Source organism: Peromyscus maniculatus, chromosome 2 (genome assembly GCF_049852395.1).
Source record: "Peromyscus maniculatus bairdii isolate BWxNUB_F1_BW_parent chromosome 2, HU_Pman_BW_mat_3.1, whole genome shotgun sequence".
In the NCBI taxonomy this organism is placed as follows: domain Eukaryota; kingdom Metazoa; phylum Chordata; class Mammalia; order Rodentia; family Cricetidae; genus Peromyscus; species Peromyscus maniculatus.
In genome coordinates this window covers 41,479,615-41,551,703 of record NC_134853.1, presented here as the reverse complement: position 1 = coordinate 41,551,703, position 72,089 = coordinate 41,479,615, and the positions used below count along the sequence as shown (strand labels likewise).

Here is a 72,089-nt window from a genome sequence, read left to right as displayed (position 1 = left end):
GGAGGATCTGGAGAGGTAGGAAGTGACTGTGGCTGCTCCCTTGTTTCTCTTATCTTTCAGGCTTTACCCTGATATCTGACTCCTGGTTTTTACTGGTAAGATTAATTGTATTTATACTTCATTTTCCTTTATAAGAGTGGCTGTGGTCATGATGTCTCTCCACAGCAATAGAAACCTTGAATAAAATACTGCTCTATGACCTGGCCAGTGCCCTCTTCAACTGTCTGCGGCTGTGACTATCTGCAGGACCTGCACAGGATCCTGCCCTCAACCTTCTGTCCAGGAGGGGAATGGGGCTTACAAGGCTCCACCTTCACAAAAGATTTATAGACGGGTAATGATTACTGATAGGAATTATTTTTTTTCCTGTGCTGTCTATGCCCATGTTCCTGTAAGTGACCCCATTTAAATTTGTTGGTTCACTGAGCTACACTTGAGTTGAATCTTTATTTCTGTTTATGCCTTATATAGGGTGAGTATCCATTTGTTCACCTTTACCCAGAAAAGGTTCATGCAACAAATGCTTTCAGCTTTCTGTGCTACGTGAGCCTGACTCAGTGGGGAGGACAGTACTGAGCTTGACAGGAACTCAGTCTTTAGCTAATCTGTGGAGTCCTTTTGGGTTTTCCAACTGATATTTTCTTTCCTAAACAGACATTTGGAAGAAGTCAGATTATCCTGTTCCAAAGTGCTTTGGAGCAGAAGAGGCTTGTTGTTCAGATCTTTTCTAATTTGGAAGTACTTGCATACACAAAATGCAAAACCTTGCAAATGAGATGATTTGTATACTTGATGTCAATAGTCTGAAAGCAATTTCATATGATAGTTTAGTCTGACTACATTTTGACTGTGACCCACAGGCTAGGTATGGAATTACTTGTGATCATGTCCATGTTGGAAAAGTATTAGCTTTGGGGAGTGTTTAAAGTTTCCAGTTTTCAGATCAGATTGAGCAAGCCTGAGTGACTCACTTCCAGCATTGCTAGTTATTGTTTGAATCTTAAATGGTATTTTAATTAAAAAAAAAAAACCAAGAGCCAGATATCAGGGTGAGTGCTGAAAGATCAGAGAAGCAGAACAGCCAGTCACTAGTTCTTACCTCTATAAAACCATCAGCCTAAAGAGAGTGAGTTCCTGTTTACTCACACTTTATATAGCTTTCTCTGCCCTGCCATATTACTTTCTGGGATTAAAGGCATATGTACTTTCCAAGCAAAGGCATGACATCTCAAATGCTGAGATTAAAGGTGTGTGCCACCACTACCTGGCTCTGTTTTTCTCCTATACTGGATCAATCTCATGTAGTCCATTGTGGCCTTAAATGCACAGAGATCCAGACAAATATCTGTTTCCTGAGTGATAGGATTAAAGGTGTGTGCCACCACTGCCTGTCCAATCCAGGGCTGTCTCTGTCCTCTGATCCTCAGGCAAGCTTATTAGGGTATACAATAATCACCACATTTCCTCTTTTTTGTCTAAAATAATAAAAGGTTATAATTAATATAAGAAAAACTATATACAATAAGTATATACAATATATACAGTCAAGAATTATATTAACAATGTCCAGTCCATTAACATTTGACAGATTCAGAGAAAATACTCCATTATTTATCCTATTTTGGTGAGTCAAAAATGTTGTACATAATTCACTTTCTATCCTAACTTGAATTACCAACAGGAAACTATCTTTTGATGTCTTCCAAACTTATACACTTTCTACATCTTTAGTGAATTTCTTTTCTGAATTTGTTAACAAGAAAAATTATAACTATCTAATCTTCAACTCCCTCAGAGACCTGAGAAGGAAATAATATTACCCAAGTACGCAGTAAGTGCAAACAAGCAACTTCCAAAAAATGTGAGAAATGACAGAAACACCTGGCTGCCTGGTCAGTCACTCAAGATTTCTCTGTAACATTGGGGCCAGGACATTTTCTTGCCCAGTGCCTAACTTGCCACAAAGAAAGTAAACACCATATGGAGTTTCTTTGATGCCCATAATATTCTCTGAAGTATATTGGTGCTGCCAAGAGTAGACATGTCTCATTGTCATTAAAAAAAGAATCTGTGTTATTAAAACATCTTAAATACTATAATCTGCAGATCTCTGAAGTGTTTGGAGATGACCTGTTTATCTAAAAATATTTCTGTTTGACCTTGAAAACATAACTAATATGACTAAAAGTTAGATTGTAATAACTAACTACTAACTTTCATTTCTTTATATCCTTATTAGTTAGTAATAATAACTTTTAAGAATGAGCAATTTTCATTATATTGTTAAATGAGCTGTATAGGTACAATAACTTGAACAAGATTTAAAAAGTATGTACAGTATGATCTACAAAAATAATCTCAAATTTGTATGAATATACAAAATTTGAATACAATATATAAAAATCCAATCCAACACAAAATATTTAAAACTAGTAGTTGCATTTTAAAAGTAGATTCATTGATCTGCCTTTTTATCTTATCATATTCATACTCTCCCATTTTTATTTTCAGAGTAGATTCAGTAATCTACCCATTTATCCTATCATTTCTATTTTTTTCAGAGTAGATTCAAAAATCTACTTTTTAATCTTATCACATCTATATCCTCTTTTTTCTTTTTCTCTTTTTTCAATAAAGAGCCATGAATCTAATCTCCTTTGTTTGGCTTTTTCCCTGACCACTATCAATTAACAACTTGTAAACAACCATCCTAAACAATGACAATTGTCCATAACCTTTTGAAAGGCCCAAAACCACTCACCACATTTTTGGGTATGTGGGCATCTTGCTCTTAAAATTATTTCCTTCTGTCTACAGGTGAAGTCATTTTTAGAGGATCCTGAAAAAAATTGGGGGATAATTGTCAAGTCCTGGGAGAGGTAGTTGTATCATTTGCTGTCCAGTCTCTGCATAATGGGAAAGTGAAAGGCTTGTTTCAAGTCCTTGCTTAAGTAGTCTATTAGGCTGGATCATCTCAGCTAGCCACCTCAAAATTGTCCTGAACAGTTTGTATTCCAAAGCCAATCTTTGGGTGGTTTTTGTCATCTTTGTGGTATTATCATCATCCTGATGGAATTGTTGTTGTGGGGCCCCACCATCTTTTGTGAGAACTCAAAGTTGCTTTTAGGCATGGTTCATTGCAGAAAACTGATAGAGACTCAAACTTAATAAAGTCTTTTTCTTCTGGAATTAGTTATTACTCTACATGACCATTAATAGCATGACAAATATTTAAAATGTATGTATAAATCTTATAAATTTTTATATAAATTCATACCTTAAGAAAAGTTTTAAAGAATCAAAATAAAACCAAAGAATTATGAGATTAGTGGCAATAGAACAGTCCCTTAATTTTGGTTTTTATTCTGTCCCATATCAGATGGCTTTTTTGACATGACACAGAGATTTTTCATTTTCTTTTAACAACCATGCTTGGGTTTAGAGAAAGAGGGAAGCATGCTCCAACTCCAAAGCCAGCTTTAATTTTTAATTGAGCTGGGACTACATAAAGACCACTTGCATTATGTATCTGTATAAAACAAAAGAAACAAACATTTAAGAAGATTTATTGCCATGGACTGGCCCACCGGGGGTACCATGACTGTAGGGGAACCAGGGCTTGGGTAGTCAGGAAGGCAAGGATTTGGCAAATGACAGATAGACAACACACTCAAAAGTGGTTTGAATCTATTGTAATTTTACTTTTGTAAATCAGTAGTTTATATACAGAAAAGAAAACGATCAAGTCATACAAGGAACAACAAGAGTTTGGCAATAATTTAATTACATCATCTTTAAAAAAACAGCAAGCATACAATTATTAATCGGTGCTAGACATATCCCTTCACCCACAAGAACTTTATGACCCAAAGAGCAGTTTGTGTTTTTTAAACTTAGTACAGTCCCTAGACTTGTATAGACTTTTTTTGTGGTTGTAGTTGTGTCCTTTATCTTATTTAGTTTATTATGTACTTTTACATTTTTTGGTTTTCATGACCCACTTAACCAATTTGGATGTTGTAGACCCTCTCTAAGGTTTTTTTTTTTTAGTTTTTTTTTTATCACATCTCTCTTTTAATAGAAAACCTTTTTTACCTCTTAAAATATGGACTCTTGCACTTTTACGCCTATAAGGGAAAGGGATTCTGTTGTAGTCCTTAAGTTTTTTATGCTGAACTGTCTCAATGGAGAGGCCCACCATCTGCCTCCTATGAGATAATGTCTTTTGTCATAAATCACTTTAGTTGGGATTCCTAAAGGATTCATAGTGGGTGAGTGTTCATTCCCTAAAAGTGTCTAGACCTTTATACTTTTTTTATCCAACAACTTGGGGTCTTAAAAAATAGCTCATTCTGTTATATCTGATTAAGATCCAAGTCTCTCTTCCATAGTTTACAACCCAAACTTCTATTAATTTTGACTGTGTTTCATAGATTAATTAAAATATTATCAAAAAAAAACAGTTATACAAAACCTATAGCCCAGGGAGCTCATGATCTGTAAAGTACATCTTAAAAAACAACAACAACAACAAAAAAAACATAACACAGACACTCTGCCAGGGACCTCCAGGGAGCTTAGTCCCATGGAACACGTATTTCCAGTCTGCTATTATAGATATAATTGTTCATGTCACACGGATGACACTAAAGTTGGTGTGACAACTTATGAAATTTCATCCTGTTGAAAATGTGATAGACCAATAAGCCAATTTACTCTTGTTCCTGGGACAATTTCTGTTGATGTTTTGTCTTTTTTCTTCAGATGTCTCATTTCTCCAGTGTTCTTCAGATTCCTTAGCCTCCATTCTCCTAAAATACAAAAATAAAAACCCTTCCCCAACCATAACATTAGGGAGGTTACCTTTTGGCAAATTATATCTGATTAAATGAGAAGCATTTGCTAGTTGCACAAGTTAATTTAAACAGAATGGTCATGCTGGTTGATGAACTATCACCTCTTCTAATTAAGAGGTCTCTCTTGTTTAAATCAAACCTTTATCAATTTTGATGGTATCCTTAGCTTTTCTTCTCCTGTGGAAACAAAAGCAAAACCTCGTCCCAAATGTAACACATATCCCGGTTTCCATTCTGAGGTCAGCACATCTTTAAAGTATATAGGCTGATTTAATTCTGTAGTTTTTTCTATTATCTGATGTCTCTCTGCAGCTGTTGTTCCTTTCTCATTAGCGCTGAGAAAATTCAAAGATAATAAAGCATTATGTAATCTATTTCTTGGGGGTTTGTTACCCCTTTCTGTTTATTTAGCATATCCTTTAGAGTTTGATTTGATCTTTCTATGACTGCTTGGCCTGTAGGATTGTGTGATATACCTGTAATATGCTTTATATTGTAATAAGTAAAAAAAACTTTTTATTTTACCAGAGATATACACTGGAATATTGTCAGTTTTAATTTGTACAGGTATACCTATGATGATCATAACTTCTAGCAAATGCATGATTACTGAATCAGCCTTTTCAGAACTCAGAGTAGTTGCCCATTGAAATGCTGAATAGGTATCAATGGTGTGGTGTACATATTTCAATTTTCCAAATTCTTCAAAATGAAACACATCCATCTGCCACATTTTATTCCTCTGAGTACCCTTTAGGACACATCCTGCTAATAGTGGGGTTTGATTGTAAAAAGAACAAGTAGGAAATATTCTTATAATTTCCTTGGCTTTTTGCCAGGTAATGGAGCAATCCTTTTTTAAACACTTACTATTAACATGATTTTTTTTTTTATGAAACTCCGAGGTCTCTAGTGCATTTCCTATCAAGAGTTGATTGATCTCATCATTTCTTTGTGCTAGAGGACCTGTCAGACCTGTATAAGATCAGATGTGAGTTGTATGTAAGGGGTGGTTAATATTCCTAATTATTTCTTGTAACTGAATAAATAACAAAGTTAGTTCTGATTCATCAAGGATAAATTCAGCAGTTTCAACATGTAAGATCACTCTTTCAGCACACAGAGTCAGTAACTATGTTAAGAGGTTCTGGAAAATTCAGTACCATCAGAATAACATTTAGTTCTGATTTTTGGACTGAATTATAAGGCCTTTTATAGGCAGGAATAACAGAGAGGAGAAATAAAAGAACAGGAAGGCAGAAGGGGTTACTGCCAGCCTCCCGCCAGGAAAAGCAGCATGAAAAAATACTGGTAAACTGCGTGGCAACGTATAGATTTATGGGAATGGATTAATTTAAGCTATAAGAACAGTTAGCAAGAAGCCTGCCATGGCCATACAGTTTGTAAGCAATATAAGTCTCTGTGTTTACTTGGTTGGGTCTGAGTGGCTGTGGGACTGGCGGGAGACAAAGATTTGTCCTGACTGTGGGCAAGGCAGGAAAACTTTACTTAAATTTTCTGATTTGTAACCTGCCTTTCCTTAAATTTTATACAGTTTGCATCTGTATAAAATGTAGGGGCTCCAGATATTGGTCTTTCCCATAAAATGTGAGGCAGGATGCAGTTAGCTCTCTTTGTGGCTTGAATTCTATCACTTTTGGGATATTTATTGTTAATCTCTCCCAAAAAATTACTGCAAGCTCTTTGCCCAAGTTCACATTCTGCTTATAATTTGTCAAATTTCATCATTAGTTAAAGGTACGACAATTTCTGCTGGGTCTATGCCTGCAAATTGATGAAGTCTCAATTTTCCTTTTAAAATCAACTCAGAGATGTTTTTCTACATAAGTTTTTAATTTTTTACTCTGTTTATTTGGTATAAATATCCATTCCAACATCATATCTTCCCTTTGCATTAAAATTCCTGTAGAAGAATGCTGAGAGGATAAAATAACCAAAATTCAATCAAGCTTTGGATCCAAATGAGCCACATGTTCATCCTGTATTTTCTTTCTTTCTTCCTTCCTTCCTTCCTTCCTTCCTTTCTTTCTTTCTTTCTTTCTTTCTTTCTTTCTTTCTTTCTTTCTTTCTTTCTTTCTTTTTTAAATTACACTCATAATATTAATCACATTTGTGGTATTCATAGATTACATTTGCAGTATTCATTCAAATATATATATATATATATATATATATAATTTTAAATGTTGAATGTCATTTCTTGAAGAGGGTAGGAGGTCTTAAATACAGGCTTACAGCACAATGGGAGGACCCTGGAGGGCAGAAGTTTGCTACTGATGTTTCACAATCTTGCATCTAAGCTGTTAATGCCCATTATTCAGTATACACAGACAAGGAACTTCCCTTAAGCATTCAGGAGGGTGGAACCTGGCAGGGAATTAGCATTGGGAGGATATCAAGGTCAAGGTCTGCAAGCAAGGCAACAGTTACCCAAAATGGGGGCCAGGGCCCTGCAGGTCCCTTTTTTATTAAAAAATGAGCTTCTGACTTGTGTTGCATGGGACATCAGCAGATCACCTTACCTGTCATGGAGACACCTGCCCAGGCCACACAGCATCCTGCATTTTCTTTTCAACCAAAGCAAATTCTCTCTCAGCTTCAGCTGATAATTCTCTTGGACTATTTAAGTCCTTGTCACCCTCTATAGTTTTGAACAAATTACTCAGTTCATCATTTTTTACCCCAATAGTGGTCCATAGACTGGAAATGTCTCCTAATACTCCTTGAAAGTCATTAAGAGTCCATAATCAGTCTCTATTAGTTTGAACCTTTTAGGGTTGAATTTTTTGTAGACCCACATTATATTCTAAATAACTAATAGAATCTCCTCTTTTTATCTTTTCAGGAGCAATTTGTAACCTCCAAGAAGGCAATTTTTTTTTTTACTTCTTCAAACATTCTTTCTCAAGTATCTACAGTTGAATCAGCTAGTAAAATGTCATCCATGTAATGATAAATTATAGATTTAGGGAATTGTTTATATATTACTTCCAATGGCTATAGTACAAAAAATCAACATTGACACAGGGTTGGACTATTTAACATTCCCTGTGAGAAAACCATTCATTGATATCTCTTGACTGGCTGGGAATTTTATAAGTAGATACTGAGAAGGCAAAATTTCTGTCTCTTTCTTGCAAGGGTATTGAGCAGAAACAATCTTTGAAATTGATAACTATAAGAGGCTGTCCTTTAAGTAACAGAGTAGGCAAAGAAATTCCAGATTGTAAAGAGCCCATTGGCTGAATTACCTTGTTAATTGCTATTAGTTCTGTTACCATTCTCCACTTACCAGATTTCTTTTTAATAACAAATATAGGAGAATCCCAAGGGCTGGTTGATTCTTCAATATGCTGAGCATTTAACTGCTCTTGTACCAGCTGTTCTAAGGCCTGTAGTTTCTCTGTTGTTAAAGGCCATTGCTGAACCCATACAGGCTTGTCTGTTAACCATTTTAAAGGTAGAGCTGTTGGTATTTTTGAAAGATCAGTAGCTGTTGTGCCCTGTTCCTGTGCAATTTGGGTGGTTGGTAATTGTTCTTTATAATACATTCTATTATTTTTCTCAGAAACATATGTTAGTTTATGGTTTGTTTCTGAGATTGGAGGAATGTTAATCTGGGTATTCCATTGTTTTAATAAATCATGTCCCCATAGATTCATAGTTATGTTAGTCACATATGGCTTTACTTTTCCTCTCTCTCCTTCTGGCCCTATACAATTGACCCATTTTGTTTCACTTGAGATAATGTTCCAATCCCTAAAAGCTGAACATTTACCTCCTGAAGAGGACAATTTGGATGCCAAGATTCTGGTGCAATTATTGTTATGTCTTCACCTGTGTCTACAAGACCTTCAATGAGAATGCCATTTGTTCATATTTTTTTAAGTTTGGTCTTTGTTCATTTATAGAAGTTTGCTCAAAAAATTTGCTTTATGGTTTCTCCCAATTTTTTTGTTCTGACTTCTATATCTATTCTATCACCTGGAGCAGTTTGGTTTTTTACAATAGGCATAAGGTTCTCTAATTGCTCTGAAAAGGGGTTCTTTTATGCTTGCAGGAAAGGATTGAACCAAATTTTTCATGGGGGCCTGCAAGAGGCCCCTCAAAGAGTTTCCAATGGCAAAGGCAAAGGATTACCTTGTCTGTCCCTTGCTGATCCACATTCATTAGACCAATGTTTGCCTTTACCACACCTTCTGCATATTCCAGAAGGGAGGAGTGTTCTGTTGGGATTATTCCTTGAAAATACATTGTTTCTAGGAATGCCATGTTTACAGTCCCTTTAGGTGATCTTGTTTACCACAAGTGAAACACCTGACATTTCTTTTTTTTTTTTTCAAACCTCTGGAAATCACCTCTCCTCTCCAAGTATCATCATGGTCATGAGATTCAATATTAAATATATCTGGGATCCATTCCTCCAAGGGTGCTGATCTTGCCTTTAACAGCCTAATTATCCTTTTGCATTGTGCATTAGTATTTTCAAAAGACAGAGATTCAATTACTATTATATTCAATTAGGTTGTGAATTTGCTATCATTCTATTAACTGCTGAAGTCAGCCTCTGTAAGAAATCTGTGAAGGTTTCTTTTGGGCCCTGTATAACTTTTTTAAATCACTCAATTTCTTTTCCTACTTCTTCAATTCTGTCCCAAGCCTTCAAGGCTGGCATTCAGCATAAAATTAAGGTGTGGCCATCATATAAAGATTGCCTTCGTATATCAGCATAATTACCTTCTCTAAGAAGTTGATCTTGGGAAATGTCCATAATTTAGTCCTACATCATTGTTCAATTGTGTTAGCCTCATCTTTCTACCAGGTTCTCCATTGTGTCTGAGGAACAGCTTCTAGGACAGCTGTAACCAAATTTTACCAGTCTTGAGGGATAATACAAGTTGACCATGAGTTTAACATCTGCTTTACAAATAGAGAATGCATACTTTATGAGACTATAGCTTCCTTGATCTCCTCAAATCTAACATATGCACAGGAGTCCATTCAGCTCATACACAGCCTTGAGCATTTGGCAGTTCCTGTGCTGGATAGATTAAGGTTGGCTGTTAGACAGACTTAGGCTGTTTCTCTATAACTGTAAAATGCAATGCTGAGATAAGTTCATCTTTAATTTCCTCTGTCTGGATCTGAATCTCTCTATGATCTGTTTTAACACATTTTTTCTAAAACTTTTATCTTGGCACTCATATTAACCAACGTTTTAGTGATAAAACAAAAATTATCAGACAAATAATATTTATATTTAGCATTATGTAAATCCCATCAACATTAATTATCCTTTCATTTAATTGTCCCTTTTCAGACTGCCTAATGTTTTATCAAACAGACACCAAATTCCCTCCATTGTAAAAATGTTTCCTGTTTTTTAATGTGCAAAAATAATCTCTTTTAACTAATTCCTCCCTTTAAGAAATCTTTATTGACTCACCAAATTTGCTGATAATGTCGATTCAGATTATGGTGTGGCAGCAGCCTGAAGAGGGTGCCCAAGGAAAGCTAGAACCCACCAGGAGAGGAAAGAACCAAATAAAGCCAGCTAATGTGTGAAAGCAGCTAATTCTGGGGTGTTTGGGGCTTAAGCCTGGGGAGTTTGTTGCAGAGAGGCTGCAACAGAAACTTAGCTGGGTTTAGGTACTCCCAGCCCAGGTGGAGTGGAGATTCCAGCAAGCAGCTTTTTCCCAAATTTGTGCCACAAACTTTAGGGTGCCAAGTGTAACATGAATCTTAAAAGGTCTTATTAATAAAATAAAAACCTGGAGCCAGATATTTGGGTGAAAGCTGAAAGAGCAGAGAAACAGAACAAGCCAGCCATGTTCTTACCTCTATAAAATCCTCAGCCTCAAGAGAGAGACTTCCTGTTTACTCATACCTTATATACCTTTCTGTGCCCTGCCATCTCACTTCCTTTCTAGTGCTGGGACTAAAGACATGTGCCACCATGCCTGGCTCTGTTCCCAGTGTGGCCTTAAACTCGTAGATCTGGATGGATCTCTGCCTCCATAATACTGGGATTAAAGGCATGTGCTACCACTGCCTGATCTCTATGTTTAACATAGTGGCTCTCTTTGTCCTTTGATCCCAAGGCATGCTTTATTGGGGTACACAATATATCACCACAGTAATTTGTCTATGAAATCAAGTCTTTTAAAAAAATTGCTCCCAAATTTAATATTGTTGACATGCAAATTTGTTTTAACTAATTCAGATACCTAAGATGAATCTGAGTTTTTTCATCCTTGTTCTAGAATCCATCCCTCTCCACTCCTCAGAAAAAAATGCCTCAACTGCTTTGTATTTCTCTCATTAGTACCAACAAATCTACCAAGATGTCCCTGAGCTGTGCCTTTAGCTCAGCCCCACAGCCTCCTCTCTATCTTATTTACTTAGTTCCTACTTCCTAACCAACAACCTGTGCCCACAACCCCCTTCTTATCCCTACTCATTCCTCAGCTCCACTACCCTGGAACCCTTGCTAAACTCACTGTAATTGCTTGCTCCCAATCTGTCTATGTTGAAGTCCATACAACCAGAAACTGTGTATTATGAAGTAAAATAAACAGCATCTTAACAGGTATTTTTAATTACCTGAGTAGATTTTTTTAATTATATAGCTTAGAATAAATTTTTGAAGTAAACTAGTCATCTATGAGAATGTTCAAAATCTAATCTCATAGACTAACATCTCAAGTAACTTACCACTTGAAAGTATACTAATCACAAAGCCCTTTAGACTGCTTTCTGTCTCTGTCAGCTACATCCCACCAATGAACTCCTATTTTTCATTATTGAATAGCCTCTTCATTTCTCTAGATAGTAATATGCTGCGGGCCGCAGGATTATATCATAAAGACTCAGCTGGTTATGGTAAAGTCACAACCTGGAGGGATCAAGGATTTCCTCCAGAGGAAGCCAAATTCCAAGGAGTTTTTGGTGTTATTTGGCTTGTTATATATTAGCTGTCTTCTGTTATGAAAATCATGTGTGCCTTCATAGTCTTCCCAATTGACTTTTCCCTAAGAAGGGCTAACAGTGTGGACTGATCATTCTCTGTACATAGACATTTCAGGTATTTGGAGAACAGCCTCAGGAAAGGCTTTCTCTGGAATCAGGTATCTCCCTTAGCCACTTTCAAGGACTAGCAGTAACAACAGTCTACATGAAAGTCTCCTGACTTAAGGTAAATTCCACAAGGAGACACCACCTAGGTCAGGTGGATGTTAAGTAATAGCTTTACACAATTTAGCTCAGATCCTCCTTTCTTACAGCCTTACCAACTTTATAGACCTTTAACTCCTTACCATTAACCACTTCTAGGAATATTTAGATAACTTTCTGTGCTCAGCCAGAACCCCAGTTCATCATTGGCAGCATCCAGCCAGGTCTATCCCCATATGGAGGAAAGTACCTTATCAGAGATAACTCTACTCTCTAAGAACAGACTTAAGCATCCAGGTTACCTGTTTGAGAAGGCCTGGCAGATGTGCCAATTAAGCTTTACTTCCTCCTTTTCCAAACCTTACTTCTAGTTCCAGATCTCCCTTTAACTATCACCAGAGGCATCTAGCTGTACACAAGTTGCCAAGCAACAAAGCACACTTTCCCCCACCCTGCAGAAAAAACAGCAGATAGATTAGACAGATAGGAGCCACAGGAAAAAAGAAGGAAGTTTTATTTTCTCCCATTGACCTAGCAACTTATAGATTCTTAACATTTTTTACCAATTACGTTTAAGACTATAGTTGAGTACATAAGATCCCTCTTCTTAGATATTACCCAAATTTAGTTTTTATTTAATTCATTTCCCCATTGGTCATGGGGTTGCAAATGATAATTAATGGTTACTGCCCCTCTATGTAATTCTTATCACCCCTCCACTTGACCCGGGAAGCCTAGCTTTGCACTGTCAAAGAATTTACTGTTTGTAAGTGTATATATACCAGGACTTCCAGGACACAAGGGACAGAGAAGAGAAAAGAGAATGGAAGAACTAGATGGGTAAGAACTTGAGAGGAACAAACTGAGATGGGGAAGAACTAGACTGAAGGGCTAGAACAGAGTACTAGAGGAATGAGATGGAAGATGAGGAAGAAGAGCCAGTTGGGAATGAACAATATGAGGAAGAACAAGATGAGAGAGAAGGAGATGAGAGAGGAGCTAATATGGGAAAGAACTAGATGGATGAGAACCTAGAAGGGGCAGAACTAGTTGAAAGAATTAAGATAGAACCTGGAGGGGACAACAGATAAATGTAAAGAGAAATTGGGCAAGAAAGGAGCTAAAACTGAGAGCAGAGTATAAGCTTGTAGAGGGAAAACTGACAGAATAATAAAGTGTATGGACTAAGGAATTTCATGTACAGAGATTCATTTCTTTTCTTCAAAGATTAATTATCAGCTGGCTGTAGATTCTTCTTGGACCCTGGGAGGGGTCTATCCAGGAGCTGGACCCCCATAATCCTTGATAGTTATATGCAAACATACTTCATTTTCGAAAAGTAGTACATATAATTACTGTGATAAATATAGTTAAATTGAAAGCATAATATTCTTTCCCATCTATGTTATATAGCATTAGTGCAGATATAATGTCCACTCACATCTTTCACTTTTAAGACTGTGTGTGATAGCTATGCTTGGTTTTCAACCTGAGACACCTAAGAGGGATCCCCAGTTGGGTAATTGCCTCCATCAGATTGGCGTGTGGGCATTTTCTTGATTGCTAAGGAAGACCCAGGCCATTGTACACTGTACCATCCTTAGACAGGTGGGCCTGTGCTATATAAGAAAAGTAGAAAGGGGTCTGCAGAGATGGCACAGCATCAAGAACAGCACTTGTTACTCTTGCAGAGGACCAGGATTGGTTCCCAGCATATACATGGCAGTTCACAATCATCCATAACTCCAGTTACAGGGAATCCTTCACATTCTTCTAGTATTTGCAGGAACCAGCCATGCATGCAGTGCACTTACATACATGCAGGCAAAATATTCATGCTGTCTTAGTTAGGGTTTCTATTGCTGTGAAGAGACACCATAACTATGGCAACTCTTATAAAGGAAGACATTTAACTGTGGCTTGCTTACAGTTCAGAGGTTCAGCCCACTATCATCATGGTGGAACATAGAAGCATCCAGGCAGACATGGTGCGGAAGAAGTAGCTATGAGTCCTACATCTTAAAGGCAACAGGAGGTGGTTTGAGACACTGGGTGGTATCTTGAGCATATGTGAGACCTCAAAGCCCACCTCCACAGTGACACACTTCCTCCAATGAGACCACACCAACTCCATCAAGGCCACAACTCTGAATAGTGCCACTCCCTTTGGGGGACATTTCCATTCAAACCACCACATATGCATAAAATAAAAACAAAAATCTTTCAGAAAGAAAGAGGTGGGGGGCGGGGAGAAAATCAGTTGGCTGAATGTGAGCCTAGGAGCAAGACATGCAGTGTTCCTCCATGGTCCCTCTTTCAGTTTCTGCTTCAAGTTCCTGCCTTGGCTTCCCTCAGTGATCACAAGTAAGAAGAAATAATCTCTTTCTTCCCCCAGTTGTTTTAGGTGAGTGTTTTATTACATCAAAAGGGAAATAAACTAGGACAATGGGTCTTGCTATATAGTCTACTTTGGTCTTGGACTTATGACACTCTTTCCTCAGCTTCCAAGGGATGGTACTTCACATATGACTGCCATTCCTGGCTTCTCTGGGGTTTCTTGAATATGATTATTTGTAAATATTTGCCTATAGGTCAAAGAAAATAAAGGTTAAAATTTATAATGTACTTCCATAATATTTTTGAAGCCAAAGGCACTTGTGATTGTGCCTTTCTCTGATGGACAAAGGAGTGTGCACATAAACACACAAATACATACCAAATATTCAGTGATAGACAAAGCCAAAGGTGCTAGAAAGTGGGAGTGGGACCTCTCATGTGACATAGACCGACAGATTTTTGTGACACAATATAAACTATTGAAAGGTGATTAAAACAACTTCCAATATTTGTGCTGAGTGTGGCATGGTGGTTCACACTTATAATATCAGCACTCAGGAAGAAGAGGTAGGAGAATGTGGGTTAGAGGTCATCTCTGGCTACAAAGTAAGTTCAAGGCTGTCTTGGGCTACCTGAGATGCTTTCTCAAAACAAAAATACTCAGCATTTGTACTGTTGGTGCATCACTAAGAAACTCAGGTTTTGTCTGTTCTCTGAAAAGATAGAGCTTTTGAAGTGTTTTGTTGTGGATTTTTCTTGTTGTAATTAAGTGAAGGTAACTGAACTCATTCAAGTATGTTTTTTTCTCCTGTTCAAAGAGTGAATCCAGAAAGCACATAATCATCTCCCTCCTTGACATACATATCCACTGTCCAAGAACACCTGGATTTTATTCTAAGTTAAGATGTCAAAACCATGAGATTTATCTCTCAAAACAAAAACTATCTCAGTATACTTGTTACTGATAAATGTGTGTGTGTGTGTGTGTGTGTGTGTGTGTGTGTGGTTGCAATAGTACTGCTTTACAAATACCTTTTATTAAAAGAAATGACATTTTTTCATATACCTGTTTTAATAAAGTTCACAGTTCAAATTAATGCAATAAAGACAACAAATTATCAATAAAGGCTTTTAAATATTAAATAAGAATTACAAAACTGAACACAATATACAAATATCTGTTAAACATATCACTAAAATCATATACAATAAAGTTATTATTTTTCATCAGTACTGAGATATAATTTTCACAATTAAATGTTTCCTATACAATGTTAACCATATAAAAATAATATTTCTAGCAAAAATATGACACAGTTTTAAATATTCTATTTAAAAATATATGATTTAAAGTCTCTTTTAAAAAAATACTATGAATTTTTGTTTACATAAAGGTAAGCGAAGAAAGCCTCCATTCTCCACAGAATACCACTCATCAGTTAAATCAAGAAAGCCTCCATCCTGCTGCAGGACGCCACTCATCATTTACTCCTGGGAAGTTATTATATGTAGATTCATATGAAACTAAACATTAAATATGATTCCAGATACTTTTTCTTCAAATTAGATTTGCATCTTATAAAATGTCTGAAGTAAAAAAAAAAGAGAGAGAATAAAAATAGTAAGAACATGGTTTTCAACACACATAAAATATTTTGACATTTTTAATAGTTACATTTTATGATATCTTTTTTGAAATATAACCCTGAGAAAGCAGGTTCATGTGCCGACAGAAAGGAGAGAATTTTGTGCACAAGAAAAATGATGCTCTTCCTATTGACAGCAAACAAATAACTCACAAAATATTCCTAAAACATATTTAACTGGAATATTGTGATGATAATCTCTTGATAAATAATCTGAAACAGGGCTGGAGAGATGGCTCATCAGCTAAAAGTACTGGCTGCTCTTCCAGGGAGTCTGGCTCTATTTCCAGCCCCCACATGGCTGCTCATAGCTCCAGTGCTAGGCATACACAAGGGTAAAAAACCCATACACGTAAAAGTAAATATAATCTCAAATATATAATAATCTGAAACAGATATTTACACAGAATATTATCTTACTTGATGTAACTGCTTAGAGGACATTTTAAATTAACTGAGCAGAATAGCACATTTAGAATCAAGTTTGAAGCAGAGTAAAAAAGCCCATTAGGAAGTGCCACAGATATTGTGTTATGCTAAGGTTAGCTCCTGAGCTTTTGGACTCTTCAAAATTTTTCTCTTAATTTTTTTTTTGTTTGTTTAAGTTCTTAGTTTTTGAGACAGGGTCTCACTAATAATGTAATGAGGTCACTCTCAGACTCCCCTGACTTAGTCTCTTGAGTGCCAGAATTTGGAATTTGGGATTGCAGGAAAAATTTTCTTAAGACAGAGTATTAGGGCTGGTGGTACAACTTAGCGTTTGTCTCCTGTGTGCACATCCTGAATTTGATCCCCAACACCATGGGGGTGGGTGAAAGGACAGGAAATAGGAAACAAAACACCCTAAGGATAAGAAAAATAAGTAAATAGATACTCACAGGGTAAGTTTCCTAGGTCTGGGAGCACAGTGGACTCACAGCTAATCTCATCAGCAATCTAGCACATCTTTTATAATCTAGAAAAGCCATTTAAAGGTAGTAAAACATTAGTTAATCATTTCAAATGAGAAAGAAATAATGTTATTGTCATTGATTAATGTCACCACCATAGCTTTAAAAGCACCTAACATTTTAAGTGCTTAACGTGGGTTTTGTTCTTTTATTCCTCTGAAAAGATATGGAAATTTGATGCCTTCACTTTATAGATGAGAAACCACCTTCAAATGTGACTTATTTCATAATAGCTAAGTGGTTTACTTCTCAAAACTGACTTTTCTCCACCAAACTATGCTGTCATCCAGTGTCATGGCCTTGAATCTCTTGCTGGCAAGTTGAGTTGGTTTTTTTGTTTGTTTGTTTCTGGTTTTGTCAATGTGATACACACTAGAGTCAACTGGGAAGAGGAAACCTTAGCTGAGAGATCACCTCCATTAGGTTGTCCTGTAGGTAAATCTGTGGCACATTTTCTTGATTAATGATTGACAAGGGAGGGCCTAGACCACTGGGGTAGGTGTCAACCCTGGAAAGGTGTTTCTGGGATGTATAAGAAAGCAGCAAGCCAACGCATCAAACCAGGAATCAGCATTCCTCCATTGCCTTTGCTTCAATTTTGGCCTTGAGTTCCTGTTGGCTTCCATCAGTGATAGAGTGTGAAGTGTAAGCTGAAATAAATCCATCCCCACATCACTCTTTGTCAGTGTTCTATCACAGCAACAGAGAAGCAAACTAGAATATATCTAGTGTGCTTAATTTTCCCTAGTCACTAAATGTAAGAGTTTTTTTGTTTTGTTTTGTTTTGGGTTTGTTTTTTTTTTTTTTTTTGTGGAAAAAAAATAAAAATCTGACTCAACATTCTAAGTAAAGTTAAATACTCCTCAAGGTCATCTAGATGACTAGAAACAAAATGCTCAGAAGTCACTCACTTTAAAAGGAAATTTTAGATTTAGAAAGGAATTGGAAACAGGCGACTCAACTACCATACATTATCATAACTGGGCATTTTGAATAATAGCCCTTTCATGCTATGTTTGGAATTATTATTAACTCTATTAACTTAAGTATTCAAAAGAACTCATTGCCCAACAGGCTATCATCATTCAGGGAAACCCAGCACACACTGTACAAATGACATTATATAAAAACATTTACTTCAAAATAACTTCAGAAGAGATGTTGACTTGCACTTTATAGTCAGCTCCCTTTTTATTTTTTTTCATTTATATGAGAAGTCACTTTATTTATACCAAGGAATTTGAATAATGATAAAAGGTTTCTGTCCTGACAAACATTCTAGTCTTTAAGAAAACTTTGCTATTTTCAGATTTGGAAATGCTCCCAACCAGAATCTGATCTCTCCTTATAGTTTCAACAGTACATACAACCTTGAGTGCTGAAAAGTTATAAATAGCATCCAATGCAATGTTTAGTCTATTGTGTCCCACCCAAAGACAGTTGAAGCTTGAAATTATAAGCATTCATTGTTGGATCAGTTTTTTTTTTTTTTTTTTTTTGTTGTTTTTCTAAAATCTGCCCAGGTAACTTACAAGTTGGCATTGAGCAATCCCTGGTATTGTGATAAAGTCGATGGAAGTGTTTGCTACATTCAGCTGAAAATGTAACAGGCCCTAGAGAAAGGGAAAGAATGCTTATTATAAACACAGGCGTGTTTCCCAAACAAGTTTCTAGCACTCTATGAACGGAGATGGTGTAACTGTAGATTCCATCCTTCCTGCCCTTTAAAGAACTGGCCTGAGAATTCCTTCCTTTACCCAGACTCTATGGGAGGCACTGAACTTTGATCTAAGTTCACTCCACATTCTCAGTATCTCACATCATGGAACCTTCTGGACTAGTAGAGCTCTGGAGGAACTGAAAGGGGGCACTCCAGACAGAAGGGGAATGCAGAGAGCAAACCAAGAGGAATGGCTTTCTGGTCCCTTGATTTTTTTTTCTACTTAATGGGAAGTAATGTTTCTAGTGATGACATTTGTTTTTAATTGAAGAAATGTGTGTTCTTTAGTGGAAGGAATTACTGTGAAGGGGGTAGGGCCTTGAAACTGCAGCAAAACTTTTCTCCTTCTACCTGGTCCGCAGGCAGCTCCCTAAAACTCAGTGCTGCCTTTCTCATCAGCAGGTGTCTCTGTGTGATACTCAGAAACACCATTTGAAAGTTACCATGAAGGTAACTAAGGGAAGGTAGGCCATGAGGTTTCAACAAAGAAATACAGGCAACTGAGGAAAGCTGTGAATAGGAAATGTGACCCTCCCCAGGGAAGAACATACCAATTGGTTGTTCAATGCCAAACGATTAGCCCCAAAAACATGCACACAGATAATTATATGGACTCAATAGGTTATATTTAAGAATGTATATATACATACATATATGCATGCAATAGCAATTGATGAAAAAGGGGGTGATTGATTTAAAGAAGAGTGGGTAGAGGTATATGAGAGGGTTTGAAGGGAGGATAGGAAAGGGAGAAATGTTATAATTAAACTGCAATTTAAAATGTAAACAAACAAACAAACAAAAAAGCATCCAAGATGGGTGTGTGTGTAACATAAGCTCATCTGTCTCCTGTTTATAAAGCCTCAATCACTGGCTGAAGCACCGTCTAAATTCTTCAGCATGCTCCAGGTTATTTGCCATCTGGTTTGTTCACACACCTTCCTAGCACACTAGCCAAATGCATCTCCTTTTTAAGTTTACCCTTCATACCCAGTCCATCCACACCATCTGCCTGTCCTCTCCCACTATAGCCTTTAAGTCTTGCTCAGTAGATTCCTCATGACCAGACTCTCCTACTTTAAAGTCAAACTTAGAAAGCATGTCCCACTGCAAGCCCTCATAGTCAAAACTCAGTAAATTATCCTTTATACTTTTCTTTAAAATATCCTTTATGTTCTATTGCTTATCACATTCTAGTGCATATTACAGATCATACAAATTAATAGTTGACTGAAAACCCAGCTGAACTCAAGCCTCTTCTAGACGTTAATCTCCATAGTTTCATTGTCTTATGGATTCATTCTATATAAAACCTTTCATTTGTAACCGAGTCACTGAAATAGTATATGCTTACCTGTGAAATGCTTTATGAATTTGTCTTTCAAGGTCAAGTCTCTTGGGAATATTTCTGAAAAGAAAAAAAACTTCGTAATTTCCAGGGTAGATTTCCACTATTAAAACATAATTATAGCACTAAATACATAGATCCATGCAGTATGCACAGCAGATCTCAAATCCCTGGGATCTGGCCCTAACCATTCTCCAGGGCTCTAGAGCTATAGCAGAACTTATTGCTTCTCTACACCTCTCCCATAGAACCCTATAGACCTCTCACCAATGTAGAGATACTTCTGAATATCTGATTTTCGGGCTTCCCAGAGCTTCCCCAACCTGTGTTCTCCGGCCTCAGTGAATGGTATCGTTCTTTAACCCTTGCTTAGCTGTGATGATTTGAATGATAATGGCCCCCATAGGCCCCCATAGCATGAAATAATGCTCATTGGAAGTGGCATTATTTCAATGTGTGACCTTATTGGAGCAGGTGTGGTGTTGTTGGAAAAACTGCATCGCTAGAGGGTGGGCTTTGAGGTCTCAGACGCTCAAGCTGGGCCCAGTGGCTCACTTGCTCTTCCTGCTGCCTGCCACTCCAAGTGTAGACTCCCAGCTAACCTCTCCAGCACCATGTCTGCCCACATGCCACCATGCTTCCTGCCATGACAATAATGGACTAAACCTCTGAACTATAAGCCAGTCCCAATGAAATATTTTCCTTTATAAGGGTTATAATGGTCATAGTGTATCATCACAGCAATAAAACCCAAACTAAAACAATAGCCCACTTCACCGAGTTATGCTTGACTGCCCCTTTTCTTCTCCACTTCATCTAATCGAGTTAGTTTATGTACTCCATCTCCAAACATTCATCTGGGGTCTTGCATTTCTATCATCTACTAACTGTGGCTGGCCCAGCTATCATACTTCTGTGAGTATGATTGGAAAACAGCCTCCTAACCTGTCTTGTCCTCTCTATAATTCTTTCTCCAGAACAGCAGGTAGAGCAAGTGAGCTGAGATACTCTTTAGGTCATTTATGAGATGGACCCATTTACAAGCTTTAGCTTGGAGTGAAACACAACTCAAAGGTCAGGCTTCACTTCAGACTTCACTGGTACTTGCTAAAACATGCCATCCAGAAAATGCAGTTTATAATGCATTAGGAGCACACACAATGAATGTAGTAAAGGAGAAAATAAACTTAATAAATACTTGAACCTCAGGGTTTGTTGCCAGTTGTCTATTTACTTTTTCTTAAGGATATGATTTGCACTTACTGTCTTAGTTAGGGTTTCTATTACTGTGAAGAGATACCATGACCACAGCAACTCTTATGAAGGAAAACATTTAATTGAGGTGGCTTAGAGTTCAGAGGTTTAGTCCATTATCATCGTGGTGGCATGCAGGTGGACATGGTGCTGGAGAAGTTGAGAATTCTACATCTTTGATCCACAGGCAACGGGAAGTGAACTGAGACACTGAATATGGCTTGATTATATATGAGACTTCAAAACGTGCCTCCATGGTGACACAGTGCCTCCAACAAGGCCACACTACTCCAACAAAGCCACAGTTCCTAATAGTGCCACTTCCTTTGAGCTTGTGGGGGCCAATTACATTCAAACTATCATATTCAACTCCTTGGCCCTCATTAGCTTATAAAAATATCATAATGCAAAATTCATTTAGTCCAACTTCAAATGTCCCCATAGTCTATCACATTCTCAACAATGTTTTAAGGTCCAAAGTTCAAAGTTTCTTCTGAGATTCATTCAGTCTCCTAAATGTAATACCATAAAAAATAAAAATAAAAAATAGATCACATTCTTCTAACATATAATAGCACAGGATATACATTACAGTTCTAAAATGTAGAGAAGGGAGCATAGTGAGGAAAGACTGGACCAAAGCAAGACTAAAAACCAGCTGGGCAAACTCTAAACTCTGCATGTCCATGTCTGATGTGAAAATACTCTTCAGATGTCCAATTCCTTTCAGCTTTGTTGACTGCAGCATACTTATTTCTCTTGGGCTTGTTCCACTCCTTGTTAGCAGTTTTCTTCAGCAGATACCCCTCGACTCTGGCATCTCTAACATCTTGAGGTCTCCAAGGCAATCCAGGCTTCAACTTCACAGTTTCATACAATGGTCTCTCTGGCCTCCATTCAGGGACACCCCTGACACATACCTGACCTCAATGGCTTTCCTTAGTTGAGGAAGTAAATTCCATAGTCCCTTTTTTCTATCCTTAACACCAGAACTATGTGGCCAAAGCTACCAAGTTCTACTGCTTACTGGAGCTGGAACATAGCCCTCTTGTTCACTTATATCCTCACCAACTTTCTTTGCTGCCTAAGCTTGGCTGTCCTTGAACTTGCTCTGTAGACCAGACTGGCCTCAAACTCAGAGATCCACCAGCCTCCACCTTCTGAGTGCTAGGATTAAAGGCATGCACCACCACACCCTATTTTAAGCTTTTCTTTAATTCCCTTTCGCAAGTTGGAAAGTTAGTTGGGTGGGATCTTACTCTGAGGTCACCATTCCCTTTATTTCATTTCTTAATCTGTTTACCTCCTTGAACACTTAGCTCCATTCCACTTCCTGGTGCTCATTTTCTACTCAAATTGTACATTTTGTGTTTTTCCTTGCTGAACTTGCTCCTTTTCATTATAAATCTGTATAAGAGTGACCAATAATATCAACACAACAGAGTCAATACTAGGCTGTTTTGAGATTTCCTCTGCCAACAGAATTAATTCAAAATTCTTCACTTTAGCTGGGTGGTGGTGGCACACGCCTTTAATCTCAGTATTTAGGAGGCAGAGCCAGGCAGATCTCTGGGACTTTGAGGCTAGCCTGGTTTACAGAGCAAGATCCAGGACAGGCACTAAAACTACACAGAGTAACCCTGTCTCAAAAAAAACAACTCTTCACTTTAGCCTCAAGAAGACTCTTCTGAAAAGGACAAAGGGTAGCCACTTTCTTTACCAAATATTACAAGAATGATCTCTAGGCCACTTATTTATATCCCTTTTTTTCTGAAACCTCTTGAATCAGGCCCCCATAGTTCATCAAATCACACTCAGCACCACTGTCTTTCATGTTGTTACTAGGATGGCCCATTAAGCAGCATTTGAAGTATTCACAACTGTTTTTCTAATCCATAGACCCATGGTTCATATTCCTTAAAACAAAAGCATGGTCAGGCATATCACAGCAATGCCCCAAGCCCTGGTTCCAACTTCTGTCTCAGTTAGGATTTCTATTGCCTCAAAGTGAAGATACCATGACCATGGCACCTCTTATAAAAGGAAAAAAAAATAATTGAGGTGACTTACAGTTCAAAGGTTCATTTCATTATTATCATGGTAGATCATGGTGGCATGCAGGCAGACATGGTGCTGGAAAAGGAGCTGAGAATTCTACATCTTTGATCCATATGCAATAGGAAGTGAACTGAGACACTGGGTGTGGCTTGGGCATATATGAGACCACAAAGCCCACCCCGACAGTGACACACATCCTCCAACAAGGCCATACCTACTCTAACAAAGTCACAGCTCCTAATAGTGCCACTCCTTATCAGCTAATGGGGGTAGCAATTACATTCAAACTACTACACTGTGTATGCTTGATATAGCATGCATATGGAGGTCAGAGAACAACTTTCAGGTGTTTGGTTCTCTCCTTCCAGCATCTGGGTCCCAGACATTAATCTCAAGTCATCAGGCTTGACAGCAAGCACCCTTACTCACTGAACCATCTCACTGGCCCCACCAATTGTACATTTAGACTTATGACTTCTTTATAAACCACACATAACATGAATGCAGCATGGAAGACACTTTTGTCACCTGTAGATGACAGAGTTCATGGAGATGGAGCAATGTTGATGGAGTCTCAGGGGGACTATGACAGCCCTTTATATCCCAGGAGGGGTGAGGGGTGGACGAGACCCTTTCTGATAGAATAGCTACTATTGCCAGAAGTGTATAAGTTCAGAGCATGAGTGAGTGAAGCGAGAGGAGGCAAGAGTTCAGGGATCCAAGCTTTGCTTCTATGTGACAACAAAAACCTACATTTTAGAAATAATCAAAAACTAGTTGTTTGGAGCTGGAGACATGGATGAATGGGTAAGAGCACTTGCTGTGCAAGCATTAAGATGGAGTTCAAATCTCCAGTTCCCATGGAAAAAAACTAAGCACTGGTGTTTAAACCTATAATCCCATTACTGGGGCAAGAGATGGGCAAATCATTGGTACTCACTAGCTGACAGGCCATCCTAACCAAAAAACCATGCTTCTGATTGAGACCCTATGTCAAGGAAATGAGGCAGAGAATGATAGAGGAAGATACTCAATATCCTCCTCTGGCTTATACATGTATACACATGGATACACACACCTGCACAACCACATGCATACACAAGACACACTGATATAACAGTGCTATCTACATAGTCTGCAAATTACATATATGATAGCAAATGGATTACTTCTTATCACACAAAGTTTTGCTTATTTCTACATGTCCCATTGACCAATCAGAGCATTTAGGAGTTTCTTATAAGTACATCAGACTTTGTTTTCCAATGGAACATGGTATGCTTGAAGCAGTTCCTATGTTGTATACAATGACAATGTCTGCTTGGGAGCTACAGAGGAAGAGTAGAATAGTTGTAGCCACTTTCTCAGATTCTACATATAGATAAAAATAGATGCATTTCCCCTCAAAAATGACACAATCCAGTTAAACATACACATCTGTGATTCTTGCATCTTGAGACTCAACCACTGTATACTGAATATTTGGGAGAAAGTGTGTCTGTACCAAGTGTGTGCAGACCTTCCCCTTGTCATTATTCCATAGACAATATATAATAATACCTATTTATGTAGTATTTAAATGGTTTTCAATGTTATAAGTAATCTAGAGATGATTCAAATAGTCAGGGAGCACACATATGTAATATGTAAACACTTATACAACAGACTTGACCATCTGTGGCTTGTGGTATCCACAGAGGATTTTTGAACCAGTACCCCATAGATACCTAGGAGAAACTGTGCTGTTTTAATTTCCCAGAGCTACCATAACAAAATTCCACAAATTGGATGTGACACATTTCCAGGAACTTATTGTCTCATAATTCTGGAGTCTAAATGTCTGAGGTCAGGGTATGGCCTAGGCAAGTCTCAGTGAAGGCTCAAGATAAAGCTCTCTCCAGTCTGTTTTCAGTTTCTGTTGTTGTTAGAGCTCCTCGCATTCTGTGGTGTCACTCTAGTCTTGTTATTGTCTCCATGAGGTGACCTCCTATGGCTTCATATGGCCATCATCTTAAAAGGATTCCTGTGAAGTTGAACTAACAGTCCTCTCTACCACACTCTGACCTCATTTTAACTAATTGCTTATACAGTTACCCTACTTCCCAATAAAGTCATTTTCCAAAGCAATGGGGCTCAGGATTAGAACATATTTTGGGAGGACATACAATTCAATTCATATGGAAATCTGAGCCCACTAAACAAACTGAAGTTTTATGATGTGAAGTTCTATTACCATTCTTTGTAAAAAGAAACTATCATTGGTCAAGTTGGCTACTGTGTGCTGTACAGAATCACCCACCTGCAAATATTTACCCAATGAAAGACTCCTTTTAATAGAACATGGTCTATGATCATCATTATTGTTTTACCATTTGACAGTTCTGTACATTTACATAATGTAGAACATATTCCAGGTCACTTAGAGTACTTTAGAGTGTTTCAGTCACAATGTTTAGGTTTGTACTAGGTTTCTAAAAGCCTTCACAACTACCTTTAAAGAGACAGAATTATTAATACTATGAAAAACAAAATGTTGAAGATCTCAATCAATTTTAAAAGTTTTTTTTCATTTCTGATACTCCTTGACAAAGTCACATACAAATACAATGTATTTAGATTAAATCCACTTCATTTCCTCTCTCCAACTGATAATCTCCCCCATCCTCCCAACATCAAGTGCTATATTTTTATTTTTAAATTTTATTTGTTCATTTTTATGTGTATAGGTATTTTGCCTACATGTATGTCTACATACTGCATCATTCCTTATGCCCAAGGAGGCCAGAAGAGAAAGTCAGATGCCCTGTAACTGTAATTATAGAGAGTTGTGAGTTTTCATCCTAGTGCTTGGAATCCAACCCAGGTTGTGTGCAAAAGCAGCCAGTTTTATTTATCACTGAGCCATTTCTCCAGCTCGAAACTGCTATATTTTTAAATAAACTTTTGTAGAGATCCATGGCTAGGCCCCAGGTGGAGCTCCGGGCAATAAAGAGAAGGGTTTATATGAGCGAGAATTGTTGAGACCAAGGTTGAATAAAGCATAGGGACAAATAGCCAAACGAATGGAAACACATGAACTATGAACCAATGGCTGAGGGGCCCCCAACTGGATCAGGCCCTCTGAATAGGTGAGAGAGTTGATTGGCTTGATCTGTTTGGGAGGCATCCAAGGCAGTGGGACCGGGTCCTGTGCTCATTGCATGAGTTGGCTGTTTGAAACCTGGGTCTTATGCAGGGACGCTTGGCTCGGCCTGGGAGGAGGGGACTGGACCTGCCTGGACTGAGTCTACCAGGTTGATCTCAGTCCTCGGGGGGGAGGCTTTGCCCTGGAGGAGATGGGAATGGGTGGTGGGCTGGGGGGGATTTGAGGGGAGCAGGAGGGGGGGAGAACAAGGAAATCCGTGGCTGATATGAAGAATTAAATTATATTGTAAAATAAAATTAAATTAAATTTAAAAACTTTTTATTATTGAGCAGTTTTAGAGGTACATAAAATTTTACACTGTTTGGTATTCCTAAGCACTCTACACCAAGTGTGGATACAGTACATTCTTGTAGTTAGTGAACGCATATAGATAAGATACTGGATCACTCATTAAGGTCCTTATTCTCTGAGTATGCTTACTTTTCACTCAGGGTCTTATTTCCATCCTAGAGTCTCATGTTACAATCATCATGTCTTCTTGGATTCTTCTAGCTCTGATTTTTCAGTTTTTCCTTTTGCTGTTGTTACTGTTTGAACAGAATGATCAGCTGATCTAGAAGTTGTTATGCAGGCTAGGTTACCCTTCTACTTGTGATCTTTGTACTTCAGGCCCTGAGATATCAGGTTGTTGATATCACAATCTGATATTTCCAGAATCTGGATGACTTCAACAATTTCATGTAGTCCTGGTAAAGAATGTAGCAGAATGCCCATTTTTATTTGTGTTTTTCTAATGATTAGACTGGAGCTATGAGTTTAAGGAATATCTCACAGGTAAGATATAATTTTAATCTGATCAAGGGAACAGATAGCATAACTATGGTTGTTCATGTTAGCCTTGTTTATCTAGTATATGTATCATCGGTCAGGTGTGTTTCCATGGTAAAGTTTCTGCTTGCCCTTCTCTAAAAGGATATTACTATATTATGTATACTTGTTGGGGATATAGGTTCTTTTTTCCCTTGAGTATGCTTTATATGAACAATTTAGAATCCTGTGTGGAACATTTCTCCCTCAGTCAGTCATTTATTTATACCAATGTTGACCAGTAGATGTATTTTTTACATTGGGTTACAATCTAACATTATTTTCTTTATTCTGTTGCTGAAATGAAATAGATGCAGTTTGGGCCATTCTGGTTTTTGACGTGTTTGACATTGTAGGAGTTATTGTTATTGTTTTGTATATACTACTTTCTATTTTATCACTGTCTTGGAGGCTCTAGGCTCATCCAGCACAACTAACTACCTGCCCTGTGGTTTCCCTATTCCTGGAATCAGGTTTGTTGACAGGGAAACCTGGTTCCTCTAATTGTAAATGGTTCTAAAACTCAAGAGCTGGGCGCTTAGGTGCTCCTCACTGCTGAAATATGTTATTCTGTGCCCTCTCAGCTGATACAAGGGAGCATGTAGTGTGAAGGAGTGATCTGATTTTACGGTACTCAGTGTTTAAATAACTTCTACAGTTCCATTAGGGTTGTAGATAGGATATACTTTTAAGATGTATAGAATTTGCAACATTTCACTGGTAATATTACAAAAACCATATAAAATAATTTAAAATGGTCTAACCCCAAGTACACAGTCATATTTGTGCAATGTTGAGCCAGCACTCTGTACCCAGCAGTGTCCTCCCTAAGACCCACAGGCAAATTTTCTTCTTCAGTCAAACTAAAATTCTCATCAAAGTTTTCTTCTATGCATTGAGATTGATAAACTTGATCATCTTAAAGTCCTTCCAAGTTTTATGTTACAACATATGAGGACAAAATGCTAAATCATAGTGCACATAGACCAGACTACTTAAAAAATGCACAATGAAGTTTCAATGTAAATTTTCTTGTTTACAAATTACAGGAAAATTCATATGTAATTTAAACTTTAGCTGTTTAATTAGAAGACTGATTTCATGAAAACAACTTTTTAGTAACTAATTTAACATAGTTAGACCCCTCTTGATTAAAAATTATTATCTCCATAGACTCATAAAAATAATATTTTTATAAAAATGTTAAACACTTCAGACCAAAAAGAATTACAAATAAGTGACAATAGAAAGCTGTGCGTTAGAAACCACAGAACCAGGCTAGATGTGGTGGCACATACCTTTAATGTCAGCACTTTCGAGGCAGAGGCAAGTGAACCTCTGTGAGTTCAAGGTTACCCTAGCCTACATAGTGAGTTTCAGGACAAACAGAACTACATATTGAGATCCTGTCTCAAAAAAGAGGAGGAGGAGGGAAGAAAGGGAGGGAGGGAGGGAGGGAGGGAGGGAGAGAGGGAGAGAGGGAAAGGGAAGGGAAGGGAAGGGAAGGGAAGGGAAGGGAAGGGAAGGGAAGGGAAGGGAAAGGAAACCACATAACCCACTGACTGCTGAGGATGCCTTAGCAATAGACTTAGCCACTGGAAACCAGAAGAGGTTACTGATCCAGCAGGAAATAGATGTGCAGTCTAGGACCACTGTGTGGATTAATGAAAATGGCCCCCATGGGCTTATATATATGAATGTGTGGTCCCCAGTTGGTGGAACTGTTTGGGAAGGGTTAGAAGATGTGGCTTTGTTGGGGAAGGTGCATCACCAGGGATCTACTTTGAGGACTCAAAAGACCACACACGCAGCTCCCACCTCTCAGTCTTGTGCTTGTAGATCAGATTGTAAGCTCTCAAGTCCGGCACCATGCCTACCAGCCTGCTGCCATGCTCCCCACCATGATGGTCATGGACTCACCCTCTGAAACTACAAACCCCAAAACTACAAAAGAAATGCTTTCTTTTACAAGTTGCCTTGGTTGTGGTGATTTTTTTTTTGTTACAGCAATTGAAAAGGAACTAAGACAACCACAGTGTCTAAGAAGCAAAATTTTGGGTTTACTGGGGTCAGAAACAAAGAATAGAGAATGAAGGTTACTGTGAGAAAAGGTCAGGTATAAGGTTCCTGTGTTGAAGACACAAACATGTAGTTATGCAAATGTAGAGAAAGGGAGGAAAGAGGAAAGGAAGTATCCCTTAGAGGCAACAGGTAAAACTAGAGAGGTGTACCTGGTTATACAGAGGAATGCTCTGAGAAGCCTGGATGACTGAAAGCTTGTCAGAAAGGCAAGTAGGAATAGGCACTGAAATTAGGGGTTCACTTAATGAAAGCAAGGAGGGGTCAAAAGTACCAAAGCTTTCTGGAGGCCAAATGAAATAGAGATCAACTGCTCACTGCCCACCAGGAGTGCTGCCATGCCCACTCTGTGAAGAATATTTCTACTTAACAGGCAGGCACAGGTTGGGAAAGATAAATTGTGGGATAATCTCTTTGTACACTCTGAAGATGTGTCTCTGCCAACGTACCTTCTTATTGGTTTAATAAGGAGCTGAATGGCCAATAGCTAGGCAGAAGAGGATAGGTGGGACTTCCCAGGAGAGAGAGGAACTTGGGAGAAGAATCTAAGAGGTAGAATTTTACCAGTGAGATGCAAAGCAAGTTGGATGTACAGTTTGGAGGAGGAAGGAGAGGTAAGGAGCAACATGACAGAACATAGATTAATATCAACAGGTTAAGTTACAAGAACTAATTGGGAACAAGCCTAAGCTAAGGCTGAGCTTTCATAATTAATAAGAAGTCTCCATGTCATTGTTTGGGAGCTGGTGGTTTAAAGAAAGTCTGGCTACATAGACTCACAAGTGAAAATAGCAAAGAATATCAGATTTTTGTCCTGTGAAAGGTTTAATCATGTTTTTTTCTTTTCTAGATTTGCTTTTTTAATTTTTTTTTAATTTAGATGAAAGTAGAGTTAGTTCACATTTGTCTGTAATATACTAAGTACATTTTGTGGCATGAAGATACGTCTTTTGGGAGTTTAAACACACACACACACACACACACACACACACACATCTCTATTTTTTAAGTAAGTGGCCTAGACAATCAAACATAATGGTTGTGCCATCTAGAATAAAATAAACTACTTATGAGTTTCATGTTTAATCATCTTTATTTATAAATCACCATCCTAGTAATTGCAATTGCATTAGGTTGGCCACGACCAAGAATATAACCACCTATGACTGCAATTACTCACTGAAAATGGGAGAGGAGTCAAAATTACTTCTGAAGAGAGTCAAATGCTGTCAGATTTCTAGCTGTCATTCTGAAGCTTTTTCAATTCCAATTCCGTTGGAGATGGAATCCACCCTGAATGGAATACAGATCAGGAGGGAAAGGCCCCCCCAGCAAGGGCAGGAGGAAAACTCATAGTGAGCAGATTTCACTGCACACTTGAGGTGGTCCACAGAAATTTCTTGGTGAGAAGCCATCTCTAGAAGCTTCGTACATGTTTCCTATGGGAAGGGGAGGGAAAAGAGGATCCCAGTTTATCAAAAGGGTCCTTGGATCTACTGCAAACCATGGACCAGAGATGGGATGAAGAGCTGAGTTGGCAGAACAAGACCAGGACTAGATACTTTGATTCAGCACGGAGAGGGCCATAAGGACATGCGACTACCTAGGTCACTCTTGTTATCAGTGCTGCTGGATTCCTCCTCTGAAGACACTGGCCCATGACTTATCCAAAGGAGGGCTAGGAAAGCTTCTGCCAAAATTAGAATAAAATGTGCTGTGTTTTTATAGGGTAGAGATGGAATGGGATGTGATTGGTCTGGTGGAGGGGTCATTGTCTGGCTTTGTTCCCACAGAGGTAATGGAGGTGCAATGTCAGCAGGTGCTGTCCAAGGATGAGCCAGCCCATCACAGGTGGGATCTCCTTGGTTGCTAATCAGGTGGTGCAGAGCATCTGCTGTTCCTCCACCTCTTCCTCCTTCCTGGAGCCAAGCTAGAGAGAAAAGTTCTTGTTGCTGAAAGTCTGCTCCACAAGGCAGGACTGCATGCAGGGTGAGCAGCCAAGTGCAAAAATCACTTTGACATATGCCATATTTAGAGCATCAAGGGTGTAAAGATCTTTGCCTAAACATTCAAATCTAAAGACCATTTCAGTCAATTTTTGTCTGGTGTGAGAATTTTCTCTTCTTAGAACAATGAAGTTTTTAGCACCCAAGCTGCTAATGGTGATGTATCTTTTCCCCTCTTTGATGTCACCTGGCCTTGAAAAGAAGAAATGGTTCTCTCCAATTCCTTAAGATCGTGACTTTCACTTTCTGTGGCTCTCCAGCTCTTCAGCTGCTTGGTGCTCTGTTCTACATTGTAAATTTTCTCTTCTAATCTGGTACTTTCCTCTCTTAATTTGCTGTGGGATTTTGTTTTGTGTCCGGAAAGACTTCAGCTTTACTTTATTTCTGGCTAAGCCTCTGACCCTCACTGTCTGTGCATTTCTGCTGCGAAGATGCCTCTTCAGTCTGAAAGGTTTTACTGTTCTCCATAAGGTAACACTTCATTCTAGCTCCTTCAGAAACCTGCATGAAACTTGCCTTCTTCCTCCTTCTGGGGATTTTAAAGAAGCATCTAACTCTGTTGCATGACTCTGTTCCTTCTGAGTTCCTTTTGGCATTGAACTGAGCACAATTTTGTGATTCACTCTACATTCGATTCCAGTTTGCCGTCAGAAGCCACACCTTCTTCAAATGTGGCAGCCCAATCCTTATCATTGGCCAGCTAACACAGAATGACTGGAGGTTGCTTTCTTTATTGTGACAGCTTTTCTGCACATTATTTGGACTCTTAGTGTGCTTTCTATCTATTCAGATCACCTGTTCTTCCCATATTTCAGCTTTTTGTAGAAGCCTTTTCTGGCTTTCTTGAAGTTGGTAACTCTCATTCATGGTCACATTCACCGATTCTTTAGGTCATTCTTCATTTATTTAAACTACCCTGAGCATCATTTTGGATCCAGCTATTTATGATCTGGGAGCTTCAGCCTATCTACTTGTGACAGCATCCTTTTTAAAGTACCAGCCATCAATCCATCCTGTGCAGAATGTTCAGACATCTTTTCTCTAGAAACTGAATTTCATCATATTTCAGTGTGGGCTTCTCTCTCCAGCTTCTCTCCATTTACCTCCAACTTCCTACTTCTGTTGACTCCTTCCTGGGTGCCTCTCAGCCTTCTTGTTCTTTTCAAGCAATCCTACCTTTCTCAAGCAGTTCATATTTTTCTTCACATTTTCTTCAATGAGTCCTAAAAGCTCTAGAACAAGTGTTCTCCTTCCACATGAAGCAGCCTATTATGGAAAGCCTCTCCATACAACCAAGGGAGCAGTAAACAATAGTGACATACAGCATCAATTGCTGTGAGAAATGTTAGGGACTGTAGTCTTGTCTTCACACAGTAGTGCCACACCCTGCACAGTTCTCCTAGGACCATCACCAGTAGGGTTCTGGGGGAGCCCTGGGATCCTGTGTGGGGCCAAGCAGCTGCATAGGTTGCCTGGGCTGCCAGTGCCCACCAGGACACAATAGAGAGCACAGAACATATAACACTACCATCAGAACTCTGGGTGATGCTGGGGTAGGGGCTCTCTGTCTGTGAAAACTAAGATTAGGGATATGTATTACTGTGCCTGTCTGTAAGTGGGTTCTGAGTATTTAAAGGAGTAACTTCTAATGCTTGCACCCACTGAACAATGTCTCCAGTGACTACTGCTGTAATTTTCCATCTAATACTTTCTTTTTTTAAATTTTCATTTATTTATTTTGGGTGTTATCCCTGCATATATATCTGTATACCATGTGCACACAGTGCCATCAGATACCAGAAGAGGGCACTGCATCACCTGCAACTAAAATTTCAGACAGCGTGAATCACCATGTGGGTGCTGAGAATCAATCCTGTGTCCTAAGATCAGCCTGTACTTTTAACCCTTGAGCTACCTCTCCAGTCCCCTGTAATACTTTTAAATCTTGATTGGCCATAGGTATCTGAACACTTTAAAAGTGACACTAAGCGTAAGGCCAGGTCTACTGTACTTCACATCCACAGTGGTTCATGCTGCTACAGAGACAGGAGGGAAACATCATTTGCCTATCTGTCTTCTAACAGCAACCTTAGAAATCTGCACCAAACATTTGAGAGTATACTTACAACCATAAAAATGAAAAACAAAGAGGAAAAAGTATAATTAAAATGGGATTTTAGGGCTAGCAAGATGGCTCAGTAGGTAAAGGTACTTGCTGTCAAGCATGATGACCAAGTTCAATCCCTAGGACCTACATGGTAGAACTGACACATACAAGTTGTTCTTTGACCTCCACGTGTATACACCAGCAAATGCATATGCATACACATATGAGCACACATAAATAAAAATAAATAAATAAATAATGAATGAATGAATGAATGAAAGAAAGAAAGAAAAATTTTTAAAGGAATTTGAAATTTTGTAGCTTCCTTAGGTGATCTCTGATAAAAAAAAAAAAAAAAAGTAATGTTCTAGGAGAAGGAAGCAATACTGGGTGATTCTATTAACTCCCTGCATGGACTTTCTCTACTTTCCATTGAGATAAATAGATCCTTCAAGCAGATAACTGTTACTGCCAGAAGTACTGTGAATGGGGAGAAATCCATTCATGTAAGTGAGCTCTGGCCACTCATAATGAGTGTTTATGAGTGGAGTACCTGGCTACTGAGCCCAACAGACAGCAGACATCTGGTTAAAGCACCTGCCAAATACAAAAGTAGAACAAAGTCATATGTGTCCTTTCCACCTTGACTGCTTCCCACACTCACAGTTTTCAGTCAAACAAATAACTCTAAGCAATTCTACAAACATTAACATGTGTTAAAACCAAAGGGGATGGACATGCTTGTTTGACTACAATAATCATTTCCCTCTGTAGATGTATAATAAGTATCAGGCTATGAACCTTAATTATGTTTAATAAAAATGTTTTAGGAAAGAACCCACAAAACTAGGCATGATGGCATGTGTCAATAATCCTGGCACCCAGGAGGCTGAGGCAGGAGGATTGGAGTTTAAGGTTTGCCTGGACTATAACAAGACTCTGTCTGAAAAAACAAAGCAACAACAACAACAAAAAAAAACCCGACAAATTATACATTCTATCTTGGTAATATGCAAAGCAGCAAAAAAAAAAATGTTTTCATTATTTCCCATTTGGAAGAAATTGTTAGGCACCAGGTATTAAAGTAAGACTGCCTAATTGGGCAGAGGGAATCCTCACAGATTTACAACAAAGGTAATTTGAATTGTACAAATAAAATTCCATTATTATGCAAGTGCCAGCAGTATCCAAATACATCTAGGTTTTTTGAGATTTTTTTTATGAATATAACTATGGTACATGTTTAGCTATTTTTGAAGACAGAGATATCATAAAGGAAGAGAGATGTGATACTAGGAAATACATACTGTCTCTTCAGACCTGCTTCCTGATATACAATCCTAGGAATCTCTAAGATGACCCTGTCTTTTACATGCTAATGATTTGATCGAGGACTAGTAGCCTTTAGAGTACTCCAGGATGGGAAGTGGTCACCAGAAACAAGAAGGCAACATAGAGGACTGGTCCCAGGGAAGTGGGGAGAGGTGAAAGTTTAGTTGAACACCAACATTCAGTAATTCAATCATTCCTACCTATGTAATGAAACTGTCACTAAATTCATGAGATGGTGGGATTTTAGAGTTTCCAGGGAGCTGGGAATATGGAGACCAGGGAAGGGTCACTTCCACTCAGAGGGCATGGAGGTCAGTGGCTTCCCCAGCCTTCATGTCTTCAACCCTTTTCATGACAAAGGAAGGTGAGTAGAGTGTTTCCCTGAACTCTGTTAATTGCTCTAGCAAATTAAACCATTTAGAGCCCAGTTTGTAGCTGATTGTCAGGAAAGTCAGACTGGAGTTAGCAGTTGTGCAGAGCACTTGAAGTGGAGCTGGGAGGTCATGGTTAATCACATCTCAGATAGGTGCATGCCTGAACCTTAGAATTGAATTAGGCTGCAGACATTGTGCTATCCTGTCTTCTACCCCACTCCCCCACAGAATGTCACATCTCTCTCCCCCCCCCTCTCTCTCTCTCTCTCTCTCTCACACACACACACACACACACACACACACACACACACACACACACTGGCCAAACCCCAAACCAGTTTCCTGAAATAGTTAATTCCTGACTTTGTACTATGGCTTCTTTCTCTTAGACCAGTTGCTTTCTTGTATGGCAACTTCTGCCAGCTCAGGCCATAAACGCCAAACAAGTGACCCATTTGGAGTTAAATAAATAAACTATTTTGTAAAACTTTGGGGCACATTTTCAAGATGTCTTGATTTTGTATTTTCCCATATTACAATCCTAATTAGCCCCAAATTAATTTAATTTTCTGTTTGTGAGTAGGTTGACTTCACTCATATTCAATAGTCAGAATGTCAGATTCTGAGAGTTGAGACTGGGTGTGAAAAGGAATCACTCTTGAAGTTGGATCCTCCACATAGAGAGCATCAGGATTGAGTTGGATTCGAAGACACCAGCTGGTGTCGACTGCAGAGTAGACTGCTTGTGGGGAGAAAACCCTATGCCTTTTAATGTCACAGAAGTCTTCCATTTTGGTTGCTTGGGCAGAAGAGAGTGAAAAGGTAGTTGTTTTTACCTCAGAATCCAAAATGTGCAAACAGAATTCCATCAGGCAAAGGTAAGAGAAGCACATTTGGGGACACTGAACAGCTGAGGTGGAATAGGGACAGCATCTGTACGGAGTCAGCACTGAGCCTGAGACTGCCACAACCATGGAAAGAGAAAGAAAATCAGTCAGAAAGGATAGGAATGTCCTGGAGAGACAGCAGAATCCATCTTCACTCTTCTTAAATGTTTAAATGAAATGTACATCAATCTTCCTAGAGCCTCCTTTCCCTTTCTGTTGCCTGAAGGAGATCTGTCTGATTCCCAGTCTCTCATTGCCTTTGAGAGGACTTAAGACTTCTTGGAAAAGTCAAGAGAAGTCAGTGCAGATTTATGACTGGAGAGGGACCACATCCTACACTACTTAATACAGACTGTCATTTGTAATTGTTTAGAATAACTTTCCCAATGGGATCTTCAGTTTCTCTGGAGGCTCCACCATCAGCCTGGTCTTACATTTAAACAACCCCTGTGAGACTCCAGCCTTAGAAATTCTATAGAAATAATGGAAGTGTGTATAAGTCACAAAGCGGGGAGGGGGGCATAATAAAGTCAAAACTTCCCTTTTTTACTTCTTTTCCCCATATTTCATGTCAATTTCCTTCTGATCTCAAAATCTTCCAAATCCATTGCCTATTTTCAGCTTTCTGATCTTGTCTACATGTCCGTAGAACCCCCTTTTCCTGGCAAAGTTTGGGGTAGGGTTCCATTATGTTCCTTTCTACTACTGTGATGATGGACAAAAGAGCTGGTTTCGGAGGGCAGGAAGAGAGGCTATGAAAATGGGACACTGAAAGGGCTGGGAGACAATCTGGAAAGTCACTGCAATATAATGGCTTGGACACAAGTGGTGGGAAAGACACTAAAATGAAGCAGCAGGGTCTAGGCATTTGAGGCACCAGTTATTAGCTGAACTGAGCTGAAGAATGACAACCAAAAGAACTCACAATCAAAAGTCTATCAAATTGATCTCAAACATTGTTAAATGGCTAATTCAATTGACAAGTACATTCACATTGGCAGACATACTATAAGGATGAAGATAATACCACAGGTGGTTAATCACCAGTGTTCCCAGGAGCCTATACCCCTCCCCCTTACTCAAACAACAATTCTAGGGAGGGAATCCTGGTTGGCAACTCTTGTCCCAGGCTTTGGATTTACTGTCCCTTCTGCCTAGGAATGGCCCTCCCACCTCCAGCCTTGCTTCTGACTTGGGGAAGCTGGCCAACTTACTGAAAAGGAATGATATATAACTCAATGTCATGATACTGTGTAATGCAAGAGTTGACCTTCCTGGCATAAACCATAAACCCCTTGGAATCTCAGAAATGATAGTATGTTAAGAAGTTGACTGAGGGTTGGCAGTTTCTAAATAGCTTCAGAATGGGTCTAGATCACCCCTGCCAGTGATTCAGTCTTATCTATGTAATGAATCTTCCACAAAAACTCAAAAGCACTGAGTTCAGAGTTCCTGGATAATTGAACACACAGATTCAAGGAGTTGGGGCTGGAGTGGGGTAGGGTGTTTGCTCACACATGCCCCTTTCCCTATACCTCATCTTATGCATCTCTTCCTCAGTATCTTTTATAATACCATTTATGAGCTACTCCAGCAAATTAGTTCAAATCTGAGGAGAGAGTATGGGAAACATGATTCTTAGCTAGAGACTCAGAACCACAGGCATGAACACCTGGGATCTGCATTTGGCACTGGAGGAGTTCTCAACTTGTGGGTTCTGAGGCTCATCTTCAGGAGATAGTAAGTGCCAGAACTCCAGAACTAAGGTAAATTAGAACCCCAGCTGGTATTTACTGCAGAACTGCTACTGCAGTGTCAAGGCACAGGTCAAGGCACAGGAGGAGAAACTGGGTCTGAGATAGTTTTTTCTACTTTCATGGACAGCAAGGATTCCTAGACTTAGGCCTGAGAACACAGGGGTGGGGTGTGGGGGAAGAGGAGGAAAAGTGAAATGTGGAGCACAAATGTGGAGACTTCTGCTACCCTCACATGCTACCCTCCAGTCGGATTTCCAAGGTATTCTCAAACAACCCCTGGGCTTCTTCCTCTCTCTTCAGAATCACAGTGGGAAATTCCAGGCTCATCCACAGGGATGACAGTCCATGGCCTCTAGGACCTAGGAGATGTTTCCTTCTGCATGAATTATGATCCCTGCTGCTCCTCTGAGAATATCCACATGGGAACTTGTCTTCTCTGTATTTATGTCCTTGTTTTTCCCTGATCCATGTCAAGAGTTCCATTCACAGCTCAGATGTAACCAGCCACCCTCTCTCCCCATGTAAACAAAATACAATAATCAAAGTATTAGGTCACATCAAACAGCTGTAGAAAGCAATAGATTTTGAAGATGAGCCATAGCTCTTCTTTTTTCCACCAACTACATTGTTTTAAGTCTTCTCTGTCATTTGGGAGAGTGAGTACTTCGGGTTAAACATAGGGTCTCACATCTGCTAAGAAAATGTTCTACCACTGAGCTACATCTCCCAATTCCCTTCACTGTCTTTAACTAGAGAAAACATGTTAAACTAAATAAAATAATAAAATAAAACAGGTAAAGTTCATGTGTTAACCATAAATGATTTTGCAATTTGAGATTTCCTCACATTTTTTTTCATATTCCAAAGTGACACTGGATCCTGACATAAATATTTTTGTTAGCAACAATTTTTAAGTCAAAGTGTATAACCAATGCCATCGTATCATGGTACACTCCCTCCTGTGGTGACCACCCCTACATCCTCTTCTGGAAGGCTCTCAGATGAGTGGGTTTGGGCTAGAGCCACACATTCACCTCCCATGCCTTCCCATCACTTCTGTCTGCTGCTCTCCTCACCTGGCTTCCTCAGTTTGTTCGTGTCCACTGCTCTCCCTGAAATGTGCGTGAATGGCAGATGCGCACCCAGCTTCCTGCCAGTCTGCATAGACTCAGCTCTCTACATGATGGGTAGTTCTTAGTAGAAGCTGTAGAGTGAGTAAGTATCCCCTTATGCCAAAACTGTTAAGAGACATATGATTCATCTGTTACCTTAGCACTTGGAAGACCGAGGCAGGAAGATTTCTGCAAACTCTAGGCCAGAGTAAGTTCCAAGCAGCCTGCACTGCACAGTGAAACTATTGAGAGAGAGAGAGAGAGAGAGAGAGAGAGAGAGAGAGAGAGAGAGAGAGAGAGAGAGAGAGAGAGAACCAGAAAAGAAACTAAGAATCTCCCCAACCCCCGTGTTTTCTTAAAATGAAGCCTACCTAAGTGGTATGTGCCTGTGATGCTAAAGCTGAGCAAGGAGGGTGAGGAGTTCAAGGCTACAAAGTGAGACCCTGCTTCAGACAAAAGGGGAAAAAATGAAATGGAGGGAAGGGAGACACGAGGAAGGAAGGAAAGAAGGTGGGCAGGAGGGAGGGAGTCAAGGAAGGAAGGAAAGTAGGGAGGCAGGGAGGGAAGGAAGGAGAGAAGGTGGGAGGCAGGGAGGGAAGTATGGAGAAGAGGCCTTGGCTGTAGGAAGAACTCCAGGGCATTCCTATGCTTTGTCCTCTCAGCAAGCTCAGTGCAGGCCAGGGAGACAGGTCTCTGCCTTGCTCTGTGTCTACAGACTTAAGCAGAGACACCCCAGTGGCTCCTCTCTTCCTCACCACCTTGTTTCTTTCCAGCACCTTGCACTCTCTCCCCATTAGTCCCCTGCGCTTCCTGTTCCAGGCTTTCTCCCTTTCCTTCTCATCACACATCTCTGTGTGTAGGTGTCCCATGGTCCTCTGTCCTGACTTTTCCTACCTTCTTCCTAGGCATCTTAGCAGCAGGAATGTCCAGAGCTGACAATGGACGCTTCTTACTGACCCAGGAAGAATGTAAGCTAGCATCAGCCATGATAGCTTACAGAATTCGCATGCCAGTCACCCATTCCCCGGGGCTAGCTTGAAAAGGGGAAAAGGGGGACATTCTAGAATGTTCAAGTGACTAAGGACGGCCATGTTAGTTAGACTCCAAAAGACTCAGAGCTGGGGTGTTGACAAATGCGTAGGTTGTCCGTCATCCTGGCAGGTGAGGCTGCAGCCCAGGTCTAGCAAGGAGCATATAAAGCTGACTTCTTTGCCAGCCAGGTTTTGTTATTGACATCTCAACCAAGGCAAATCTAGTAAGCTGGTTACTTCATTCCCAGGGAAGATTCCCGAGAATCTACAGGTGTCCGCCCTCTGCTGTGCTGAATTCCGCCTTACCATCACCAGCTTGGCCAGCTGTAAGAGTGATGAGGTTCAGCAAGGGGCAAGTCAAGAGGGTGGGCTGGGCTTACCTGCGCTCCGGGAGGCTCTGGGAGCCTGGTGAGTCCCAGTCACCGGGAGGAAAAGCTGTGGCTTAAGCTCGGCTAGACGTATGGCTCTGCGTCCCCGGGGCCGTCCCTGGGTCCCGGGTGGGGACAAAGCCAGCGCCAACAGCAGCAGTGCGGGCAGCCGGGCACTGGGCTTAGCGAGCCGCATTATCTTTGACATCCAGAGCGGGGAGCGGCAGGCTGGCGCGGCACTGGGACTTAGAGGAGCTCAAAGCAAGATCTATATGCTCTGGGGCGCGGGGCGGGGACCGGAGGCGGGGCGGTGCTGGGGACCCGGCGGGCGAGGGCGGGTCAAGGCACAGGACCCTCAGAAGCACAGGCCGCTTCTCTTGGGACCCTTTCCTTGTCTCCAGGGTTTGGGGCAGGGACGGCGCCAAAGTCTCACAGCGAGTCCCAGGGTTTCCCCCGGGTCCTAGACCTAGATTGTGGGTCTCTGACGGCCTCCGCTGACCCTCCGGATTGAAAGAACCCACAACTTCTAGTTCTAGACAGGAGAAAAGGGGATGGGGTATCTCCTGGCGGAGGCAAGATGAAGAGGTCTTTGGCCAGGAGCCCTGCTCTGCCCCAGAGCTGGCCAGGTGGGCACACCTGCTGTCCCTGCTCAGGTACCAGAGTCCCCATCTCTACATGGGCCCAGAGGAGCCAGAACCGGAGTACCCCCAGAAGATCTAAGGAATAGCACTCAGGACAACAAAAGCCAAGAGATGCCAAACCAGGGTACACCAGGGTCCCTCTGGACAGGTGACCAGAGACCCACATGACTGGCATTTTCAGGTTATGGAACTCGTACCACAAAGTTCTGGTGCTTAACATCGATAACGGGAGGCAGGGCCCATTCCTTTAAAATGAGAGCATTTCTGTTGAAGCAGTTGCGATTTGAGCCATTTCGTCTGCCTGTCTTACTGCGTTGTATTAAGTATATATGCCGACATGCCCATGGCTTGATTGCTAATTATCTTCTCATAACTAAAGGCAATAGAAGGCTCTGTGGTTCCTTAGTCATTGACTGACTCAAAATTTCTCTTCAAAGGTACCTTGTTTGTCTCAAACTGAAAAAAATAATCTCAGTTTATTCATTCAGTTGGCCTAAGCATTGTTTTCAAACATGCGCAGGAAATCGGGGTGGGAAGCACAAAGAGCACTTTTCTAAGAGCTTTATAGAGTCATACCTTTGACTGGAACTCTTTCAAGAAAATTGTTGCACAAAGACTCAGGATGCTTGAGGAAGCACAAACCCCCATGTTTCCTAAGCAGGCACCATGGAGTATAAAAATGGCTTCCAATTCCCAGGCAGCCTTAGAGAGTCCTTAAGAGACCTTAGTAGAAGACATAAACTTTCTCACGTCTCATCACAAGTGAAATGATGAAACATTACAAGTTCACAGGCATGAAAAAAATTCACACTTAAATTTAATTAGAAGTATCGGAAGTTGGGTATTACTCTGGAAAAAAGTCACGGAAAGCAGGGACTGGGGTGCCAGAGTGTGAAATAATGCTGGAGAAAATACAGAAGTGACAGACATGCACCTCAAGTCACTACACGTGAAGAAGGCTGATGACTTTTTTTTTTCTTCTCCATGCCAAACGCAAAGGAAGGCAGCAAACCAAGGAACTTCACAGAACTTAACAGTTGGTGAGGCTTGTTGCTCAGTTTGGGCAGTGTGAGGCAGAGCAAGCCCCATGTTTTCTCTCAGGCTGAACTTTAGTGGCCTTCTATACCACATGTGAAAGAGGGCAGATTCCAGAGCTCCATGTGGTGGCACAGGGCGGTGGTATCATGTTGGAGTCTGAGAAGGCAGGATTCCTTGATCTTGGGAGTTTGGAACCATAATGGGCAACATAGTCAAAACTCCTCAGAAAATTTAAAGATATTTTAAAAAGCAGACTTCCACTCTTCTTGGCATTCAGTTCTGCTGGAGGGACTGGTAGGCAGGGTAGGTTTAAAGCAAACAGGCTTTCAGTTTGGCAGAAATTACTTGACTACAAGCCATTGGCCAGGCAGGGTCCGAGCCACTGCAGTAAATTAGACAAAAAATCCTTGTCCCTGTGAAGCGTCAGTTTCACAGATTTAGCTGCCCAGCATTAATGGTTTTGATATGAATAAGCAGAATGCCCACAGTGAAGTAACTCTGTTTTGAGACTTGACTTGGTGACTTACAGCCATCTATTTAGAACAGGACACATAGTAACTGTGATGTTTGAACCAGAATGGTCCCAATATGCTCATATATTTGAATGTTTGTTCCTGTTAGTGGACTGTTTAGTGATGATTAGGAGGTGTGGCCTTGCTAGAGGAAGTGTGACACTGGGGGTGGATTAGAGATTTTAAAAAGCCCACACCAGGCTCTCTCTCTCTCTCTCTCTCTCTCTCTCTCTCTCTCTCTCTCTCTCTCTCTCTCTCTCTCTCTCTCTCTCTCCTCTCTCTCTCTGTCTATCTCTCTCTGCCTTTCTGCCTGCTGCTATGGATGATGTGAACTCTCAGTTACTGCTCCACCACCACACCTGCCTGCTTCTGCTGTGCTCATGGACTAACTATCTGAAACTGTAAGCTAGACCCAATTAAATGCTTTCCTTTCAAAGTTGTCTTGGTCAGGGCATCTCCTCACAGAAATAGAACAGTAACCAAGACAATAACTCATGTTTTAATAATTCTATCTGATTGTTTTGTAGGCAGGGTCTCACTCTGTAGCTCTGGATAGACTGGAACTCAATAGGTAGACTAGGGTGGCCTTGGAGTCATGGAAATACTCACATGTCAGCCCACTGAGTTCTAGAACTACAGAAATTCTGCACCCAGCTAAATAATTCAAACTTGGAAGTGTACATTTATAAATATACTTTTTAATCCTCAATGCTCAAGGTTTCTTCTTTGGTCCAACAGACTCACACTAAGTAATCAGGGTCAGTCTAGAATTTGCAATTCTCCTACCTCACACCCTTAGTGCTAGTGTTATAAGTGTGCACCACAAAACCCAGCCATTTATTTTCTTTTAAATTATCTAATAAATAAAACAAGTTATATTCCTCTACATTATTGGCACCAATGCTCTCTGGGCTGGGACCTGATTGGCACAATATGACAAAACACAGCAAAGGGCCAAATCATTCATAAATGCCAGGCCAGCTCTGGTGCCCCCCCCCCCGAAAAAGGCAGAAGGAAACTGGTGAATTCAGTCAACATAATAAGTACATTTTCTCCCTGTGTGTTAAATCAAGATGAAAAAGACAGGCTGTGGCTCCATCGAGGCAACAGAAGTCAGTGGTGCCTGAATCACTTTGCTATTGTGGTCAAGTGCTCATTAGAAGACTGATGTAGAAGACAAGTAGAATCCTGTGTAACAACTAAAACATACCTAATAAAGTACTACACAAACCTTATTCACCATTGCAAATTATGGCCACAAATTTAATACATTGAATTTGACAGGTCAAAATAAAAAATTTAAAAGAAAATTAGAGAGAAAAATATATTCTTAGGATTTTCCATAGTTTTTCTTCCTTTTCAATTTTCTTTCCTGTGCTTAAGATCGAACCTAGGGCCTTTTATATGCTAGACAAATACTCTATACACAGCCAAAAATATTATTACCAAAATATATTACCAAAAAGTAATAGTAATATTAACAAATATTCTTAATATTACATTTTCTTATTGAAAATTTTACACATGTATACAATGCAACATAATCATATCCACTCCACATTTCCCTTCTCCAACTCCCCCCAAATCGCCACAAGTCCCCTCAAGCTTCATGTCTTTTCAGTTGACAACACACTAAATCCAAGTAGTGATGGAGATGGAAGTGTGGCTATCCACTGGAGTACAAGATATATACCAATGGCTGGGGGCAGCAAGAACTGAATGACTCTCCTTCCCCAACAGCTATCAGCTGCCACTACCACTTCCCCAGGTTTTGGCTAGATTGATCATATTTGCAAGTCATGTGCAGGCTGCTATGAGTTTATGAGTGTGGTAACCAGGCCAAGTTCCAAAGTTTGTATTTCACAGCACTCCTCTCCATCATCTGGCTCTTACCTTCTTTCTGCCTCCTCTTCTGTGATGTCTGCTGAGTTGTGGTGGTGACAATGGGGAGTGGGCTTTGTTGAGAAGGGTGTCTTATTTAGAACTGAGCACTCGGTCTCTTTTTCTCAGCAAATTGACCAGTATGCATCTCAGCATTGACTCCTACCAACTGTGGAAGAAGTGTCTCTGACTAAGGTTGAGAACACTCCAAGTCTATGGATAGGAATGTGGATATTTAAAGGCAATTTGACAGTAAGGACCACTTAGCAAAATAACAATAGAAGTTATACATTATGGCCTATGACATCCTGGGACAGCCATGAAAATTTTACTAGGATTATAGTTCTAGGCATGAAATTACCTCCTGTGGAGAGGGGCTCAGATCCAATCAGTGCATGGCTAATCACTCTATAGTGGTTGTACCACTATTGCACCAGTCAGTGGGCACTTCTAGCGGTTTGAAGCATACAGATGCAGTGACAGATAAGGCCATTGATGTCTCTTCTCCACAACTGTCTGTAGACCATCTTCTGGCACTATGAAAGAAAGCCAGTTGTGCTGGTTAGTTTGTCAGCTCGACACAAGCTAGAGTCATCAAGGAAGATGGCAGTCAATTGAGCAATTACTCCATTAGATTGACATGTAGACAAGTCTGTTGTTAGTTGTTTTTGCTCTTTTGGCTCTTTGGGGGGGGCACCACCCAACTCCCAAATAAATCACACACAGAGGCTTATTCTTAATTATAAATGCCTGACCTTTGCTTGGCTTCTTTCTTCCCAGGTTTTCGTAACTTTAAATTATCCCATCTACCTTTTGCCTCTGGGCTTTTTACTTTTCCTACTTCTGCATATCTTACTTTCACTTTTACTCTATGCCTGGCAATGTGGCTGGGTGGCTGGCTCCTAGCATCCTTCTCTCCCTGTTCTCTTGCTCATTCTTCTTTTTCTCCTAGAGTTCTACTTTTATTTATTCTCTCTGCCTGCCAGCCCGGCCTATCCTTTCTCCTGCCTCACTATTGGCCATTCAGCTCTTTATTATATTATTGGGTGTTTTAGACAGGCAAAGTAACACAGCTTCACATGGTTAAACAAATGCAACACAAAAGAATACAACACATCTTTGCATCATTAAACAAATGTTCCACAGCATAAACAAATGTAACATGTCTTAGAATACTATTCTTTTTTATTTAAAAAAAAATGTATTTATTTTGTATACCAACCACAGATGCCCCTCTCATCCCTCCTCCTATTCCCCTCACTCTTGTTTAGCCCCCCCAATCAACGTACCCCTAATTCCCTCCTCCAAAAGGGTGAGTTTTCCCATGGAGGGACAACAAAGCCTGGTACATTCAGTTGAGGCAGGACCAGACCCCTTCCCCCTGCCTCAAGGGTGAGCAAGGTGTCCCACCATAGGTAATGGGATCCAGAAAGTTGGCTCATGCACCAGAGATACATCCTGATCACACTGCCAGGGGCCCCACAAACAGACCCAGTAATACAACTATCTCCCATATGCAGAGGGTCTAGTCTGGTCCCATGCAGTTTCCACAGCTGTTGGTCTAAAGTTCATGAGTTTCTATGCATTTTGTTCAGTTGTTTCTGTAGATTTCCACAACATGATCCTAACTCCCCTGGAGCCCCTCTTCCCTCTCTTTGACTGGACTCCTGGAGCTCAGCCTGGTGCTTGGCTGTGGATCTCTGCATCTGTTTCTATCAGTTACTGGATGAAGGCTCTATGATGACAGTTAGGGTATTCACCAATCTGATTACCACGGTAGGCCAATTCTGGTACTCTTATCAATACTGATAGTATTTTAATCTGGGGTCATCCTTATGGATTCCTGGGAATTTCCCTAGCACCAGGTTTCTCCCCTCCCCCATGATGTCTCCCCTTATCAAGATATCTCTTTCATTGCTCTCCAACTCCATCCCTCCCCCAGCTCAACCATCCCATTCCCTCATGTTATCATCCCCTATCCCCAACCCTGTATTGCAACCCCCTCATTCCCAGTTTACTCATGGAGATCTCTGTTTCTCCTTCCCAAGGTGATTTGTACATCTTTCTTAGGGTCTTCCTTGTTTCCTAGCTTCTCTGGAGCTGTGGGTTGTTGTCTGATTATCATTTGCTTTACTTTTAGTATCCACTTATGAGTGAGTACATACTATGTTTGTCTTTCTGAGTCTGGGTTACCTCACTCAGGATGATATTTTCTAGTTCTATCCATTTGCCTGCAAATTTCATGTCATTGTTTTTTACAGCTAAGTAGTACTCCATTGTGTCTCAGAGGTTAAGAGCACTGGCTGCTCTTCCAGGGGTCCTGAGTTCAATTCTCAGCAACAACATGGTAGCTCGCAACCATCTATAATTAGATCTGGGGCCCTTTTCTGGCATGTAGGCATACATGCAGGCAGAACATTGTATATGTAATAAATAAATATTTGGAATAATATTCTACAGCACAATTCTGTGGGTCATTTTCCTGATTATTGATTGATATGGGAGGTCCCAGTCCATTGTAGATAGTTCCAACCCTGGACAAGTGGTCCTGGGTTGAATAAGGAAGACAGCTGAACAAGCCTGTGAGCTGTGTTCCTCCATGGCTTCTGCTTCAATGCCTGCCTCCTGGTTCCTGTGCTGGCTTTCCTCAAAGGTCTGTGACTTGAGAGACCAAATCATGTAATCTAAATGAACTTATTCTTTCCCAAATTGCTTTTGGTCATGGTCTTTATCACAACAATAGAAGCAAACTAAAACAACAGTTTCTTGGTCTAACTAAAATTTTTAAAAATATATGGTCATCTCCCTGTATCTTCCAAAGTCAGTTTCCTGAGCAAGATGAATGGAGGTCCTGTTCTAGGCAAGCTAGCAGCATTGACTTGAGGTTATCTGTTAGAATTTCATAGCTTAATTTCATTGCTAATTTGGGGAACAGGCCAGTAAAACAAAAGCTTAGGAACTTCCAAGAAGATAAAATCCTATTATAAAGTTTATAGAAGCAGGCTCTTTTAACAACAATAAAACTGCAATATCCACATCTGCTCTCATGGTATGCTACATTTCACTGTAGCCTTCTTTTTAATTGAAATCTCTTACATCTGTTTTAAGATAATGTCCTTCACAGTTTTTGTCATGCTTTTGTGCTGCATGCACACACACACATGCACACACACTAAGTTGCAAGATTGTTTGCTAACTAACTTGAATGTCACTTAATGCATATGTGTAAACAGAACTATATGACTGTAGGGAGCAGATGAAGCCCTGAATAAATGAATATTGTTGACTTGAGCAAAGTCATGTCAAGGACCCCAATATTTCTGACCCATATGAATGGTAAAGCCTTCCCTAAGTCAGGCTCAGGGCAATGACAAGGACCTCACCTAGGAGTATGGATGTGATGAACAATTGACCTTTAGCTGAAACCAGTATGTGGAGAAACTATCAACCATAGCCACCTCCTCCTTGTTCAGCTATATACCATAAACCTGCCTCCTCCATCAGCTGTGCTGGCAAGTCTCTATCAGAGAACACAGCACATGCAATCTGAGCTTTTCTGCATATGTGTCTGTGTCTGTCCTTTCTTCAATCCTTCATTACCCTAGTCAGGTGAATCCCAAAGCCATGCAAGGCATGGCATGTCACATTTTCCTGTAAGTACAATTTTAAAATATTATCTCTTTCCTTTATTATATCATAGGCTTCCTCCCTGCTTTTTGTTGTTCTGGGTTTTGAACCCAGAGCCTCTCACATGTCAGACAAGGGTTTATCACTGCGCTACATCCAGATCCTACTTCCCATTTCAATATAATTAAAAATGCATAATATTCTTAAAAAGAATTATTTATCTTTTTTTAATGCTTGCTATTGTTTTTACCTTGAACACACTACAAAGCCCATGTGTTGAAGACAATTTCTGCTTTGTATAAAGTTAGGAAGTGGTAGAAATGCTAAGAGATGGGTCCCAATAGAAGGATGTGGGCCGCTAGATCCATGCTCAAGAGGGGAATATTGACACTCTGAATCCTCTTCCTCTCTCTCAGGCCTCCATGGGCAGGAAATAAGCAGCTTCCATGGCCACATGCTTTTTCTGTAATGCACTGACCCACTGCAGGTCTAATAGCAATAGTTCAGACATTTCCAGTGCTCAGGTAAATAGACTTGTCCTCTTTCAGGTGGATTACCTAAGTTAAGTGGGCACAGTAATAGAAAATAGGATATTCAAGCCAAGATGGTCAGATGGAACCCCCATTGTACATCTCTGCTCTTCAGCAGCCCACATCACCAGTGGAGGTGTCTAGGTAGTTCTTGCATCACCTGGCTCTTCTCTAGGAGATATCAGTAGGGCTCAGTGTCAGACCATTTCACATGAAGTAGTGTAGCAGTGTGTACACATTATGAGTAGTTTGTTTGTATTGTTATTACAGTTTAACTTTGAATTGCATAGGTCTTTAAATTTTAAGAAATACATTTAATTTTTCCTCTTTTTTCATCTATCAACTCCAAGGAGTTTGCAATGTATGGTGTAGATGTGATTTAAATATTTATATAATAGTTAAAAAAGAAAAGTAAGGTGAAAAGTAAGAAATGTCATTTATAACAAGGTATTGACATATTTATATGACATATTTATAAATTATCATATTTTGTTTAGCAAACTAGTGTTAATGCTGCATAGTTTCATAGATAACATGAGTCTTTTGCTTGGTGTACTGAATGATAGATAATATCTACTTTTAGGTTTATTTATGTTTTAATTAATTAATTAATTTATTTATTTATTTATTTATTTTTGAGACAGAGTTTCTCTGTAGAACCCTGACTGCCCTGGAACTCACTTTGTAGACTTGGGTATCCTTGAACTCAGAGATCCACCTTCCTATGCCTACTGTGTGTTCTAATTAAAGGTGTGCACCACCACCCAGCTCTCTGTAGCCAGTAGTAATGAGTAATCTGAAGTAAACTCACACCTGTCTGCAACACCTGGAAGGGGCAAAATTCCATGTTTTTGTAGAAACAGAGGTCATATGACTCTGGGTTTCTTGGAAATTTCTCACAAACACTCAGAAATCTCCTAGCATGACTTTATCCTTGGACCATGTTCTGCCACCCAATAAACTAGAATTTGAGGAAAATGTGCCTAAAAGAACACAAGGCCCCACTACCATTTGAACAGTAGCTATTTATTTTAATATTTTTCAAGCTGTTAGTCACTGAATCTGGCTTTCTCTCTGAATTCCACACAGAGCAAACACAATTCTGTCATAAAATACCTGGTTTCTACACACGTTAGGACAAACTACACCAAAAAGAAGTCAGTACAAAGCCAGCAGGGGCTGTGTGATGTGCAGTGGGCAACATGTACTTTGCAAAACTCTGATAAACAAAGGAATTGAATACATGGTGGGCTGGAGAGATGGCTCAGAGGTTAAGAGCACTGGCTGCTCTTCCAGAGGTCCTGATTTCAATTCCCAGCAACCACATGGTGGCTTACAACCATCTGTAATGAGATCTGAATACATGGACAAAACAAATGAGGGACAATTAAGGAATGAAATATCTTAAATATTATTAATCAAGAAATGGTACTGTACTTTCTAAGAAAAAAATTACCATTACATGATCTAGTTAACACAGTAATGAATTTAATGAAGTTTAGTGCATTGGAAAAATATTCAGATAACAGCTGAGAGCTAGGAACACCAGATGCCAAAAGCACCCCCACCTTGTAGATTCCATACTGATGGTAGCTTTTGTAGGCTACTTCCTTTGCCAGAAGTCCCGTGTCTTAGACCTTTTCCTGTTGCTGTGATGAAATCCCTTGGCAAAAGCAACTTTAGAGAGAGAGCATTTGTTTGAGTTCATAGTTCATGGATACAGTCCATCATAGCAGGGAAGTCAAGAAAAGAGCTTTCAAGAGCTGATCACACCACATCTATAATCAGGAAGCAGAGAGAGCTGAATGTCTATGCTCTTTTTTTCCCCACTTTTATAGTCTAAGATCTAAGCCCAAGGCATGGCGCAGCATCTTGATTACCTATGTAAGACCTGTACAAGCTTGGTCCCATCAAAATTTTATCATAAATTAAAGAGGGGCATATGAAATTTCTGTTCCCCAAGGAGCTATTGGAAGTTGATGGTTATTGGTACAGAGGGAGACAGTTCTTCAGTGATGTACCCACTGGTAATTTGCCCACGTTCCTTATCCACAGTCATATAAGTAACCCTAATTAAACTCATTGGTTTTCAAAACAAAATATTTGAGGGTAGAATGAAGACTAGTTTAGAAGAAGAAGGGGGTCAGCAGGAGTGACGGGAGGACAAGTGAGAGGAAATGGAGGGAAAATATATATGTATGAAAATGTTATAATGAAGCACATTTTCATGTATAATTAATATATGTCTCCCCCCTTTTTTTCCTAGGCTCTAAATCCAGAACCATGTGGCCAGTGGCCAGAGCTGCCAAATTCTGCTACTTGCTGGGACTGAAACTTGGCTGCTCCTTTCAATTACATTTGATCAGTTTTCTGTTGTCAATGGTTACCTTTCCTGCTTAAGCTTTCCTTTAACTCCTTTTCACACGCTGAGCTAGGTGGGGTCTTGCCCTGAGGTCATCACTCCCTAAAGTCCATTTAGCATTTGACTTTTCTTTAACGTTTTTATCTCTCTCTTTTTCTCCCCAAAATGTACATTTATATTTCTCCTTGCCCCACTTGCTCCTTTTCACTCTACAGCTGTATAAGAATGACTAATAACCACATGACACAGTCGATACTAGTCTGTCTTGAAATCTCCTCTGCCAATGGCATTAACCCAAAACTTTTTAATTAACCTCAGGTAGATTTTTAGGACAGGTAAAGAAAATAGCCACATTGCCAATATATCACGAGAATGGTCTCTAGGACACTTGCTTGTATTCTTTGCCTCTAAAATTTCCAGATCTGAACCCCCAACTTAAAATCTCCCTCAGACTGCCTTCTATGCTCCTACTACGATGGTCAATTAAGTACCCTCTTAAAATGCCCAACTGATTTTCTAGTACAAAATTCCAAAATCTTATGTATTACTCCAGCAAGCAGCATGGTCAGACCTATGAAGCAGTACCCCACTCCCAGTACCAACTTCTGTCTCAGCCACTGTTCTAGTGCTGTGAAGGATGCTATGACTAGAAACTACTAAAAAAGAAAGTAAGTATTCATTCTTTTTCAAATCACCACACTTGACCGTGTCTGGCAATTACAAGGTCACCAACTTTTTCATCATAGTTTGTATTAAAGCTTTTGAACTTCAGAATGAAATCAAACTTGTCCTGAAACTTTCCTATGCCAGCTTATCCACAGGAATTACTTTGCTAGCCCCATCTTCTTAAGACCTGCATGTATTTTGTCATTTTGGATATAATCATGTTCTACCTTAGCATGAATTTTACTTTCATCAAGGCAGTAGAAATAAATGGAACATCCTGTGTCCATAAATTGACAGTAGGTAGCCCTGAGCAGACAGAACGGTTCCTTCTCTGTAGACTCAGCTGCAGACAGTCACTGATCCAGGCCAGCACAGTAGAGTGACTCAGGTTGTCACTGGTGACTGATGTTGAACACACATCAGTCTCTGTTCTTGTCTTGAGGAAAAGAATCTGGTCAAAACAGGTTAAGTGGGAGTTTATTTAACAAAGTGATTCCCAAGCAAAGCAAGCACTGCACAGAGACTGGATGAGATGCTCTGAAGACAGCAGGGCACACATTACAGTGAGTTCTTACTTTTACTGAAGTTTTCATCAATGTTCAGGAAGTAGGTAGCACATTCACTGAGGTAAGGTAACTGTTTTCCCTTCCCAAATCATGATGAAACACATCTCCCTTTAGAGAAATCCTTTCCATGATTCTCTAATGAAGCCTACAAAGTGAGAGGGAAGACAGCAAGACCACAATATAAATATGATAATGAAGGTGAGGTCTTCTGCAGATGTAAGTCATGTTTCTGCACAAGTGTGGGAAAATGCGCTGGTGCCTTAGGTTGTTTTCTGTTGTTGTTGTTGTTGTTGGTTTCTTGGTTTGAGACAGAATCTCAAACCAGGCTGGCCTGGAACTTGCAGACTGGCCTTGAATGCACAGATATTTGCCTCCATCTGTACCTGGTAAACTAGGATTGAAGGCATGCATCACCATGCCTGGTCTCACCTTGGCTATTTTTTTAATAAAAGTATAGACTCACGGGTATATATTTAATACTTAAGAGTTATAATCCAAAACTATTTTATTTTATTTTGTTGCCTGAACTGTCCCCACCTTGGCTGTAGGGGTTTGCCCTTGATTTTTGTGTCATTTTGTAAATATCTATCAGTGTAGTGTTTTGCTTCTTAGCCATCTTTTAAATTTTTTTAATTTATTTTTTAAATTACACTCATGGTATTCATTACTTACACTCATGATATTAATCACATTTGTGGTATTCATAGATTACATTTGCAGTATTCATTCAAATATATATATATATATATATATATATATATATATATATATATATATATATATATATATATATATGCATAGGAGGTCTTAAATACAGGCTTACAGCACAATGGGAGGACCCTGGAGGGTCCTTGTATTCCTGATCTTTCTAAGACCTTTATCATGAAGGGGTGTTGGATTTTGTCAAAGGCTTTTTCAGCATCTAATGAGATGATCATGTGGTTTTTTTCTTTCAGTTTGTTTATATGGTATATTACATTGACAGATTTTCGTATGTTGAACCATCCTTGCATCCCTGGGATGAATCCTACTTGGTCATGATGGATAATTGTTTTGATGTATTCTAGGATTCGGTTTGACAATATTTTGTTGAGTAATTTTGCATCAATGTTCATAAGGGAGATTGGTCTGTAGTTCTCTTTCTTTGTTGCATCTTTGTGTGGTTTGGGTATCAGGGTAATTGTAGCCTCATAAAAAGAGTTTGGCAGTGTTCCTTCTGTTTCTATTGTGTGGAACACTTTGAAGAGTATTGGTATTATTTCTTCTTTGAAAGTCTGGTAGAATTCTGCACTGAAACCATCTGGTCCTGGGCTTTTTTTGGTTGGGAGACTTTTGATGACTGTTTCTATTTCTTTAGGGGTTATTGGTCTATTTAAATGGTTTATCTGGTCTTGATTTAATTTTGGTGTGTGGTATTTATCCAGAAAATTGTCCATTTCTTCCTGGTTTTCCATTTTTGTGGAGTACAGGTTTTTGACGTATGATCTGATGATTCTCTGGATTTCCTTGTTGTCTGTTGTTATGTCTCCATTTTCATTTCTGTTTTTGTTAATTTGGGTGCTCTCTCTTTGCCTTTTGGTTAATTTGGCTAGGGGTTTGTCTATCTTGTTGATTTTTTCAAAGAACCAACTCTTTGTTTCATTGATTTTTTTGTATTGTTCTCTTGTTTTCTATTTCGTTGATTTCAGCCCTCAATTTGATTATTTCCTGGCGTCTATTTCTCCTGGGTGAGTTTGTTTCTTTTTGTTCTAGAGCTTTCAGTTGTGCTGTTAATTCATTGGTATGGGATTGCTCCATCTTCTTTATGTGTGCATTTGGAGCTATGAATTTTCCTCTTAGCACTGCTTTCATAGTGTCCCATAAGTTTGGGTGTGTTGTACTTTCATTTTCATTGAATTCTAGGAAATCTTTAATTTCTTTATTTCTTCCTTGACCCATTGATGTTTCAGGTGGGCATTATTCAGTTTCCATGAGTTTGTAGGTTTTCTATAATTTTTGTTGTTGTTGAGGTCTAACTTTAAGGCATGGTGATCTGATAAGATACAGGAGACTATTCCAATTTTTTTGTATCTGTTGAGATTTGTTTTATGGCCAAGCATGTGGTCAATTTTTGAGAAGGTTCCATGGGGTGCTGAGAAGAAGGTATATTCTTTTGTGTTAGGATGGAATGTACTGTAGATACCTATTAAGTCCATTTGAGTCATAACATCTGTTAGGTCCTTTATTTCTTTGTTAAGTTTCAGTCTCGTAGATCTGTCTTTTGGTGAGAGTGGTGTGTTAAAATCTCCCACTACTAATGTGTGGGGTTTGATGTGCGTTTTAAGCTTTGATAGTGTTTCTTTTATAAATGTGGGTGCTTTTGTATTTGGGGCATAAATGTTTAAAATCGAGACTTCATCTTGGTGGATTTTTCCTGTGATAAATATGTAATGTCCATCCTGATCTCTTTTGATTGATTTTAGTTTGAAGTCTATTTTATTAGATATTAGGATAGCTACACCAGCTTGTTTCTTGGGTCCATTTGCTTGGAAAGCCTTTTCCCAGCCCTTTACTTGGAGGTGGCATCTGTCTTTGAAGTTAAGGTGTATTTCTTGTATGCAGCAGATGGATGGGTCCTGTTTTCTTATCCATTCTGTTAGCCTGTGTCTTTTTATAGGTGAGTTGAGACCATTGATATTGATGGATATTAGTGACCAGTGATTGTTAATTCCTGTTATTTTTTTTTGTGGTTGTGTTGCGTTGTCCTTCTTTGGTGTATGTTGGTGTGGGATTATCTATTGCTTGATTTTTCATGGATGTGTTTAGCTTCTTTGGGTTGGATTTTCCCTTCTAGTGCTTTATGTAAGGCTGGGTTTGTAGACAGGTATTGATTAAATCTGGTTGTATCCTGGAATATTTTGTTTACTCTGCCTATGATGATTGAGAGTTTTGCTGGGTATAATAGTCTGGGTTGGCATCCGTGTTCTCTTAGTGTCTGCATAAGATTTGTCCATGACCTTCTAGCTTTCATAGTCTCTATTGGGAAGTCTGGTGTTATTCTGATGGGTTTGCCTTTATATGTTACTTGGTCTTTTTCCTTTGCAGCTCTTAATATTTTTTCTTTGTTCTGTGTGTTTAGTGTTTTGATTATTATGTGGCGAGGGGACTTTTTTTTTGGACCAGCCTATTTGGTGTTCTGTAAGCTTCTTGTATCTTCATAGGTATTACCTTCTTTAGGTTGGCAAAGTTTTCTTCTATGATTTTGTTGAATATATTTTCTGTGCCTTTGAGTTGGTATTCTTCTCTTTCTTCTATTCCTATTATTCTTAGGTTTGGTCTTTTCATGGTGTCCCAAATTTCTTGGACATTTTGGGCCATGACTTTTTTGTCTTTAGTGTTTTCTTTGACTGACAAATCTATTTTCTCTATTGTGTCTTCAGTGTCAGAGATTCTCTGTTCCATCTCTTGCAATCGGTTGGTTATGCTTGTTTCTGTAGTTCCTGTTTGTTTAGTCAGGATTTCTATTTCCAGCATTCCCTCAGCATGTGTTTTCTTTATTGTCTCAAATTCATTTTTCAGATCTTGGAATGTTTCTTTCATCTGTTTAATTGCTTTTTCGTGTATTTCTTTGATTTCTTCCCCTTTTTTGTTCATTTTTTCTTCCATTTCTTTAAGGGAATTTTTTTATTTCTTCTTTAATGGAGTTTTTATTTCCTCTTTAAGAGAATTTTTTATTTCCTCTTTAAGGGAATTTTTTATTTCTTCTTTAATGGCCTCTATCATCTTCTTAAAGTCATTTTTAGGACTGATTTCTTCTGTTTCTTCTGTCTTGGTATGTTCAGGTCTTGCAGGTGTAGAATCACTAGGTTCTGATTTTGACATATAGGTCTTTATGTTGTTGCCTGTATTTTTGCACTGATGTCTACTCATCTCTTCCTCTGCTCAGTGCAGGCGGTGTCTGTGTCTGATAGTGCCTCTCTTGTTCTAATTTTTAGTCTTGATTCACTAGGAGTTCTTGGTTAAATTGGTGCTGTTGGGCTGTTTCTTCAGGAGCAGCTGATCTCAGTCAGTAAAGTATATACTTATGATTCTGGTGATCTGGTTTGTTGGCTTGGTGGCACCTTCTTCTGTGTTCTCAGGTCACGTTTTGTTCATTTGTCAACTCCTCAGCTGATCTTGTTTCCTCAGACTTCAAACTGTAGGGATCTGAATCCTCTCCCAGATGGATTTCAGCTGAGCAGTGTAGTCTCACCAACACCTCCAAGTTGTTGGGTTTTGCAGGATCAACAGCTGGGCCCTGGGTTGGCCTCAGTCAGAGTGTTCAGATTTGTTCTGGTTCCGTCCCATGGAGATAGCTTCTTCCCCGGGTGTTGGGATTAAAGGCATCCCTGTTCCAAGCTCTTGATTAAGAGCTTGTTTTCACTAGCTCTTCAGTGGGTAATAGCTCAGTTTTTGGTCTTTATTGCAACTGTGTTTCAGCCACCACCTGCTGGGCCTGCCTGCCTCTGTGCCAGGCCTGTCTGTCTCTGCTGGCCACCACTGGGCCTACCTGTCTTTGCTGGCTGCTGCCAGGCCTACCTTCACCTTGGCTATTTATATAGCAAGAAAAGCCATCTGCCTCCTGGAGAACTTTTAGCCACAAAGGAGCATTCTGACCATTAGAAAGCAGAGCTGCCAAGTTATAAGTGTAATTTTTGTCATCAGCCCCATGGCTGTGTGTCAGTTAAGAAAACAAACTTTATCATGACTGCGGGCCAGGGTTTACCAATGGCTTGCCAGGCTGCACAAACAGGAAGCAGGACTTAGGCTGTAGGACTCTCCTTCCTAGGAGCTGCTCTGCTGCCCTCCCACCTCTGTCCTCCCACTGGTCTCCCGTCTGTCTCTGTCCCATTTAAACCACCCATCTGTGCCTTCCCAAGCCTTCAGATGTGTTTCATGTAAACACTCTTTCTCTCTGCCCCCTCTCCCTCCAAACTGATTTAGGAAAAAGAAGACATCCTGTTCATAAGATCTGAATGAAATTCATTTGGTGGCAAAGATATCAAATTGCTGTCTCCTTCACAGCACTCCTTATTCATATTCCCTCTCTAATTGAGGGCAGGCAAGAAGGGATCTTCCAGTATATAAATGCTACACTTTTCTCCTTAGGTGAACTGTATTCATGGATTGCATGTTGATTTCTCCCATACCCAAAGGGAAGAAACAGACTACACGTCACAGGAAAGCTGCTCCAGTTACTGTTATGGCTTCGATTTCTTCCCCAAGTTCATGACCATAAACTTTGATTCCTATAGTGACAGCAACATTGGAAAATGACATGAACTTTTAGGAAGTGAAGGGCTAAGTATCTCTCCAGCCCCCTCCTCTGTCTCTGTCTCTCCTTCCTGACTCTAGTTGTGAGCACTTGCTCCAACATGCAGTCCACAGTGTGCCACCCTTGCCAGAGCTCAAAGAATAAGATTGCTTGACCTTGGGCTGAAGAACTCTGAGCCCAAATGAACTTCTGTTTACCTAATAAAAAGCTCAAGCTTTCATTATAGCAGCACAAAGCTGACTAGCAGAGTTATATCCATACAGAGATGAAAAGTCTATACCAAGTGGCTTAGGTGAATATATTGGGAAGTGCTGGGGGATGTCTTTCAGTACGTTGGGAATACATGTTGTTCCCATTGGTTAATAAATAAGCTGCTTTGACCTATGGCAAGTCAGCTTATAGGCAGGCAGGAATCCAAGCAAAGAGACAAGAAAGAGAACCATTTAGAGCTGGCTGTCCTCTGCTGGGCCAGGAAAACCTTGCCTCTGCTTCTGCTTCATTCCTTAATAAATTCATATCTTCTACAGTGAAGAATGTGTCCAAGGAAGGCTTGTGCTTGCAAATGAGTTTTTGTTTCTCATATTTCTCAGAAAATGCCCCTACTTAAAGCATGCCAACTTAACTGTTAAACCATGTGTTAGATATAGAAGACTCTAAGACTGAATGTTGTCTTAACTAGGGTGGACATGTTAGTTCATATTTGGGTAACTCCAAAACTTGCCTTCGATAAATGTTCTTTTGGGGTAGACACTTCAACTGGAGGAAGGAAGACTCACCCCATTAAATTCCTATAAAGGAAAGTTTATCTCTGTCCCACCCCGTCCCACAGCTGCTCAGTTCCAAGTAAACACATAGGCTTATATTAACTATAAACTGTATGGCTTATGGCTCAGATTTCTTTATAGTTAACTCTTTCATCTTAAATTAACCCATTTTTATTAATCTATATGTTGCTACACAACTGTGGCATCACCAGTGTGTTGGCATCTTGTTGTTCCTTGGTCGGTGGGATCTTGTCTCCTTTCCCGCCTGTCTCTTTCTTGTCTCTCTGCTTGGGTTCCTGCCTGCCTCTAAGCTGACTTGCCATAGGCCAAAGCAGCTTATTTATTGACTAATGGGAACAACATATATTCACAGCATACAGAAAGACATCCCACAGCACTTTCCCTTTTATGTCTAATAAAATAGGAATGTTTTAACTTTAACACAGTAAAATTATATATAATAAAACAGTTATCAAGCAAGAATTATAGTTACAATATCTAGTATATTTGTATTTGGTAAAATTAAAGAAAATAAATATTCTATCTTTTCTATATTTGTGAGTCTAAAGTTTTATATCTAATTTATCTTTTATCATGACTAAGGAAAACTCTCATTATAATTATCTAATCTTCAACTCCATCAAAGACCCAAGAAGGATGTAATATTAACTAAGTAAACAGGAAATGCATTGTAAGCAACTTCCAAAATTCTAGAAATGACAGAGACATTTGGTTGCCTGGGCAGTCACCCAAAGTTCCTCTGCAATGTTTGGGCATCCATCTTCAGCCTATAGGCCTAGAGTCTCTGGCAGACTTTTTTGTGAAGCAGGAAATTTGAAAGATTGTCTCACCTCTTGGCAGAGCTCATCAGTCACTTTCCTCTGTGTCCTGCAGAATGTCTGGTAGTATATTCTGTGAAGCAGGAGCTGAAGGACCATGTCACCTTGTTTGGCAAAGTTCAGTGATCACTTTCCTAAGGGTCCTGTATGTCCAGTTTATACAATATACTGTGAAGCAGTCCAGGCAAGAGCAGTTTCTTGCCCAAATGACTAACTTTTGTGCTGTGGGATGTTCTGTAGGTTATGTGTGTTGATTGATTTGGTAATAAATAAAACACTGATTGGCCAGTAGCCAGGCAGGAACTATAGGCAGGACAAAGAGAAGAGAATTGGGGGAAGTGGAAGGGTAAGGCAGAGAGACACTTCCAGCCACTGCCATGACAAGCAGCATGTGAAGATGGTGGTAAGCCACGAGCCACATGGCAAGGTGTAGATTTATAGAAATGGGTTAATTTAAGATATAAGAACAGTTAACAAGAAGCCTGGGCCATTAGGCCAAACAGTTTGAACAATATAAGCGTCTGTTTGTTTATTTTATAAGTGGGCTATAAGACTGCTGGGGCTTGGTGGGACCCGGAGAGAAAACTCTTCAGCTACACTTTTGCCACAAGGAAAGCAAACTCCACGTGGAGTTTCATATCATCTTCTCTGAAGTAGATTGGTGCTGCCCAGAGCAGACATGTATCAATGTCCAGAAAAGTCTAAGTTCTTAAAACATTTTAAATGTCAAATTCTGTAGGTCTTTGAAGTGTTTGAAGATTACCTATCCATCTGACATCTATCTCTTCATATCTATAAAACCTAACTAACACAACTATAAGTTTGATTATTAAAATGACTATTAAGTTGTATTTCTTAATTACATATTACATTTTTGAATATGCGACATAAACATAATACTCTAAAAAAAGAGTAGAAATATACATATTGCATAACAAAATTAACTTTAAATTTGTATCAATAAACCAAATCCACATCAATGTAAAGTATTTTGAGGTTAACAGATTTTTTTATCAAAGTAGAATCAATATATCTTTTTTATCATATCCACCTTTTTTCTTTAGAAAGATATTGCATTTATAATCAATCCCCTTTCAATAAAAACAGACATACACAAACAATATTTTGGGAATTTGAGTGTATCTTTTTGTACTACTTCCTGCTGATTGGGTGCACTAGCAATCTTATAGGGATCCTGAGAAAATTTAGAATTATGGTCAAGTCTTGACTGTAGTAGTCTGTGAGGATGTATCCTCTCAGCCAGTTTCCTTGAAACTGTTCTGGATATTGGATCATCTGGACCATAGATCATCTTGGAGATCTCTCAGGGGGTCTTCCTTGATGTAACTATATTAACCTGAAAGGAATCCACAATTTCTCATTTCATCTTCTGTGTAAACAAGAACAGAACCTCTTTTCCAAAAGAACATATCCTTATACATAAATTTTGAAGTCAAAACACTTTTAAAATATACATAGTGGTTTAACTTAGTAGCCACTACAATCAAATGTCTCTCTGTAGTTAAAAATCCCAAAGACAATAAAATAATATGTGGTATTCAGATGGTGTCTGGGATATCACATTGCATTCGATATGTTAGTAGATGGATATTTTGCAAATGTTACTATCCTATTCTTCCAGCCTGAAAAATGGGCATTTTCCTCAGAACACTGATGGGGTTTCAGACACTGAGGACCAGGCAAAGTAAGAGACATAAGCAGCAATATTGCCAATATATAGCAGTGACCCATTTTACATACTTTTCTTTCCTTTGTTTTAGTTCCCATGGTCAGCCACACACTGAAAATGTTAAAAGGAAGATGACAGAAATAAACAAAACACATTTTAAACTAAGTGCCATTCTAGCAGTGTGGAGAAATCTCAAATCACCTTACTCTGTCCTTCCCAGGATTTGAGTCATATGCTGATAATCTATTAGCCTCTTAGCTGTTGTAATACCCAGTAACCCTCATCTAACTTAGTAATGCCTCCAAACACAAAAGGAGTGATCCTGGCTATTCAGATTTGTCAGAGGGAAACCATATGTGTTTCCTGGTATTAAGAAGAATTCTTGATGTAATAAGTGAAAAATTATATGCTGATGTTGCTAACAGTCAGGAGAGGAGAAAGATAAAGAACAAAAAGACTGATGTTTCTTGTATTACTTGTTACTATTCTAGATAGCAAATGCCACAGCCTTGATGTGTGCTAAGTGCTCAATTACATTAAAAATGCAAAACTAGCATGATGAAGCACCCTTTCATCATAGCCATGAGGTTGGGGCAGGGGGGATTATGAGTTTAAGCTTATAAAAACTCTGTTTCAGAGAAAGCGTAGAAAAGTTTGTTTGTTTATAGCAAATGTGTCTTGTGGGAGGCCAGCTGGGAGACCAGCTCCCATATTTTATCCCAGAGCACTCTTGAGGAGGGAGGGATAAGAGATTTAGATATAAGGATAGAGGTAGAGAAACATACAGAAACACAAGAGAGCTTTGGGAAGGCCTAGATCCTTATCCACCAGCCTCTAGTGTCTCTTCTAAAGGGCTATTTATAGGAATACCAAGGGGTGGAACAAAAGACCTCCCCCTAGCTCAGCCAAAAATAGATCTTTCCAATCATCTAGAAACCATGCACATGATCAAGCAATCCTCTAATGCAGCTCTGCTGGGTAAAGCAAGCTCAGATCTCACTAGGAAACCTTTGTAGGCCTCCACAATTCCCCCTTCTTGATATAAAAAAGGGCCCACAAGGTCACTCAGATAGACTATGACTGTATTAGATCATCCTTCTTGATTAATTTTACATTCATACATTCAGGAATTTATGAAGAAGAAAGTTGAGAGTCTTTGGCTACTAGCCTATGGCAAGGATGGGTACAGAGCTTAACTAAGCTCTGAACCAGGTCCCTAATAAGAGCTTACAAACATCCACAGTGATCTCCATAGCTGCCACACCTCTCAGTTAAGGAGTAGAGGATAATAAAGATGGAATATCTTTATTGGAATGAGTCCAAGATGACTACAGCAGTCTCAGCATCACTAAGCCCTTTCCATGGATCAAAACTCTGTCCTAACAGATGTTTGATAAAACTTTCAAGAGACTATTTTGATTCCCAGGAGAAAATAATCATTTCAAATCATTTCAAAGTATCCACTCAAGTAAACAAAAACCTATGTTAATTATAAAATACACTTTTAGCAGATTAAGTAGCTCATTTATGCATGTATTCCTACCACAGCAGTAGAATTTCTGTATAAACTAACTCAATTGTGTGAGGCCTACCCCTTTCTAAACAGAGATAGAAAGAATGGAAATCTAGGGAAATGACAGAAAAGCTCCTGTAATTATAATACTTAAGTTTTTCAGGGGTCAATGAGATCATAAAATTATATTTTAAGTTTTCATAAAAAGTATTCAAATATATCTGAAGGTAAAAGAGTAATAAAAACTTCAAGATGCTTCTAATATGATTGATATGCTTTATCCTTTAAAAATTAATGTTTGTCCAGACTAGACAGATATAGATGGAGTAATAAAAACAATTCTTACATTTAACATTTACACTGTTTACAGACTTACATTCAACATTTAGACTTACATTCAACATTTATACTTTTTACAAATTTATATTCAAAAGAAAACTTTATAGAACTATTTTACAAAATTTAGCACATATATAGAAGAGATTTCTTAGAAGAACTATTTATTAAACTTATATGCATTAGGAAACTCTATTATCATACATCTAGATAGAATCTCTTAACAGAAATAACTTATTTTCATTCAATGAGACAGAGTGTACACAAATCATGAGATACCATAGTAAAAATTATAAGTGAAATCAACACTGCTTTATTTCTGTTGGAGTTCATAGTCAGCTTTAATATCATTCTGAAAATTACTATAGTTCTTCTGGAGGAATGTCATTAGAGCTGACATTTCTCTGTTCCACACATCGTACCAAACTCAGGCAGCCTACAAACTTCTGAGGGTAAAATTTCCCCCTTCTTAATTTTTTAAAGCTGTTTCTTAAGATTGCCATGGGCTTTTTCCACTTGTCCTTGAGGATTATAAGAAATGCCTGTTTTATGTTCAATTTACCATCTTGATTTTCATAGCAAATAATTCACACCTGACAGAGAAGTTGTTCACCTGTTCCCTGGAGACAAGCTAACAAAGCTTGTGGAAAACAATGTTTTTTGGTTTTTGGTTTTTTTTGGTTTGGTTTTTTTTCCCCGAGTTATACTGGCAGTATTTCCCTTGGTCATTTTTCTGCTAAGTTATTGGGAACATTTAAATGTTTTTTTGTCCCATTCTATCTGTCTTTTGTCTGGGCATGCTTGCCTAATCCACCTCACTTTTATGCACTACATTTCCCAAGCTGACTTTCTCTATAGATAGCATCATTACATTTCTCTAGCTATTTTTCAAATGACATTTCCCAGATTGTCTTTCTGGTCAGCTGTAGCCAACTCTCCCAGTTTTGTTCACATGGTCAAAATCAAATTTCTGCTTTTTTTTTATGATAGGAGGTTTTTAAGTCAATATTAAGCTCTTAACCTGGCACTGTCCCCCAGAATGGGCTGTGCCTGTCTACCCACATACACTCAGACAGGAGTTTTGGTAACTCTTTGTTCCCCTGTCTTACTGGGTCAATGAAAAAGTAAAGAGAGAACTTGAAAATAGAGCTTTTTAAGAAAGATTTTCCCCCAATGGAAAAAGAAAAGAAAGAGCTTTTTCAGAGAGCTTCTTTTCACAGCCATGGGTGCTGTGTAGCACCATGTGCCTGCTTGCATTCGAGTGGGCAGCTCTTGTCACTGTTCTTGCTGGCTTTGTTTGTATGGCCAAATTTTGCCTCAGTTTTTTTCATGGTGCCATTATAGCTACTGAGAACCTAGACTCTGCTTTTGTACACCAGCAGCTCCCTGCCCCACTGGGTCCCATACTGCCTTTGCTGTAGCCCCTCATTTGTGGGGGGACCTGGCCCACTTGGATCTCCACCTGTGCTCTCCCAAGCATCTATTACTAGACTTTAGCCACAGGGGATTCTGGCAGATGCTGTTTTTCTAATACCAACTGGAAGGGGAGATAAGACTGGCAGAGAGGATTTGCCCTGTTTCAAGAGTTTTTTTTGTTTTTTCTTAGAGCAATTACAGGTAATTTTCTTATTCTGATAGATATTTCCAGGTGAATATAATTTTATCCCTTACAGAAAGAGAAAAAAATCTGAGACAAAAAAATCTGAAAAGCTTTTAGTTTTTTAGAGATTGCTAAGTTTTTACCAAGACTTCTGTTCTTTAAACTTTGGCTTCACGGTCAAGCGGAAACTAATTTTGATTGTACAATATCAGTGGAGTGAAAAGTTTTATTTCATTCTCATCCACTTCAGGGAAAATTCTTTCCCTGTAACTCAGGGCTTAGATCCAAGCTGTTCATTGGCCAAAAGGTATTACAGGAATCTTTTCTACCTGTTTTCTTTCATAGTATTTTTTCATGACTCCGATTCCTCTCAGGAGTTAGCAATCATAGTCCCATAGTTGGAAATCAAGGACATAGTTCCTCTGTCTTGTTTCTTATCTTATTCTACCTAACCTTATGTTTCTTTCTACCCAATATTCCTAATTATAATGTTATTCTAAATTTCCTCTTACACTATATTCTACCTTACACTTTTTTCTTAATTTTTATAAATAGAAATTAAGAGAGAGAGAAAACCTAGATAGAGAGAAATAAATGCTTCAGCCTCACTTTTCAACTTCAGTATTTTGCTGCCTAACTTTCATCCCGAGAATAATATACTGTCACTTTATATTTTAATTTCTTATCAGGCATGCCTCATTTTACCCTCAATGCCCCCTCTCTCCTTTCACCAAGTCCCTGGTCCCTGTTCATGGCATCATCTGTGGGTGTCCAGCTAGGAGAGTGGCTCCCATATTTTACCCCAGGTACTCTTGAGGTGTGAGGGATAAGAGATTTAGATAGAAGGATAGAGGGAGAGAAACAGAAACACAGCACAGCCTCAGAGGGGCTTAGATCCTTATCCAGCAGCCCCTAGTGTCTCTTCTAAAGGGCTATTTATAGGAATGCCAAGAGGTGGAACAAAAGACCTCCCCCTAGTTCAGCCAAATATAGATCCTTCCAATCACCTAGAAACCATGCACATGGTCAAGCAATTCTCTAATTCAGCTCTGCTGGACAAAGCAAGCTCAGATCTCACTAGAAACCTTTGTGGGCCTCCACAGTGTTCTACCTGAAGATAATAGCCTGTTCCAGAGAACTTTGACCCTACTTCACTCGATCTCATAGGCTTCTCATAGGCTTCATGTCATCTCACTATTACTAGAAAGGCAAACATGTTTTAGGAAGATACAAGGTATAAGGAAGCACATCTACTCAGCTTGTACTATAGTTTGCTCTTATGATTGTTCCATTGTACTATTAGTTTTGATCTTCTCTGTGTATCTAACATATAGATTAAAGTTTATCACAGCCATGTATGTATAAGGTGTGTGTGCGTGTGCGTGTGCGTGTGCGTGTGTGTGTGTGTGGTTCTGCACTGTTTGTGGTTTCAGATCTCTTTTTGGTATTTTGGACTGCATTCCCCACAGATTAGGGTCTGTTACTGTCCTATAAAATGTTGGTCTTTCTGCAGGGAAGAATTAGATTGGGAAACAAATCCACCAATAGATGGCAGTGCTGATTCAATTTCTGGATAGATTATTAAAACAGAAAAGCAGTATACTGCTAAAAATTGGCTATTTCACCTTGGGTTTCTGCAATGCATCTTTCTCCACCTGCTACTGTCCTTGTTGTACCTCTGAGGTCTGACCTGAGCAGTTGTAGCAAACTCCTTAACTAGATGCTAGTCTCTGCCCTCTTCCAATCCACTTAGCAGGTAAGATTTTTGTCAATCAAATATGGAAGGTGGTATCATGGCTTAAAATGCTAATCACAATCATCAAAGCAGTTTTCAATGATGGCATTATTTAGCACCTCTTTTCTTTATTTTCTTCAACAACTTCACTATCTACACATTATTCTAAACAGTTCCTTTACACAAAGATCTTCAACATTCTGAGCCTGCTGTATATTTAGAATACATACTATCCACACCCACCAGCATATATGCATATTTATGAATGAGTGACTTTCAATATCTGAAAGTTTCACATCTGTGAATTCAGTCAACTTTAAATGAAAACTACTTTTTTTAATGTGTCTAAAAGATGTGCACATAGAAGCAATAGTGGCTTCAATGTTAAGGGGGCAAGCACTACCTTCTTTCTAACTGTATTGGAGGAGCAGTCCTAAGGAGGGAATTCATGCCAGTACTGAAAACACTATTTTAAAAAATGGCAAAAGAGGTCATAGGACCTAGAGGAGAATGTACCACTGATGTTCTCATAAATGAACATGGTATCAAATTGCCTTCTAAGTATTTATGCTGATACCCATTGGTGAATGCTGCTCTCAGCCTTGGTCAGAGAAGCTTTTATTTACAGTAGTTAATGCTGAGACTCATAACTGGCCAAAGTGTTGGTAATAGATGACTGCTGAGGTCTCAGAACTAAATTGGACATCTATATCCCCACCCCTACCCCAAGGCTCAGGAAAAATTGCAGAAGAGTGGGTAGAAAGAACAGAAGGAGTGTGGTGAAAAACTGTCTTCTGAGTATGACACAATAAACTTGTTGCAGTATGGATTCACAGCAGTTGTGGTTATCTACACAAAACTGGGCCCAACAATATTCTTTCACAGATAAGAGAGGGGTTCTTGTGGCTTCACCCTGGCTTAGTAAGCTGTAGGCAAGTTAATGGACAAACAGTTAATTCAAGAACAAACAAATTAACAGAGAGAATATAGCAGGTGGCAGTGGTGCACACCTTTAATTCCAGCACTCAGGAGGTAGATCCAGGTGGATCTCTGTGAGTTCAAGGTCAGCCTGGTCTGCAGAATGAGATCCAAGACAGGCACCAAAACTACACAGAGAAACCCTGTCTCAAAAAAAAAAAAAAAACAAAACCCAGAGAGAGTTACATTCCTTAGTGGTGAAACCACTGATAGATTGTTCTTGATCAAGTAAATAAGCCCTCATCCATGCTCATGTAGGCAACACTTGTTAAAAACAGTAGGGAACACACACACACACACACACACACACACACACACCATGAAAGTAGAGGGCCTTTCTGGGAAGAAGTAGAGACAGTAAGGGAGGAAAAGGAATAAGAGCATAATAGAGGAGGGATAGGATCACAGTATTTTATATACATGTACAAAGTTGCAAAAGAATAAAATTTAAAAATTGCATCTCAACTGAATTCATATTAACTCTTTTCTCATAATTATTTCCTAAACAATACACTATATCTACTATTCACATAACAACATCCTTACTATTTTGCACTAGAAGACAATATCCATGGCAGGCCTAGTGGCACACACCTGTGATCCCACAGGTGGGAAGCTAAGACAGGAGCAAGGTGAATTCCAGGCCAACATAGGGCACTCTAAGAACTCTAGAGATAATTAAAACAGACAGGAGGATCCATAGGTATCATGAAAATCCTGTACTATTTTATAAAAGGAATTTGAAAATCCTTGAGTTTTGGTATTGAGTGTAGTCCTGGAATCAATTTACCAAGATATAAAAGGACATTTAGATATACCTATATTATATGTTTATAAAAATATATATAAATTACATAAAATATAGCATATATACATTCTATATATTTTTTAAGTTCTACATACTCACTGCAGTCTACACAATTAGAATTGATATCTCCATTCCTTCTTCCCAAAGACTTTTGTTCTTGAAGTCTGTCTACTTCATTGGGATTGTTTTTAAGATCAGATGAGAAACATGTACTCATTTTCAAAATATTATGAAGTTCCAGACAGAGAGATATATATTGAACACATGAATTCATGGGAGAGAAAGAGAGAATATGAATATGAATCATTAAAAAGTTTATAACCAATCCTCATAATGTCTTAATACCATCATAGCAAAGCAATGGTCATTCATGAGAAGAAGGGTAGTCTGTTTTAAATTCTCTGTTGAATAAATTAGACTCTGATATACTGAGAAAGGTAAACACAGACCACATAGTGTATGCTTTTCACAAATAGTTACCATAAAACATAAAATATAACTTTTAGAAGGAGCTTGGGTTTAATGATGAGATTTCAAATTCATCTCAAAAGGTAAAAGCAATGAAAAAATTATAAATTGGACTTTAATAAAATTTAAAATTTCTGTATTGTGAAAGATGCTATTATGAGAATGAAACAGAAAAAAAAATAAACCATCTTGCATTAGGAGAACATATCCAAGGAAGCTCCAGTGTCATACACCTATGATTTCAGCACGAGGAAAGCTGAAGCAAAAGCAAAGTGAATTCAGGCCACCCTGGCCTGCATAGCAAGACCTTCATTTAAAAACTTAAAACAACAACAGAAAAGATCTAAAAAGTCTTAAAACTTACCAGTAAAGAAGGAATACAGCTAAGTGATAGAGTGATTGCCTAGCATCGGGGATTCAGTGAGTTATATCCCTGGTATCACACACACATATGCATACAAACAGGGGTGGGGTCTTAGTCCTAGAAGATTGTGATCCTAGAATGGAATACAGAATGTATCAAGTGACATAAGAAGTGTATGACACAGGCTTTCAAAAGGAGTAGCCTGCTAAGTGAGGTTAACACCATTAGACAAGATCCTATATTAATCTTCTCTCAGGTTATCATTTCCTTTATTTTTACCTAAAACTTCATGATGCAACCTGAGCATGCCTAGATGCATTCTTGCCCACCATGTTAACCCTTTAAATATGTGTTCCATAAACAAAAATGTACCTACCATTTTTTTCTTCTTAGATCACGATCTTAACCTGGATTAAACTACTAAGGAAGTGGATAGTAGATGGTGAGAATTAGGACTCTCAGTGTTGAATTACCTATATCTCAGACCAACATAAGTAAAGCTAGTTTTCTTCAATAGAAAGAACCAGGCTCCTTGAAGAAATAGATGATTCTGGAACTGGGGCATAAAATATATAAGTCTAATTTATCAAAAGTTAGGACATGTTTTTAAAATGCAATGGTGAGAAGGTGTTCTCTCAAACAAACAGAATATTCAACTAGGAAACCTCCCAAAATCCAAAGCTAGAGTCCTGGGAACAGCTAGAGAAATAACATATAATTAGGTTATAGGCCAGGTTCTAAAGTAAAATACCTGTAAATCTGTACTGGCATAAATCATTGTGGAGTCTGTTCTCTCCTTCCACTATTATACAGCATCTGGAGACTGAACTTGGATCAACAGGCTTATACTGAAGCACTTTTACCCACTGAATCATCTCATCAGCCCTTAACTGAATAATTGAATCAGTCAATTAGGAGGAAGTAAGAGACAAACCTTTGATGAGGAGGAATCAAACACAAGGACAGTCAGAGAAAATCTACCAGCCAAGAATGCCCTGACAAGCACAGTGGCCAGATCTGGGATCCTGGGTAGAATCTGAGAGCAGAAAAAGAGCATCCTGTGAACACCAAGGAAAGCTGAATAAAGTTCAGACTACGGGTAATGCCATGTTTTCAATACTAGTGATTCCCGTGTGAGTATGTAATGTTAGTGACATGGGAAGTTGGACACAGGGCCTATGAGAACACCCTCTACAGTGCTTGGGATTCTTCTGTAAATCAAATTTTCTTAAAATAAAGGCTCTAACAGAAGCCCTAATTACAAGTTAATAATAATCTGATGTAGCTGGAGAGTTTCTCTCCAGCTCCCGCCAAGCCCAGGAAGTCCCACAGCCCACTTATAAAATAAACACACAGACCCTTACATTATTTAAACTGTTTGGCCTAATAGCTTAGGATTCTAGCTATCTAGTTCTTACATCTTAAATTAACCCATTTCTATAAATCTATACCTTGCCACATGGCTTGTGGCTTACCAGTATCTTACATGTTGGTATTCAAGGCGGCAGCTGGCAGCATCTCCTGACTCAGCCTTCCTGTTCCCAGAATTCTCTTCTCTGCTTGTCCTGCCTATACTTCCTACCTGGTTACTGGCCAATCAGCATTTTATTTATACAGAGTGATATCCACAGCAATCTGAAGCATTATTGTGATTTCACTATTTCCACCAAACTACTAAATCACTATTATCCCAGCTAAGATCAATATTTGCCATAGCATTTTGATAGGCTTTCAAGATTTTCAAGTAGGGCTTAATATAAATCCCTACAGTGAACAAATACATTGAGTTAGATTAACACATTGCATGGGTTACAACTGGGCACAGTGATGTGCAACTGTAACCACAGGACATGGAACATACAGGCAGGAGGGACAGGAGTTCAAAGCTATTCTGGCTATACAGCAAATTCAAGACCACCCCAGGCTACATGGGACTCTGTCTCAAAACAGGTGGTAAGGGGGCGGGGAAGAAAGACCTTAAATAGAATTTTCAGGTACATAATCCTACCAAGGATCTAATTTTTACTTTTATGTCTTTGTACTGCTTTTACATGTTGAGGCTGCTCTAATAGTATTGTCACTTTCTTATTAAACCCCATAAAGTAGTGAGAGCAGCCACCTCACTGTTTTAAATCAGTAATATGAGAAGAGCAGATGTTTGTGGCTATCTCCAAGCTTGTGGCCAGAAGCCAACACTATCCTAATCTCATTTGTCTCTTTTTCCTGGAAGAAAGCAAATGAAATCCTGTTTGGAGAAATCCCTTCAGTATGTAACTGAGTCTCACTGAGCCTCCTTCTGTTCAGGTAGAAGAGGACCTTGGTGCTAAGCACAGGTAAATTGTCTTATTCTTCCTCTTGAGCACTAAAAAAAATACAGTTGTATTGTTTTAAGATAGCATTGATTATTTATATTTGATGTATTTGTATTTGATGAGGAATAACGAAGTTATTCATATTTGATGAGTATGGTGTTTTGAATAAAAATGGCCCCCACAGGCTCATATATTTGAATGCTGAGTCACCAGGGAGTGGCCCTCCTTGAGAAGGATTAGGGGTATGGCCTTGTTTGAGTTATATAGCCTTGTTGGAGTATGCTTGTTACATTTCTACAACTGAATCCACTTGTAAAATTCTCAGTTCCTTCTCCAACACCTATGTGCCACCATGCTCCCCACCATGATGAATGGACTAACATCTGATACATAAAGGAAGCCCCAGGTAAATGCTTTCTTTTTTGAGTTGCTATAGCCATATGTCTCCTTGCAGCAATAGAACAGTAACAAAGACAATGGGAAATCCTAAATATGGTGTTCATCTTCATTTACAGCCAATTCTTACATCCAGGGGTCCATTCTGCCTCTGCTTCACTGTTAAAAAGATAAGATGACAATTGAGCTCTGTTTATTCCTCTTTTTTAAAGTTTGTTATTCTGTTTGTGTGGGTGTTTTATCTGCATGTATGTCTGTTGATCACATGAATGCCTCATGCACATGGAGGCCAGAAAAGGGCATCAGATTCCCGGGAGCTGGGGTTATGAGTGGTCATGAACTGCCTGACATGGGTGCCAGGAATTTCAAACTCAGGTCTTTGGAGGCAGCAGTAAGCTCTGGTAACTGTTGAGCTATCTTTCTAGCCCCTGCTTCTCCTTCTGCTTGTTTTAATTTGCAGTAAGTTTCAGAAAAACTTCCAAACGTTTCAAACTAACGCTATCAACAATAGAAATAAAGACATAATTGACTTCACAATGAGTAAGTTGTATGTCTATTTCAGAAGTTAATTCCTGGTTAATTTCATTATATGATCAGTATAGGGTTCATGCTATGTCATGTTTTGTTTCATGACTTGTTTTTCTTTTGTCAAACTCAGGTTGCCGGGCATGTATAGCTATCACCTTCACCTGCTGCACTACCTCATCAACCCAACATGAAGTACTTTGGTATGTAGTAGAAA

General features: G+C 39.3%; 1 protein-coding gene across 2 annotated transcripts; it reads right to left on the bottom strand.

The window, feature by feature from the left end:
- Nucleotides 1-15,369: 15,369 nt before the first annotated feature.
- Alkal1 (ALK and LTK ligand 1) lies at nucleotides 15,370-40,684 on the bottom strand. Of its 2 annotated transcripts, XM_006993452.4 has the most exons (5): nucleotides 40,441-40,683; nucleotides 20,058-20,111; nucleotides 18,516-18,596; nucleotides 16,912-16,988; nucleotides 15,370-15,974 (listed from the first exon to the last, which is right to left on the bottom strand). In XM_006993452.4, the coding sequence occupies exons 1-4, from the start codon at nucleotides 40,634-40,636 to the stop codon at nucleotides 16,924-16,926; spliced, it is 396 nt and encodes a 131-aa protein (XP_006993514.2). In that variant the 5' UTR covers nucleotides 40,637-40,683; the 3' UTR covers nucleotides 15,370-15,974; nucleotides 16,912-16,923. The 2 variants fall into 2 exon arrangements, with proteins under 2 accessions (XP_006993514.2, XP_076420108.1); XM_076563993.1 differs by lacking the exons at nucleotides 15,370-15,974; nucleotides 16,912-16,988 and having other exon boundaries at nucleotides 17,019-18,596; nucleotides 40,441-40,684.
- Nucleotides 40,685-72,089: the final 31,405 nt, after the last annotated feature.

Bases quoted from the DNA above. Each gene is read 5' to 3' on its own strand.
- Alkal1 (XM_076563993.1), bottom strand. From the start codon at position 40,636: ATGTCAAAGATAATGCGGCTCGCTAAGCCCAGTGCCCGGCTGCCCGCA. The intron at 20,112-40,440 runs GTAAGCCCAGCC...TTTTCTTTTCAG, and splicing joins CAGAGCCTCCCGGAGCGCAG to AAATATTCCCAAGAGACTTG. The intron at 18,597-20,057 runs GTAAGCATATAC...CCCTTTCTCTAG, and splicing joins ATTCATAAAGCATTTCACAG to GGCCTGTTACATTTTCAGCT.